The sequence below is a fragment of the Thunnus albacares genome, chromosome 17, assembly GCF_914725855.1.
Source record: "Thunnus albacares chromosome 17, fThuAlb1.1, whole genome shotgun sequence".
NCBI lineage: Eukaryota > Metazoa > Chordata > Actinopteri > Scombriformes > Scombridae > Thunnus > Thunnus albacares.
In genome coordinates this window covers 19,094,970-19,155,917 of record NC_058122.1, presented here as the reverse complement: position 1 = coordinate 19,155,917, position 60,948 = coordinate 19,094,970, and the positions used below count along the sequence as shown (strand labels likewise).

Sequence of the window (60,948 nt, the reverse complement as noted above, 5' to 3'; positions counted from 1 at the left end):
TCCCTATTCTATTGTATTTCCCACTGTGTCCCTCTCCCACTCTGGTAAATAAGACAGCACTAATTACTTTGGCTGTCTGGGGGAGCTTGCAGACAACTCAGTCCTCCTTTCACTGAGGACTAAGTTAAGTGAGGATGGCATGGTAGTGCTAGTGATAGTGGTTGTGGTTGTGGTGGTGGACGCTGAGAGCTGCAGCAGACGACAAATTAGGAGTAGGGTGTGTGTGTGTGTGTGCGTGTGTGTGTGTGTAGGAGGCAGCGGGGGTGTTCTCAAGCTGTGCGTTTGAATCTGGGCTTTCTGTCTGCCAGATAATCATCTGACACTCTCTCAAACGCACGGGGCTTCTGAACCGCCACCAAACTCTTTGTCCACTTGCCCAGGGATTTCTATTGCCCTCCCTCGCCTTCAAGTCATTTTTTTCGAGCTGCTTTACTAATGTTAGCTTTGTCGATAAGTGCTTTTGATGGAAAAGGCATCTGCGGAAATGATTCCCCCCACCCTTCGTGAGATAAAGGAGCTGTGGATAGGACCTGGCAGGAGAGGCGCTCGCATGCACACTAATAAGAGTACCCCTGCTCAGCTGCAAATGCTCATTTCACAAACCCACACAAACACAAATACTCGACCCACGCATCGAGGGGCATGTTCAGCACAAAGTAGAGATGATCCAAGTTACAGTCATTACACTTGTACAGTGCAAGATGTTAAACTGAGTACAAGCATGCACACTCATACACACATCAGTGGTGTGGAAAATAATGTCTGCTGTTATCTACTGTGACACAACATCCGGATTTGGGTGGATGTGTTGAGACCAAGGGAATGTCCCTGTTCACCCGGAAATGTAGATATTCCCACTGACTCTCTCTCATTAATCTGAACGTCTGTTTAATTTGTTCATTTCTCACTGTGACTTTGTGACACGTTCGGCTTAGTTAGAATCAATGTCACCGGAGAGGAGCGGAGGGCAGGGAAACCTAGAGAGGGAGAGAGCGTCTAAGAGAGACCAGACAGTCCAACAAACAATAAAGAAACATCTCTAATATTGCCAGCCCCAGAATAATGAGACAGCGATGTGAGAAGAGCACGAGTGAGAGACGGAGCCAGAAAGAGAGAGAGAGATAAAAGAGAATGGAGAGAAGCAAGATAGAAAAAGAGAGACCTTTTTTCCATTATGCAGCAGCTAAGGATCCTGCTGCCTGTGAGTTACACTAATGTACTCCTGGGCCTAAAAGTAGTTCATCAATGCCAAATATAGACTGACAACTCTGCTCAAATCCGTGATGAAATAGCAGTGAACAGCAATGCAAAATTGGCCAACAGAAATAACATTTTTGCATCTGTAGGTAAAGCTTACAAGCTGGCCATAGATATTCTATATCTAACACAGATAATGGTTGCGGATCGGATTATGTCAGCTTCAGTGTGTCACCCACTAGATGAAACATTGGAGATACTATTAATTACTATGTTTAATACTAAGATATTACAACAATTCTGTCTAGATTACATCAAAATATAAAGTACTACAGGGACTGGTGTCTTCCAGATCATGCTCCCGATCAATAATACAAAGTTCAGCAATTCTTATTTGTCTCATTGGTATGGAATACAAAAGATCTCAAAAGAGCAATCTTTTAAATAATCGTTTCTTTTAAATGCAGCTGTAAAATATCAAAATACTTTTCCATATACAAATGCATACTAAGCGATCCTTATATGTCCACTATTTTAAACTTTTTCACGCACTGTAATATTGCTCACTTAATAGGTTTTAGGACATTTAAATTAATAATAAAATAATGGGAGAAAAAAGTAATCATTTAGTTTGGTGCAATTTATGTAGACCATGGGTTTTTTCTGTTTTGGTGCTAATGGGATGAAAAATTATAATCATTCGAAACAAGAGATACTTATAACTTCCTGTTTCTGTGCAGCAAGGAAGAATTTGTGTACAGAGAACAAAAAAAAAAGAGACTAGAGTCTGGATTTTAAAGGTGCAGTGTGCAGGATTTAGTGGCATCTAGCGGTGAGTTTGCCGCTAATACTATTAAATAGAGCTAGATGCCACTAAATTCTACACACTGCACCTTTAAATATTTCTATTTATTACATTACAGGGCTGTACAGACAGTGAAAACATGCGCATAGAGTACAAGAGTGCAAATATTTCAGTCTATGTACTTTCCTCAGTGCAAAACAAGACATGCATGATGAGTCACCCTATCACCCTATTACCCTACAGGTGCACAGGGTTACTCCACAGGTACACCTTATCAATGATCTAGGGCTTGATTGAACACGCATGAAGCCAATTTCAGGTCAGATCAGGTCATTACAAACACATTAGGATAATATAATTCCATGGCATCAACACATTCTCATACTGATATACATATATATACAGTATATACAGAAAACACATTCTCATGCCCATACTGACATACAAATGTTAGCTTTTACACTGGGAATGTATGCATGAATGAATGTATTCCAGTGGAAAAGCTAACATTTGTATGTATATATATCAGTATGGGTATGAGAGTGTTTTGATGCTATGGAATTACATTACCCTAATGTGTTTGTAATGACCTAATCTGCTGTCAACTGGCTTCATGAGTGTTCAATCAATCCCTAGATCATTGATTAGGTGCATTTGTAGAGTAACTCACATACATATAGGGTGACTCATCATGCATGCGTTGTTTTGCAATGAGGAAAGTCCAACATGGATTGAAACGTTCACACTCTTGCACTCTATGAACTCCATGAACTCCATGAACTCTATGTACTTTTGCACATTTCTTCACTGTCTGTACAGTCATATAATGTAACATAAAGAAATATTTAAAATCCAGACTCTAGTCTGAATTCTTTTTTTGTTCTCTGTGTGTGAGTCTGTCCTTGCTGCACTGAAACTTTTCCCCTGACTACCGCACCAGAGAATAAGACAAACAAAGGACAGTTTTATAAGGTGCAGCTCAACCCTTGCAAACAACCTTCCTGTTTTTACCATCATTCCCTCACCACATTTTAGTTTTTTGTAGTATGGGTAGTGTTAAAAAAAAGCTTAGGGACCCTTTATTATTTTTGTTTTATTTTTAAGGCTTAGAGACAGAGATTCCAGCATCTTTTATTCATACCTGCTTTTCAGTCTTATTCTATGTATGTTGTATGTTTATATTTGTGAGCATAAAAGCATAAAATACAAATTTCCTCATGTGGGAGTGTGATTCCATGGGATATCCACAGGCTTTCATAGAGCTGAGCTCCAGGATCAGCTGAATGAAGAGCTCTTCTCATTGCTTTGCTCAAGCTGGTTTATCTCTAAAAAACTCTGTGTATCAATGGTTTTCGATTGATTGCCATGTTTGACAACTCAGTTCTGAGGGTTTACTCTTGTATATTACTCTACAATGAAGAGTTTCTCCTTTCAGAAGATACAACAGTTGTGAGTAGCACTACAGTGATGCTATCTATAAAGTTCAGCTCTAAGCAGAATAAATACAAGACATTGGAGGCACAATGTCACAAAAACAGTGGGCACTAGAGGGTTGAATGGGAAACGGAAAAGGGCACAGTGCTGTGGAAATACCATATTGACAGTCACACTGCTCTTCTGCTTTATCATTATTCTGAGGTAGTGGCAACAGATGACCTTTCCTGGTCAAGAGCTTAGTGTGGTTAAAATTCAATTGAGTGGAAGCGAGCAGAACAGAGAAAAAAATAACATGGTAACCCTTATTCTGCCATTGACGCTAACCTTGAACAATGGGCCCCGAAGGGGATGAGCGCCTTACTTTAATGTGTGTGAGAGAATAGGCTCTAGAGTGTACAAGTGTGTGTGTGTGTGTGTGTGTGTGTGTGTGTGTGTGCGGATGAGTCTGCGCAAATAGAACAAAAAGCAATTATTGCATGTGTGTTTGGGGTAGCAAAAGAGATAAGTAGGCAGACAGAGAGACAGAGAGAGTATGTGAGGCAGGAAGATGAAATTCAGAGAAAAGTCACAGACTGGTTAAAAATAAGGTCGTCATTGGGACAGTTACCATTTATTTTTGTCTTATTTTTGTCTCTCATAAATACCCATAAGCACAGCTCTTGTTACCACCACTGAACAGACTAAATCTCCACAGCTGAATTTCTTATGCTCAGCCATTTCAATACTGACCTCTTCTCTGCTCTCTTCTAACCCAAGTAGCAACCTCTGGGGCTGAAAAATGAAGCCAACGCAGAAGTGCCAAAAACTGCAGTTCCTCGAAAGGCCACTTAAGGCTGACTCCAAAAGTAAGTCAATCTCCATAGACTCCTATGTTAAAATACCCAACTTTACAGCAGAAATAAACGTTTACAGCCTGGTACAAAAAACGGTTTTGGTCTTTACAGCTAATTTCCCTGTTAATGACAACTGCACAGGGGGTGAATTTTTATATAACTCACATATTTAAATTTTATTAAGGCTTAAATGTATGCACATTAAGGTTGTTGCCGCTTTGAGTGACAGGTGGGTGCTGTCACAGGCAAGTCCCTACCACAGCATCAGCGTTGGTTAGGTAACGTAACCATGGCGTAACCCCAGATTCACAGAGTATAGGTGTAGCCATCGTTATTTCAGTGTGTTTTCAGTTCATGACAGTTAATTGTAACATTTTGGTCTCCACCCTTTAAGGAGTCGGTTGTTCAGTTTTTTCTGGCAAGCACATTTTGTTTTAATGGCTTTAAGACTGTTTTTCGCTAGTGAAAATTAACAATAGCATTATCACAGTTAACGATAGTCTGTAAATGCACTGTGCTAACCAAGCTAGCAGCTAGCGTTAGGGTCAGCTCCACCCTCTCATCCAAATATGGTCACTTCTGGCTCCAAAAAGCGGAGATGGTGACGGTCAAATTGCAAGTCAGGAAACCAATGGGTGACGTCACGGTGGCTATGTGCATTATTTTGTTTTTACAGTCTATGTTCATCCTTCCCTCTCTTCTGTCTCCTTCCCACATTCCCTCCTTAGGACTGAAACAGGGCTAATTGAAATAAATATTGAAATAAATGAACCTGGGAGTAAATCAGAGTTGATTACATTGGCTGTGTGGAGATGCTGATTGCAAAGCTTGTTGAGTGAGTGTTGCAGAACTAGTTGGTAATGAAGAGCCTGGTTTGTCTATTACACTCTGACTGGACACTGTGGGCAGCCGCATGCCCTCATGTACAGTATATTGTTCTTACCCACCTGTAGGGTCTGGAGAAGAAAAAGAAAACAGAATGATTTCTTCTTTCTTTTTATTCGCGCATCAATTTTTGACATATACATTTGTTTTTCATTCTGGCAACAGGTTATTGCTCATAAAGTCCTAAGAATAACTGTACAGTATATAAAATTAGTACAACAAACTCTATACACAGGTGGGGCAGTGCAGGATGGGACAGGAGGAGAGGAGTTAATTACTGGAATGTTTAAATGCTATGATACAAATAGAACAGCGAGATTGAATTGCAAAATTACACATGCTGGATACACAGTCTACTGTTTGAGTTGGAGGAGGTAGGCAGAGCATTAAGAAATTTCATTTGCTGTGGGGAAAATCAACCGTAAAATGAAATTTACATACACATGTCAATTTCTGTAATGTTTCACAGCTCCATTTGTTAATTTGAAGAAGACTCTGCTAAAGCCGACATAGAGAGACAGACTGTAGTAATAATGTCATCTAAAAACCAAACCTGGTGCTGTTCCACAAACGGTGAATAATGGACTAACAGCTATGACACTATAAAAGCAGCCATGGTAATTTTACTCGTTTATGAGGACAATTTCTGATTCACAGTCATACAATATAAAAAAATAACCAATTTTAAAGAAAGAAATGTCATCTGATGACATCATCAACTCCAGTCTTGGTATTGTGATTTCTAATTTAAGGAGACTGATATCTTTGCACACAAGTACTGGATTTACTGTCTAAAATCACTGACAATGCACAATGTAAATTCAGTTTAAGAGTGGATTTTCCCTTTAAAGCGATTAACCACATTGCTCTGAAACGTCCCTAACCTCCTTTCATTGGCCCTGTGAAATTGGCACAAACAGCCAGAAGATGTGCAAAAAACACAGTAGACTAGTCCCCAGCCTCTGAGGGTGTTTCTTGCTGCTGAAAGAGCAATAACCCTCTCTCTCTCTTGTCCTATAATCCCGCCCACTGAGACACACAAACACAGTGACACAAAAATAACAGAATCATCTTTAGCACCACTGAAGAGCAAATCATGTCAAATGAACAGCAACACATTGTTCAAAATTCAAAATATGAACAAAACAAAGAAACAAAAACCTCTGAGCAGGGCAGAAAAGTGAAAACAGGTTATGTCAGCAGCTTTCAAGAGCTTTCAAAAGATGTGTGAAATGTCTCTTGGTATAAAGGACTGCAGTTACGACCAGAGAACATTTAAATCAGCATGCTCTTAATTCTTGCCCTGAAATATCCCCAACCTAGATGCTGAGGTATGTCATGGCAAGTGCATACACAGGAGAATGGATGTTGGTCTGACATATACAGTACTGTACTCTGTGAAACATGGAGAGCTCAAAAAGCTTATTATCAAGCCCAAGGAGGGAAGCAGTCCAATAAAGGAAACAACCTTATCCTTTCAAGTAAGTGTTGGGTTCAATAACTAGCTACACCTATTGAATACTAATAAAGGTAATTCACTGAGCAAACTGCAGTTGAAGGGTAAAAAGGACAATTTATCATTCCACCATACAGAAAATTAATTATGGTGCTTGTGTGGAATTAATATGCTAGGCCAGTTCACAACAGCTATGCAATTATCATTATAGTGAAATCGGAGCATGCAAATTAGTATGACGATGTCTCTGATTTATTCAGTCCCAGTCTTTGTAAAACATTAGGTAGCAACTAGTTCATTCATGGTCTGAAAAGTTCCACTTACTGCTCTTTGATCGTACAGATCTGTCTCATTTATAAGTGGTCATCGTCAAGTGGTGCAGTCCTCATAATTCTAAAAGGATCAATTACAGCACACTTCAACAGTGAAGAGAAAAAAAACAAAAACAAAAACATTTAAAATTAAATATCTAATTGGAATATTTCCCTTTGGTAAATGTGCTTTGCTCCAACTGTTGCATGTCCTCTTTCTTGCCATTCTTCTTGTTGTAAAGCCATAGAACCTATTTCATTGGCCGATGAAAAGTCTTAAATAATATACCACAAACCCACCACATACAGGAACATAATATAATAAATATTGCTTGGGGCAGCGGTAAAAGTCCAGTTTCTTTCTGCTGTGCAGGTCTTTTTTGTTTTTGTGTTATTGGCAAGATGCTAACCACTGAAGCATACTCGTCCAACTTGGAATCCAAACTTCTGGTTGCTGTTGCCAAAGTCTGCTGCAGCCACATCTATAATAGGGAGCAGCTCTGCCGAGGGGGAGTCAATCTCAAGAACTGTCCTTTCCTGACCTTTGCGGAACTGAAAGAGAAATATTAAAACCATTATTAGAATGTAATAGGTGTAATTCAACTAACTAGGTCTCTCTGGCCTAAATCCCTATTCAAGTCAGTAATTTGATGACTACCTTGTTACTGAATCATGTACCAGCTAACAACAGCAATACAACTGATAAACACATTAGTCTCATTAAGGGTAATTCCTATTTGTCCAGCTAGTCTGTTTCCCTGGCATGTCCCAGCACTGACCTGGCATCCATCATGTACTGCATGGATGAAGGGGCTTTTGGCTTGTGTCAGTTCCTCATAATTGCTGCCCCGGAAGCGGAGGGCATGCTGGTAGGAGCGGGATGTGCTGTCAAACCAGCCTGCAGAGTTCTGGCAGGTGTAGGTGAAGCTCTGTTTGGCTGTGGCACTCAGTAGTTTCAGGAAGGTCAGTTGAACCACATGTACAGGGTTCCCATCCATGTCATTGTAGGAGAACTGGACGATACAGATACACAGATAGAAGTGTAAAAACATAGGCAGAGAAATATAATGTGTACCATAGCCTTGTATTGTAATGCTAACAACAATTAAAACATCATTGGCCTTAAATGACACAAAATCTCACTGACTGAGAAAAAAAAACATGAGTCACAGAAAAACTCATCTGAGCCTATAATCTCTATCTAATTCTATTTCCATCAATGAAGCTACAATTCCCCTAGCTTGTACTGATGAAGGAGTTTACATGAGCAAGGTTATAGCAATTTTCCTCAGAATCAGAACAGAGATGGAGAGTAAAGTAGGAAGAAAGGAAATGAAGGAAAGAAGATAAAACCAAAGCAAATCCAAGGACTTTGTGTGAGAGAGTCAGTAAATTGCAATTGTGCTGGCAGCTCTGTGATTATCTGAGAGGGTTATGAGACCTCTGATCAGGTGCACATAAAAGGCCACTGCTCTGAGCGTGCTGCCCTGAATGCTAGTCAATGAGACAGAGCTGCCAATGGCTTTGTGTGAGTCATCCTGACTGCTGAAATCAACTGCTTGCAATATCAAATCAGCTCTCATATTGCATATAGTGAAACAGGTTAATACCAAATTATAGAGTGAACAGATTTACAAATAAACACAAACATTCACATGCAGTCATGTGCATATGGATAGACACATGCATGCCTACACATTTGTTCAAACACACCCGTACAAATGCGTGTGAGCATCTCTATCATATGCATGAATACCATTCAAAGACTCTCAATGAGTATTTAGCAAAAAAAACTGCCTGGCATTTGGAGCCAGCTGAGATAATGGATTTTTTTTTACCTGCTTGCCTTTCCTGTATTGGCTGTACCAGCTTCCTGGCTTCTCTTTGTTCCACGCTGCTAATTTCACCTTGACACACAATGGGAGAGAGGGAGGATGTTGAGCAAAATTTTAGGTTCAAGGGATATAGGGAGTGATTTCTGCTCTGATGTAATACAGTATGACGAGGTCAGCCTCTGCAAAGGCTGACAGCAAGAGATTTAAGACTTACCATTTCAATCCTCTTTTCAGGGTGGAGACAGGTATCTCCATCAGCTGTGAAGTTACAATAGACCTTGATAGAATCTCTGTGACAACCCTGGTTAGGATCTATCCAGTAGTCTCCTACAAAGTGCACAGAGAAAAGATCATCAATCAAGCACCAGATGTGAATATAATGAACACATCTAGATAACAGGATGACAACATGCAGTTGGTGAAGTGATAAACCACAGTAAGAAGGATGTATGCTAGAGAATGTGTTTTTCCTGGACTAGTTTTTAAGGTGGTGTAATCAGGTTCCATTATGAAACAATGTCTTAACTAACCATCTTTGTAGTCAGGTTGGACCATCATGAGCTCTTTGCAGGTGCGGGCAGGGCTCTCAAAGGTTCCCAGGGGCCTCCTCATAAGCTCCACTTCGTTTTTCATGGAAGACAGGGTGGCAAAGACTTCTTCCATTCCCTCAGAATCCTCTAGAGGCTGATCTCCCTGGAAGAACTCCTCCATATCCAGATCCACATCCTCCTCCCTTGATGGGGCTGCACCTCCTGTCCGATCTGAATCCCTTCTTCTCTTACGCCTGCCCTCCCTGATAGGCAAGGGCTGAACCATTTTTGCAGGGGGTCCCTGGAGGTAGCACAGAGAGGTGAGCAAGAGGTGAAATGGAAAGAAAGAGGATAAAACTGGCACTGAGAAGGCCATGATGTGGATCATTGGAGGTACTCACTGGAGGTCCTGGGGGGCCAGCAGGGCCTGTATCACCCCTGGCACCAACAAGACCCTGGAGAATAGGAGAAGACAAAACTTTGTGTCAATCATCTCTCACCTGGAGCCACTCTCATGTCACTTGGCTAAATCCCAGCTTTATCCAGGCAGATATGGCTGCTGCTTTATAGGATTATCCAGCTGTGTGCATCAGCACTTTGTGGTCAAAGCCTTGGCTCTCCAGACACACTATAGTGGTTTTCATAACATCACACACCAGAACCAAATCCTATTAAAAGGGCCCAATGGAAAAATCACACACAAGGCAAGTGTGGCTGTACAGCAGGCTTTTAGTTCCAAAGACATGCTGTAAACACAGTGGAGCATTATGATTATGAAGCATGGTACATTTAAGCCAACAAACACACTTTCTTTCTCTTCTGCAGCATATGTTTCTTGCAGCTGCTAACCAAGCTGAGGTGTTAGTACAGGAATGGCAATGTAGAAATAAGACGGTTTACTGGACTCACCATGTCTCCCTTCGATCCTTTCTGTCCAGCTGCACCCTAAGAGTGGAGGTAGGAATAAGTAAGCAGTAAAAACATGAATAAAATATATTAAAGCTTAAAAAACTAAATTAAAGTATGCACGACAAAAAAATCAGCTCTTAACTGGATAATCCTGCACCTGCTCAGCAATAGGACAGGTTATGTTCAAAATTCTTACTTTCACTATAGTAACAATGAGTAATAATAGGACTGTAGCTAGAATCCCTCAGATCCAAATCTTCAAATGTTAATCTATAAATAATAAATATTTATTTAATTTCATTGATGAATAAATCAGCCATTTTGCACCACAGTTATAGAACAATTCCTGAAACTCTGTGATGCCTTTGCTCTTAGTGAGAGTATGTAAATGCTTTATTTTCTTTCTTTTCTTATGCTCTTCTTAAGTGTTTTGCATCTGTTTGTTTTACAACTTCAGAATCTTTGCAAAAGAATGACTTGAGATTACAAGATGATTTCCTGATACAAATAACATTTATCTCTGCATTAACAACATTAACAAGATGCAGCAGACCACAGGTATAAACTTCATATAAGCAGTTAATGAGAATTCAGAGAGTTCTGTTAACCTCTTCCACTCCCCCTCCTCCTACCATAGACCCATTTTTGTCTTTTTTAGGGGGGACAGGATCTTTAGGGGGAGATAGCAGGTCAACAGTATATACCACACAGAAGTGGTATACATCATCTAAAAGCTGGGAAACTGAAGAATAATATGAGATGCAGCTCAGCACTGTGTGTCAAGTATTTTTATTTACTTGAGAATTGATAGAAAGCATCAAAAATCCCTCCAAAATACCACATTAAGACACCTTCTGTGAGAATAGCATTTTTCGGCGAGCACTACTGTTTTGAAAATTGCTCAGAAACCCTCTTATTGTCAATATACTTAGTAAAGCCATACATTCTCTAAATGCCCGAGGTCTCTAGTTTGTGGTTGTAAAGTTTCATAAGGCTGTGATTATTCTTGAGGTCACAATAAGTCATTTTATACAGTGAGGTCAAGTTTCAAAAAATGGTCTCACGACAATGAAATGGCTACTATGGGGACTAACATCATCACACATGAATACAATTGAATCGACAAGAGTCTCAGCCTTCCAGTTATACCAAATTTATGCAATTCCAAGACTGTTTAGGGACCCCAGTATGCAGAAATATTCAAATACCTCATTTTTAGAATAAGTGAAAGTAACACATTTATACTGCACTTTATTAGCATAAGGTGGGCATGTCTGTAAAGGGGAGACTTGTGGGTACCCATAGAACGCATTTTCATTCAGATATCTTAAGGTGAGAGGTCAAGAAACCCCTTTGAAAATGGCCATGCCAATTTTTCCCTTGCAAAAATTTAGCTTAACTTTAGAACACTATTAACCCCCCACTACAGCCTCTGAAAGACAGTAATTTCGGCCGAGGATGCTGGCACCCTTGGAGAGTTTAAGAAGTTAAACAATCACAGTTTCAAACTACTATCTGGTCATATTATTAAGTATTTTAATGTGCAATAGAGATGAAAACATTCCTATACAGTATCTGCATATTGTTATGTTATAGCCTTGGCACTCTTCAGTAAGTAAAACCAGTATCAAGTATCCTAGCTGAAAACATTCAGCATATACAGTATATTGTTGTAACAGATGTCACTTACTGACAGTCCAGGTGGTCCTGGTGGGCCAGTGGGACCAGGTAGACCAGACAAACCCTAGATATAAGGACAAGTATGTCTTGTTAGTGAGCTGAACTTTCTTTGTGCGTAACTGTATCAGATGCATCAGATTGCAACCAAACGTACCCCATCTCCTTTAGGCCCTTGCATACCCTGGTTCCCTGTAAGGCCTCTGTCTCCCTTCTCACCAGGTTCTCCTGGAGGGCCAACAAGGCCAATTAACCCACCATGACCCTGCAGACAGAGACATGGTTTGTCACTATTGTTTCCCAAGGCTTAGACAGGTACAAAATATTCTCTCTATTGGGGACTTAACACTCACTTTATCTCCCTTCTTTCCAGGGTCTCCTTTTAATCCTGGAAGTCCTGGTGGTCCCTGTTAACAATGTCAGATGCATTAGTTTGCTGTAGATTCTCTATATGAAAAATGGTTTGATTGTGTTGGGTTTGAATCCTGATTTATTGTGTCAAAATGCCCCAAATCCCTCCTCTCATTTCATCGACTTCCTTATCAGCCAAATATAAGGATCTTACTATTGGTCCTGGTGGTCCAGTCTGTCCTGATGGCCCGTTCAACCCTTGCTCACCCTGGAGAATAAACACAGTTTACAGTTTGTCAAAGCACATAAGCAGGACACCATACTGTTTAAATTATGATTGCCAGTGTGGTCCTTTGGTAATGGTGCTTCGACTCAACAAAGAGTATTCATAGTGACTTAATATCATGCCCATGCGCTCATGTACTGACCGCGGGACCTGGGATGCCTCGAAACCCTTCTGGACCAGACCTCCCTGGGTGCCCTTGGGGTCCCACCGGGCCTGTCTTCCCCATTGGACCCTGGGTTCCTGTTGTCCCCTACAGAGCAAAAGGAGAGAGCCAGACAGCAAAATAGATCAGAAAGGCTTAGTTGAAGGGCACCATACACGACCACTGAGTTCAGTGCCAGTCTTTATTCTTACCTTGGCTCCCTTCATTCCTTGCTTCCCTTCTTTTCCTGCAGCACCTACATGACCCTGAGGTTGAGAAAGACACTGTTGCTTAGACGATGACTTGAACAATTTACAAAGCAACATGAACATATATAGCTACATACACATGCATACAAACCCATAAAATACATTGAGCTCACCCTCCGTCCAGGAGGTCCTGAAGGACCTGGCTCTCCAGAGGCTCCTGGTGGTCCCTGCAGATAACAGAAAAAGTGAAGTTAAAACAGAAACACATTTCCACCCAGTCACAAAAAGACTGAAAAGAAAGTTCAGCCATGGTGATGAAGACAAAGACTTCAGCTAAGCACACAAGAGCTACTGGTGTTGTCAACATATGCAGTTATAAATTTGTAAAAAAAAAAAAAAAAAAAAACACTCCTTACTGCTTTGCCAGTTTCCCCATTGTCTCCTTTAGGCCCTGGTCCACCATCTATTCCCTGGATGAAAAAATGTCACATAGGAGAAATTATTCAAAAATACATTAAAGACAAATTAATGATACAATTAAAACAACAAAACAATAATACTCACATTGACACCAGGTTCTCCAGGGGATCCTGTATCTCCCGGGAATCCAATAGGTCCCTATGGACACAAAGAATGATTTAGAGACCCTCATATGCATGACATTAACAGTCACTGACTGACTGACAACCAGAGCAAGTAAAAGTCACTGATCCAGACAGACTTACAAGGTTGCCTTTAGGTCCATCCTCCCCTGGTATTCCTCTCGGTCCTGGGGGTCCAGATGCACCAGGAGGGCCAGAGTCACCCTTCTCCCCCACATCGCCTTTAGCACCCTGAGACACCAGCAAATTAAATGACAGTCACTGAAAAGGGTGAGGAGAGAAAGCATAGAAAGAATTAGGTTGGGAAAGAGAGGGAGGAGGGACAGAGGCAATGTGACTCACGGCAGTGCCAGGCTCTCCAACTGGTCCTGGGTCTCCAGCTTCTCCGTCTTCACCCTAGAAGAGAGGGAACATGCAGCAAGATAAAAACACACCACACATACACTGGTGCACAAGCCCACAAACACAAAACACCGTTGTATGTGCACTGGCACACATTGTGTAGTTGCTAATGGGAAATGCTGACCTTCTCTCCAACAAGTCCAGGCTGACCAACTCCACCAATCAGTCCAGGTGGGCCCTGTGACAAGACGAAAGAGAACAGCTTGAATTAAAACATCATAAAACAAGGGCAGGTTTGAAATATTCATTTGATATTTGAAAATCGAGTTCTTGGTCCAATATTTTTTTTATTTTGGTTTGTTTGTCAGCAGTTCTGTTCACAAAATGTTGAAACTGGAACAGAATTATCACAACACAAGGAAAAAATACTGAGTGTAAGGTTTGCTACATTTGTGGATATTATTTGAGTCACACAGTAGGGTGGAAGCTATTTCCTCCTCTCTCAATCAAGTTTGCCTGTTTGTTTTCTGCATGGGTACGTGCATGCATGTACAGTATGTCAGTGTATTATGTGTTGCATCTTGAGACAAACTCAGTAAAAGCATCTCTTCGGTAAAGTGCACAAACATGAGAGCTGAGTACAGCCACGCATTAATACTGAACTCCTGCTGTCAACTGCTTTCCTCAAATACCATCCCACCCCATTTCGCTCTTTTCCACTATTCCTGTATCAATCCATTTATGGATCCCACCATCTCTGCACTGCTGTGTTTCCATGCTTCCTGTGATGGGGCACTAGCGTGGCTCACACAGCTTTCTGCAGCTCGCTGCTGAATAATTGACTGGCGTGAGAGTCTGTAGAGAGACGGCCATTACTAGAGGTAAATATAACTGCCTCTCAGGGATGATAGTCTAATACTTCTTAATGATTCATAGAGCAGTAAATATAACTCTCTCCCAGGGATTATATCCTAATACTATTTAATAATTCAAGTTTCAAAAGCAAGTGGAGGGTCTATGGCAGGAAGTGTTCAAAGAAGAGACTGTACTGTATGTAGAGATGAGGGGCTGGTAAATATAAAGCATCTGTGGTGTGTAAGGATAAGCTATTGTTCAGTTTGAACTTTAGATAACACTGTGTATTAAATTGAAGTCTCCTTAATTCCAAAGCTGATACACCATCATGTTTTCTTTATGACTCATATAGGCATGCAATTACCATAACTTGAAAATATTAGAACTTTAATATTGGCACTATCAGGGCGAGTTTAATTTCAAAACTGCATTGGTTAAAGTCAGAGGAGGTTGCATCTCTCAACATGAATTGAAGATACATACATTATTGAAATATTCAAAATAACATGATTTTCAAAAAGAACAAATCCAGATAAGAGAATAAAGTCAATGAACTGATGAATCTTAAAAATGCAAAAAGAACAGGCTAAATTTGAAAGACAAATTATTAAAACTGATGTACATGTATTCATAATTAGAAGGCCGATTATAAAATGTGGTAAAACTGATTATGCTGGTTAGTATTACCAAATTAAATGGACCATGCTGCAGCATTTATTGTTTCAACTAGTTTAACACTGATTTTTGCAATCTGTGCATGTTCCATTTCAATTATTTTGCTTGGAATATGTTGGAGTAAGAAATAGAGGAATTTTACAAGTGGGTTAAGAAGATGCATATTGCAGCTTGTTGATATAATCTGCAAAAAAAGCCTCCATTTGGATATTCTCCTTTTACTTACCAAAGAGTATATGTATATGTATCTTTTAAACCCAAGTCATCTGAAAAAATAAACTTCTCTTTACTCCTTCCCTAGTGACACTGTCTATTGGGTATTATAATACGATAGTGATGTCCACATCTTGATCCAAATTTGTGATTGTGAAAAAAAACAACATATATGGACAATAGGCATGAATTCATGCTGCACTTTACCTCTCCACCAATGGGCCCCTGAGAGCCTCGCGGGCCATGCTGTCCTGGAGGCCCCTGTGTAGAGAAAAATAAAATGTTTTCATTAGGATCTCAGTGCAGACAATAAAGATATACTGCATCAATAAAGCACACACACAAACATACAAACTGAATGTGATCTGGGCTTGGCTGGTGCCACCTAAATTAAATGAGTTAGAAGTCAGCTCATGGTGGATTGCTTATCCAGTGGCTCCAGTATCTATGATCATTATCGTAGTGACATGATGAAGACGTCCAGACAGGTCATTACCCTCAATATGACAGGCTCTGATTTTTCTCATTTTTCCCACCCCCTCTCTCTCTCTCTTATTCTCTCTTATTAATAAGAAACCTCTCGCCTGTGATGTGCAAGACCATATTCTCTCAGCCACAGTGACGGCATGTGATTTGACTGTTCTGTGCAGCACAAGAGAACGCCAAGCAATTAATCCTAACTGTGCTCTGTGTTTCAGTTGAGTAGATGTTGAGCTGTTCTCTGAATCACTCTGAAGTCTTGGAGGGAGCGTTGTGTTGCAAAGACACTCAGACAGAAAGACAGACAATCTGCCCAGAGAGAGACTGCGTGAGACTAGAGGAAACACATATCCTTCTGGCGGAGAGATACTTGAGCATTAGAGGGGAGAATTCTGTGATCCGCAACACTCACACATGAATGAAACTTCCCCAGTGAGTCCTCAGCATCTTTCCTCACCCCCACCACCCTTTTCTCTCTCTTTCTCTCTTTTGTCTTGGTTCCATTTTGATACATTCCCTCCCTAATCTGGCTGTGGAGAAGAGGGGCTATAGAGAATCTTGTTGAGCGTGTGTTCATGGTTGACAGCGTTGTGAGATGACTGTCACAAAGGGGGATGCTCATTAGACAGCCAAGGCTGAGGCTAATCTGATTAGCAGCTGTCACACCGTCTTCCTGCTCACAATCAGTGCCCCGCCTCTTCCTTCCACTCCATTGCTCCACTGCCTCCTTTCTGTCACTCTCTGTCTTTCTCTTTTTTTCTTTTTACATACAGGACCATCTCTTCATTCTCTGAACTTGTCTGTCTTGCACATAAGATCATGGTCTATTTTGTCATTCACACTCATCCTTGAAGATTCATCACACATTGAAAAGACATGTATGCAATTGTTATAGTTCGAAAGTTTAAATGGCTAACTTTTAACCATTATTATTGTGGGTATCATTTCATAAGATAACCAAAAGACATGACCAGTGCCAGCAGACAGAGATACAAGAAACAGAATTTAGAGTGCAGCTGACTCAAGTGTGTTTTTAACCTAAAGCCAAGGCTATTACAATGGAAAAACAACTTTTAGCTCATTTAGTCTGTGAGTAGAGTAGCCAATTTAAATTAGTCTATCTCAGTTTTAGTGCAGCTGTCTCACACTAGAATAGTCTGAGTGCACAATCAAGATTACTCTATCAGTCTAACACCTCCTCGTACAACCAGTCTGGGGTCTAAACAATATTGAGACTAATCAAGGGCCAGAGCAAACTGTGCCCGATTCAAATCCACAGCTTGTAGTAGTTTGAGAGCTGTAATGATTATTGGCAGAGGAAAAGCTTGGTTCATAAGTTTGACACACAGCAGCAGAATCAGCACAGCTGGCAATAAGGAACTAAATAGGTGGCATTAATTAAAGTTTAATGAGCTGTGGTGGGTTGTTTGTGTATCAGCTATAGTTCATAGCCTGCTGATACCTTGAACCTTCCCAATACTGCGCATACAATAATTTGGGAAGCACTATGTCAGATAGAATCTTGAAAATATTATATTTTTCTTTTTTTTTCCTAAAATGTGGTATTCAAAAATAACATTTTCTCATGTGATAGCTAACTCTTTGTTATTTGGCCTGCATTATCTATCCAGCAATGTAAAAGACTTGCTAGACGTGAGCTATCGACATAACATTAGTGTTTGATTTGTACAGTGCTGTTCCTCATGACCTTGCCAATGTCTCATCTAATTTTTTTCCTAAACAAACGGGATGGTCTTTGTTTGCTACTTGGATATAGCCATCACATGCAGGAATGCATTATTCAAACTTCAAACTTCATAACATACCCACATCAGAGGTGCTACATCCACAGTGACCTGCATAGTGCTTGAAAGTCCTGGCACTGACAAGATATTTAAATAGCACCTGTATGAAACTCAGAGACAATTCTGAGCTGAGTTGTTATTTCAGCCCATGTCTTTATAAATATCAAATACTGCTTCAGGAGTTTCCTGACCATAGACAGAAATGTAAATTTACAGTATTTGCAAAAGCTTTGCATTATAGCCCTAATCTCTCTATTGAATAATTCACTGTTTTTCTACTAATGTATGCATAAATGTTTGATCCTGAAAGAGATCAATTAAACTGCTTTTAATACTGGGGAAGGAAATGAAGAAAAGTCGACCAAGTGGAGAAACATATTCAAAGGCATTTAGATAGTGAGGAAAAATCAGGTTATTATCCAATATCTGACAAGAAAAATCAAAGTCTAATGATCATGAAGCAAAGTGTGAGATGTCAGAAAAGTGCTGTTGAGAACAGACTTGAGGCTGACACTGGACTCGAGATGAGTGTTGTATGTGCTCAGATTGCTGAGCATTACTTACCATTGAGCCAACATGTCCGCTCTCTCCTTTCTCCCCTGGTGGTCCTGGCATTCCCTATAAATGCAGATATGGTAAGCAATGCAGTCTCAGGCAGAGAATAGAAAAAGATATAAAAGGATGAGTCTTGGAGATGCAGTCTTGGAATTTATATTGTATATCCTTACCTGTAGTCCAGAAGGTCCAGATGCCCCCTTAAAGCCCCTGTGTCCTTCATCTCCTTTTGCCCCGTTCATGCCCTGCTGCCCACGAGGACCTGGCTCACCATCTGCACCCTGACAAATACACAGACAGGTCCATGCTGTTAATACTGCACAAGACAAACCATATGCTTATGTGTATTTATATGATGGATTCTGAGTTAAAGCAACATACAGGCAATCCTGGCTGGCCTATAGGTCCTTGGCGTCCAAGAGGTCCTGGGGGTCCCTAGAAAAGTATAGTAACATGTAAATACACTTTCACTGAAGGAAAGACATGATTAAAGCCATCTGTTATTACACCTGAGGATGCACTGTCCAGACAAACAGTTATTACAACGAATTACTCCAAACCAATTATAAGCCAGTTTGTCCTCTACCTCCTGGTGATGCAAGGTAATGATGTGATGTTGGGACTAATCATGTAAAATTCATACTCACTGCTTCTCCTTTGTCTCCTTTGCTGCCCTTCTGGCCTGGTCCTCCTGTCTCTCCCTATGGAGACAGATAACACACATGAGCACACATGCAAACAACTGAGTCCAAAAATCAGCAAGCACTTAACAGCAGTGCTGCAGTCCCTGCCAGCTGTACAAAGTACCTACCTTGTCCCCGTCCTCTCCTGGAGGCCCAGGAGGTCCCGCAGTCCCTAGGAGCCCTACAGGTCCTAGCTCCCCGTCATGCCCAGCCGGCCCCATGGGTCCCTTCTCTCCCTTGGGAACAGATGGGAAAACAGCATACATCTAGCAAACGCTACAATACTTATTAATCTCATATAGCAGCACGACACATTGATTAATGTATCATACTAGAAAGGGAACTCACACCCAAGAAAGCATACTTGATCACATTCATATTTTTTCTCTCCCTTTCTCTTTCTGTCTTGCTCTCTGTCTCCTTTACCTCTCTCCTGCTCTCTGTCTCATAATGACACATTCCAAAGCAAGAGCACATGTTGTTTATTACACAATGGTGGGAGGTGATGGTACAGTATGTGTTAGAGGACACTGTAGCCTAAGAAACAAAATTAGCAATGTTCCAAATCTTACTGGCTCGCCTTTCTCTCCCATCGGCCCAGCAGGACCCAAGCTGCCGGGTCGTCCTGGCTGGCCAATAGCACCAGCCGGCCCAGCAGGGCCCCTCTCTCCAGTGGCACCCTAGAAATAAGAGGAGATAGAGAGGTGAGATGAGCATGTCACATGATTCATCATTTGATTTAGTGCAGTGGTCACGATCACTGATCACCATGGAAACAGCCTTCTGCTTCATATGCCATAGCATTCTATATACCATAGAAGCTGAACAGAGATGAAGGGATAGGATGGGATGTAATTTAACAAAATCAGACTTACAACAGATCCGGCAATACCAGGCAGGCCCTCTCCTCCCTTCAGACCTGCAGGACCCTGGAGAGACACAGGCAGAGCCTTCACAATCAAGCAACATCTGCAACCATTACAAGAATTACCATCAATGCGTTATAGTTTACTATTGCTTTGGTTCAATTTTATCAACAGAGTTCCAATGTGAAAGCTCTTAAGAAAATCTCATGATGGCTGTTGACAATTTAATTACAAGCTGCAAATTTCAGAAGAATCTGATGCTAATGAGTCACTGGTGAGTGAGTGAGGGTGAGTATATGAGATGTAAGTAATTTTGCATTACCATTGCACCGGGGGTCCCTCTGCTCCCTCTGAACCCTTGAAGCCCAGCAGGACCACTCTTCCCTGGGGATCCTGGTGGACCTGGGTCTCCCTGGAAACCACACAAACACACAGACATACAGACATGTGATTAGATATAAGGCGAGTAGCCAGTAGACAGCAGGCCCTTATGCAGTCATAAATCACCATCAACCAACAAGCAACACCAAGAAGGAACATTTATCTTTTATGAGCCATAATACACTCAACACCATGAGATTTCCTCTGTTATTTATTAGCAAATTAGAGGATAGGATGAGACCCAGGAGATAAGATATTCAGGCAGTGCTGAGAGAGTCCTTGGGCTTTATCTAATGTAACAGTAATAATGTGATGCTGGTAAATGATTACGATCCTGACATTATGATGAAAACCACTCACCTTGGCACCCTCCTTTCCAGCAGCTCCCGGTAAACCATGCTCCCCCGGTGGTCCAGGGGAACCTGGATGGCCTCTATCTCCAGTTGGCCCTGTCTCACCAGATTTGCCCTGAAAACAACCAAGGTACACAACATTTTCAGGCTATCTGGTTACTTCCTGTGTGATATAACATAACAGTTATTCAAAAAGCATGTTATCTGAAATAAACAGCTGTTTAGCTGATCCTCTTACCTGTGGTCCAACAACACCTGGGGGGCCGGGGAGTCCATTCTTGCCTTGGAAGCCCTGTCAAATAAGAAAATTTAGTCTGGTGACTCTCAATAAGGAGTTGAAACAGACAGACAGGATGCACAGATGCTGTTATTTGAGGACTGCAGACAGGGCATAATGTTTTTTCTAAATTTAGTATAAGCTTTTCAAATGCACTCTGACTAGAACTTCAGTAATTGCTGAAGTCACAACTTTTGACTTGTTTGCTGTGTTGACACATACAGTAGATCAACTCTCTGTTAAGTTATTGCTATGGTGTGCACCTCATAGGGGCAAAATGCTATACACCAAATGCTGTTTGTAGCTTTATTGAGATTAAAGGTGACTCACTGGTTCCCCTCTCTGGCCTGGATGACCTGGTAATCCATCTTTTCCAGGTGGACCCTGAAAAGGAAGCATTTTCTCACATCATTTTAATGAACTAAATATGATCAAAGGTGAGCGTAAATGTGGGTAACATTAAATCAGAGACATTACACAGTGCATCTTAGCCCACTCACATTAGGCCCTCTAGGTCCTGGTTCACCATGTCTTCCCTGTGGCCCTTGGGGACCCTAGAAAATAATAAAAAAGAAACTCTGGCTCAAACCTCAGATCTTTTTCTTCTAGTAAGAGACAGGTTTTAGAAGGTTTTAGAGCTATAGTCCTATTTAGATACTGTATGCTATTATCCGAGAGTCGAAAGATTACCTGCTCTCCAGGGGATCCTGGAGGACCATCTTGTCCAGCAGAACCCTACCAGAGACAGACAGCAAAAATATAGTCACTGTACAAAAACATAAGCCGCTAAAACATTTCTAGTTTTCTTCCTGCCAGCAAATCTTTAGCTTTCCCAAGATGGTCTTTGAGGGTGAGAGTGTAAACTGAAGCATTCCCTGTCAGATAGTAGCTTTTCACTGCACCAGATGGCCTGTCATCTAGAAATGAACAGCAACAACCAGTTTCAACTTGGTTGGCGAATTCATCCATACTTTATGAGGTTCGTGTTTATGTGTGTGTAACTGTATGTGCATATGTCTTTGTTTATGTCAGGGAGTGTTTGTGTGTTTGTGCGTTTGTATCAGCCTAAGTTCACCTTTTCTCCAGGCTTTCCAGTGGGCCCCCTTGCTCCTCTTTCCCCTCGGGCTCCCTATTGCAAAACAAACAGCAGTCTGATTAGCACATGCATAACAAATCTGGAAGTGGAAGATAAACTGCTGGTGATGTGAAAAAACTGTGCCTCACTCCCAAGATGTGTGGCAAACTAATGGTATTATTATTATTAGAGCAGCAGCTTTAAACAATAAAAAACATGGTGTATAGGCATGGCACTTATAGCTGTACTCACATTAGGACCTCTTTGGCCTCCAGACCCTGGCTGACCTGCTGGACCCTGCATTGTAAAGATTCACAGTTATTTATCAGTTGCTTATTTTACAGTTCCTACATACTGCAGCAAAGTTTACATGTTCTAACGAAGTCAGAATGTGATGTGGATTTAATGTCAGTACAGTCCTCACCCTTCGTCCTTTCTCTCCTGAGACTCCTGCCACACCAGGGAAGCCAACTGATCCCTGGAGAGACACGTAGAGGTTAATCAGCCTCAGCCTTCCATTCATCACACATCAACCCCTAATGTCTCATTAATGTATAATTAACTACTGTATCAAATTAAAGCAAATCTAATCCATGAGCCCAACACAGCCTTAAATACACCATTCATCAACATGTAATGAATTGATGTCACTAATGAACTATTAATAAAATAGCCTTTTTTAATAAGCCATTTATCATCCTTTATTTTTAATCAGACAGGAAACAGTCCAGCCAAAGACACACATCTTGCTGGTTAAAGCTCTGATAAAGGAACCAGAGGACACATTAACTGATCATTACAGCTCATCAATGCTAAATTACCTTAGGCCCTTGTCGTCCTGGGTATCCTGGCAATCCAGGCACACCAAGTTTACCCTGCAGAGAAAACCGGCAGAATAGGAGGGGAGGAGGAAATAAATAGGAGAAATATTAAAAAGAAAAATGCATGAAAACCATTTAATTAAGATTTTTATGACATAATGCTGACTACGCATGTACCAATACAGCAGGGCATCTCTACACTAATGCATATAGTGATGACAGAAAGATTAAATGCTTCAACATGCACACTGCTTCAGCGACAGTTTCGCCTTAGGAGTAGGCTGTAACTAGATGTGATAAATGTAAGGCCATTACATTCCATATATTCAGTATTTCAGTGATTTTCAGATACTCGTTTATTAATAAAAGTTTGTCAAAACTGAAAACGGAGCTAAAGAAATTTAACTGTAATACCTAACATTATAACGGCTGTAGCAGCACAATGCAGGTTTAGATAAGAGTTTTCTTATAATTTGGCAGCCTATTTGATCTTCCTATCTTCCTCTTTTGTGTCCCAACCTTGTCTCATAATGTAAATGTAATCTTTTATTAATGTACCTTCTCTCCAGCAATCCCAGGACCTCCTTGATCTCCCATGGGTCCTGCTTGGCCCTTTAGCCCCTCTGTGCCATCCTCTCCACGAGCACCTGGAGCTCCGTTATCACCCTAAAGTGAAGAATTAGCGTAGAGGAGAAGTGACAATTTTATCTCCACTCTAATAGAGAATAACTGAGAGAAAATGATAATGAGGTTTGTGATCTGAGGGCGCTCTTACCCTGTCTCCCTTGATGCCCATGTCACCTTTGAACCCAGGGAAGCCATCTTCTCCCTGTGATGCACAGAGGAGAGGTGATGTATGATGAAAAGCTCTTTAATGATAAATTGCATCATAACATTGTAATTTGTCAGTGTCTCTAGTCACAATCCACAATAGAATAACAGCTCACTATTTTTCAAGCAAGATAGAAAATGTGTTTTATTCACCTTCTCTCCTTTGCTCCCCTTTGGACCTCTAACTCCATCAGCTCCCTATAAAAAAGAGGAAAAATACTTAAGTTAATGAGAATCTCACATCATAACACACCTCTGGACATTACATTGAAAAACTGCTGGTTGTCTGTATTTCCAGAAATACCCCATCTTGAAACACTGAAATGATTTATAAGTGTGTATTGATTTTCTCTTGACCTAACATTGCTCTGGTATTGAGCAGTTATTGACCTTACATTCATACTAATGATTGCCAGCAAGGTCAGGCTTACCCTAAAGGATGTTGAGCCAAACTACCAGATAAAACACCACATGTGGGAACGTGACAAAAACAAACACCAAGCAGAATGCCATGACAACTTTGCTTTTATTCCTCAATTTCAAAAGCAAAAAAAATGACTGCTACACACCAAAACACACAGTTTTTTCTATCTGGCTCTGACAATTCTCTTATCTGTCAAATGCTCCTCACTCTGCTGCTAGTAGTCCCTTTGAGAACTGGGGTGCTTTCCCTCCACCTGTCACCTGTCAGTTACAAACTCAAACAGCTTGTCCGTCACAGGTAGACATACACGCAGAATGAAATGTCCGAGGGAATGAATATCTCAGTGGACATTACACTTGAGATCACGATGCATTTATGTCTCACCTTGACTCCGCGGGTCCCTGGATACCCAATAGGCCCCTGAGCACCTGGTAAACCCTGCATGAAAAAAAAAGAACAAAAGTATTCTTCAGTTTTAGCAAGAAGCAGCCAGTTCTCTGAACAGATATAAATTAACATTGCACCCAGTCACTGTGTCCTATCTTCTATTGGCAATCAGCATTTTCAAACAGAAATAGTAGATGATGCTGATGAGTGCATGCGGCTGACTCTAATGGGCTAATGCTCTTGTACAATAAGGATGATAACATCATCAATGATGATTACAATGATGAGACTGAGCATTTCTGTAGCCTAATGTGAGTGAGTGCACAATTACAATAGATGGAAAGAAAGAGCATGATGTTGCACTTTTAATATCTTGCTGTTACACTACAGCAAACCAGCCTAAGATATGCAGTTACGCACTTGCATGCCTTTCTCTCCCGCGGGGCCCTCTCTTCCTGGGTGACCCTGTAACAGAAAAACAAGAATCAGATTGACTTAGCGCTGCTACAAATACATCACTATTGTATCACTCCTTTATGGAAATTTCTGAATGCAACCATCCAATGAAAAAGAGGAAAACTCAGTGGCATTCAGAATGAAGAACCATAAAAATGTCATTGTGTGTGTCACAAACCTTTGCAGAACAATAAAAGGAACATTAAGTGAAATTCATTCAACTATGTCTGACTGCAATCTAAAATTAATTATTGGAGATAAGAAAAGCCTCACTGTAAAAGGATTTTTCATTCTTTACTAAATGTCAAACTGCTTCAGATCACTTCCATAAATGCCTCCTCTGTCCCCCTGCTGGTGGACGACAGAATGTGTAGGCTGGCAAATTTTATCCTCTTGGCTTCTTTAGATTAAGTGTTTTCTTGGTTGTATGTGTACACATAAACATGTGTATACAGTACCAGTCACAAGTTTGGACACACTTTCTCATTCAAGTGAATAGGGAGGTCCAAACTTTTGACTGGTGCTGTATGTACATACACAGTTATTGTTTGTATATCATTATGGGGTGAGCGTTTGAAATTTCTGTGCTGCTGTGCTGGAGGTACAGCACCCGATAGAGGCTGTTCATCTAGTTCTAGTCCTCTTTGGATAATTGATGAAGACATTCTGTAAAAAGGAAAGAAAAAAAACTCCCTGTGCTAAAACAGTGCAGACTGTTCTAGTAAGCCAGTTGATGTTGCAGAGTTGTCATTCATATTTTGTTGTCTTGTCACCTGAGCATGTAGTTGACAGACAAAGTAGCAGCAATGCACTCTGTCTATCTATATGTAGATATGTAGATACTGCAAAGGTATGTATGGATGTGAGCATGTTTATGTGTTTGCGTTTAGGTGTGTACTTACAGTGGGGCCATCAATGCCTGGTAGTCCCTGCATGCCTTGTTTCCCCTGGGGACCCTGTACAGGACAGACAGAATCATGAATCCTGGTGCTGAGCTTCAGATATGATATAACATCTCAACTCATCCCTAGGAGACCACATTTCCCACTTTGTTGCTTCTCTACCAAACATACTGTATTTATGGCTAAGTCCACTTTTTATTTCTTTTATCAGTCTGGCCTCATGATGTGAACCGTGCAAGGCCGTCCCTTGTGTCTGTTATGCCTGTGTGTGTTTCTTTGGTATTGATTTCCTGTCTAGCTCTGTCTTGTCTGAATGGGAGCCAGAAGTGGCTGGGTTGTACTGTCCTGCTCAGTTGGCCTCCCATGGGTATGTGATGACAAGGATCACAAGGTCACAGCTTTAATTCTGAAATTAAGAGAGAGACATGCTACCTACCTTCTCTCCTGGCAATCCAATGGGACCCTGGGAACCAGGCAAACCCTGAACCAGAACAAAGCATCAATCAGGTTAAGTGTCACAAGACTGGGAGAAGGCTGGGAGTTGAGGTTTTGCTTGAGTATGTGTGTATGTATGGTATGACATGTGTGTATGTAAGAATCATGAACAGTAAGTGCTGATGTCTTTGTGTGAACTAGGGGTTGGATGGGGTGTTGGCATGCTGGAAAACATGATTAACTCATGACTGTAATGTCTCTGACGACATTTTACGCCATTTTGTTGCAGTGGGGTGATACCTTGTAACTTAAAACAGGACAGTTTTAGTGCTAGTACAGTACCTGTACTCCTGGATTTCCCTGTTGACCTGGGGGCCCTATTTCTCCAGATGGACCCTGAGAACAGGAAACACTGGTGGTCACACACTCTGTCTACACATGATCTTTGTCATGAGCTCATCATCACATGACTGGTTAACAGGTTCATTAGAAGGGCACACTAAAACACTGTGGCTGATGTTTCTGTAGCTGACATCACTTTCAAAATCCACACCATGTTCATTTGTCTGTATCTCTTTTAACATACATCATAGTCATAAGTGGTATGTAATGGTAGTTATAGGGATGAGGTATGAACATAGAAGGACTGACCAGGTTGCCCTTTGACCCTTGTACTCCATCAGTTCCAATGATACCCTGACAAAAATGCACACACACAAGATGTTAGAAATTAATGGATGAAATGTCAAAATTTGATCGAAAGAGACACAGTTCAATAGCTTCCTTGTTTATCTTTAGTGGCATATTGACGATTCCATGAACTAGAGGAGCTTTTATAGAGTTGAAAAGACTGAATAGCTCTGATTTTGTAATCAAGGCAATGTTGACTTACCGGTTGGCCAGGTGGGCCAGGTGGCCCCCTTGGCCCAACAAGACCCCGAGGACCCTGGAGACAAAACACAGCAAATAGTCAGCAGCTAACCTGCATTCACGATGAGATGGAGTGAGTGTGGAATACTAAATCATAAATCAGTGCTAAGAGGAGAAAGAGAGTGAAAAACAGGGAGAGACAAGTGATATGTTTTTGTGTGTGTGTGTGTGTGTGTGTGTGTGTGTGTGTGTGTGTGTACGGCCGTGCATGTAGTTTTGTATGTGATAGCAACAGAGACTGTGCTAGCCTGTGTTTGCGCAAGTGTTTGTGTGCTCTGTTTTTGTCAGCCTCCCTCTTTGTAGGCTGGCCAAGCCACCTGTTCCAAAGCCACATCTGTGATCTCCTGGGAAGTGATTGATATGGAAATATAATCATTCAGGCCAGGATTTTATCTCTTCCCTCTCCGACTCTCTCTTTTTCCTCTCTCCATTCCTCTTATCTCATTCACCACCAACCAAATTTCTGTCTCGCGTTTGTCTCTCGCTGTCTCACTTTTCCTGTCACTTCCTTTCTCTCATCAAAACAGCCAACTCCTCTCCTTTCCTGTGTCTTTGTAGTTTAACACAGCTCTCCTAACATGTCTTATGGAACTCTATTTCTTCCTGCACTGGGTGATCCATTTGGAAGGACAGAACCCTGCTGAGCCCAAACCTCACCTACTGTGAGAAAGATAGAGTGTGAGTCATAACCAATCAACCAGTGTTCACTGCAGAGATACACTGAGAAAATGACAGCATCTTCACCAGAGCTCTTAAAATCTTTGTGGCCTCACATTGATACAAAGATTGAAAGTTACTTTTTAGGTAGAATCTCTGTGACAGAATTTGAATATACTGGCATGCTATGCTATTGTATATTTTTGTGTTTAAGCTGCATGCCTTCAAGCGACTTTATCTCTCTTAATGCAAGGGTGAACATTGCATTACTAAGGTTTGACCAGCCTAGTTTTTACAGTTGTTGTATACTATTGTGCTGTGCTTCTGTTATGTATGTACATATACACTAAGAATACATTTTGTATTTGTGAATATTCTGCAAGATTCTGACTGAAATTTCTGCTCTAGCTGAAATACAATGATCTCATACAATCCCCACAGGATTTGTTTTGGAAATCCGTTGCTTCTGTGGTTCTGCACTAAGAAAAAAGTTTAGCATAGACATCTAGCGTAGATATCTGCTATATTAAATATTTTAATATAGTGACATATTTTACATGAAATAAAGGTGTGCTGTGATATCTGTGTCTAAATGTGTGTTTGTGTGAGCTTACTATAAGTGTCTTCTCTGGAGAGTTGCCACCTTGCCATGGTGGAGAAGCTTGTGTGTACCAAATATCCCAAGAGCAATGCCGTCTGGAGCTTAGCTCCTGTTAGGGTCACCCTTGGCAGTAAGGTTGAGGGGGAGGTACCAGACAAAGCACAACTCAAGAGAGATGTCAACAGCAGAGCAGGCGGAGGATGGTGTCCAACAAACAAGAGGATTGCTACAATGTCTGTGAAGGTGGAGGAAGGCTGCAGCAGGGGGAGACCTACAGTTGCCATGGAGTCCATGCCATTGGTTGCAGGTCTGTCTCTGTCAAGGATTGTTTGGTGGCTGTCTGTGCACCATTCTCTTCACGTCATGCACAGGCATTCACCTGTAGGGGATAACTCAACTGCACACCCCAATCCCAAGCCCTGTGGCAATCAGCAAGTGGCGACTGGAGCAGAGCCAGGAAGTCTGGAAGCTCCTAATCACAAACTGGCACACAGGCGGTGGGTGAAGTTGAGTCGCTGGATTCTCAGACTGAGGCAGCAGAATTCTTTGGTGCTTTCACCCATGACTGAGCAGCCCTTTTCAGGGTCCGCACTGTTCACCCCAGAAGAGGAGGGGGCTAGAAAAGGTCCCCTAAAAATCGTCTGCCTCACCAACTTCCTGGCTGAATTATTGCATCCAGTGGGATCTCCTCTATGCGGTCAGAAATGTTCTCCATCAGCCCCCATCTCTCCACCCCCGCCAACAATAACAATTGACAGTGTAAGCCTTGAAAATATGGACCAGTTCCCCCACCTTGGAAGTCACCTCTCCTCAAGGACAGACATCGACAGTGAGGTACATTGCATCTGCTGTGCCAGTGGGGCTTCGTAAACTTCCGTTGAAGAGTCTGAAAACTCTGACCTGCTTGCAAAGACCAAGCTGCTGGTCTACAAGGCAGTTATCTTGCCCACACCTTTATATGGTGCAGAGACCAGGATTACCTACAGTAGGCATATAGGAGCCCTGGAGCCCTACCAATAGACATGCCTGCGAAACAAATTTTCAGTATCAGCTGGAAAGAGAGGCATATTCACATCAGTGTTCTTGAGGAATCAAACATCATCACATCACAAACATTGCCACCACCATCTTTAAACACCAGCTGAGATGGACAGGCCATGTAATAGTAATTTTTGACATATGCCTCCCAAAACAGGTCCTCTACTCAGAACTAAATGCTGGCCAACAAGCACCTGGAGGTCAGAAAAAGCGTTTAAAAAAATGTTTCTCAAAGAATTCCACATAAACAGCTCTAACTGGGAAGACCTTGCTCAAAACAGAACATGAACAAGCCACATTCCATTAAGATGATCTCCGACAGGCTGCAGCAGCAAAGAAAGGATAGAGTCCACATCAAAAAGGCTCTGCCACATTCCACTCCAGTACCTCACATCAATGCCCACACTGCAAGAAAGTTTGTGGCTCCAGAATTGGTCTCCTCAGCCATTTGAAGACCGATAATAAGGACCCCCCAGGAGGACCATCATACTCAACTTCGAATGATCGCCGATGACTATAAGTGTGCATGTACAAGTAGGTGTGTGTGTGTTCGAGAGTGAAAGACAGAGAGGGAACATTACTTACAGGTTCACCTGGTTGACCTCTTGGCCCCACAGGTCCATCAGATCCCTAAAATAACAAAGAAAGAAACAGATTCTACATATAAATCTCATGCACCTCTCTAAGTCAGCCTCAGGCATGGATACATTTATATCCCCAGAGACATAATCTGTGAAAATAGCTCATTAAAGAAATTCACTGCCTGACAGATAAGGCTCAACTATCTTCGAGCAAAGACTAATAGACTGCTCTCTCAAACTTCACCCGCCTGCCTGCATGAATTGATACCATCTTGACAGAGCTTCTATCTTTCATATTTTCAATTCTATGTCAGGGATGCATTGCATTGCTTTCATGTCATTTGCAAACCTTGATACTGAATGAGCTCAGTCCAGCATAGCAGAATTAAAAATTCAGGAGTTTATGACTTAATTTCAGTAAAGCCTGCTTTGATCTGTGGTGCTTTACCATCTAAATGGTTTATAGAATTGATTCATTGATCTGGAAAAGATTTCCCCTTTAAACTTGCGTGATGGAAAATTAGGAAAAACAAGGCACTGCTGCAGGATATATGTTTTCTGTTTGTTTCAAGTAATTTTTGGAAAGTACCATGCACTCACCTTTTCTCCTGACTCTCCAACAGGCCCATAAGGACCAGGCTTTCCTCTGTCCCCCTACAAGATAAAAGCATTAGCCACAACCCTCAAGACATTTAAGACTGTTCTGTTTATAGCAGAGGAGCTCGAGCAGATGCTTTTTAGTGTACACTGTCATCACAGAAATCACAGTAATCATCGTGATCGTAATATGCAAATAAACATCTGCCATATGATGTGTGAGGTATTCATGCATGCTGTGGTACTGTTGCATGTTAGTGTCTGAATAACTAAATAAATACAGTGACAATTTCAAGTTACCAAATCTGACTCACTCTGTGTCCCTTGTTTCCTGGGAGACCTGGCAGGCCGTCAAAACCCCTGTCACCCTGAGAAGTAATAGAGAAGCAAGTGCATTAAAGCCTGAAACACACACACATACGGTAATGTGTAAACATTAGCAGAATTGTACCGAAAGTCTCCCCTGGCAGAGCCTCCCATCTGCTCTGAGTGTGTGTTGGGGAGAGGGAGCTTTCAGATTAGCTGTAGGTCTGCTAAAATGCTGCTTTGACTGATAAAGACTCTGCTGTTCTGTCAGACCCGGCATCAGGGGAGCCTGATTTATTTAGTAAGCTCTTCCTGCAGCTGTTAGGTATTGAGTTGCCTCGTTGTCAATACATATTATAAGCTGTGGGCTGCTAGATACCTAAAGGCTTACACTTGCAAGTGGAGATTTAGAGTGGAGTTTGTTATCGTACAAGACCTTGCTGCCTAAACACATGTGGGATTGTTCTGTGCATGGAAACGTGGAACTGAATTCAAGGAAACTTAACACCAAACATCAGTAATATGTTCTGACAACTGGCAATGTAGCATTCACACAAATATCAACCTCAACTAGTATCCAAATATGCAGAAAGGACATTAATCCTTTGCTGGAACAAATATTCTCTAGGTTGTTGGTGCAGCTCAATTAGATGAGATTATCACTACTGCAATGCAGTACAGTGAGATCTCAAGGAGCTTACCTTAGAGCCTGTTTCACCTGGTGCTCCACGACCTCCGTCCCTTCCTGCATGCCCCTAACAGATACACAATCCAGTTAAAATAGGTTCTAGAGTGCACCAGGCAGAGTATGCTTTTAACACAAGATGCTGAGGTTTCCAGTGAGGAAACCAGCAATGCTCAAGATATCTCACCCTCTTTCCCAGCTTTCCATTAATTCCTGGAGGGCCTGGCATTCCACGTGGTCCCTATATGAGGAAGGAGAGCAAGATAAATGTAAAATGGTGTAAAGAGGAAGGCAAGAAGACAAAAGGAACTTAATAGTGTGATAAAGAAAAACAGTGGTATGATAGGAGCTAGTAGTGAAGTAAATATAATGTCTAATCTTACAGTAGGGCCACTGTCTCCGCTGTCTCCTTTGAGCCCAGTGGGGCCTGGAACACCCTGTGAAATAGAAACAAAAACTTATTAAAGCATGACAAGATGCACAGGAGCGATTCAAACCTTCTCTCAAATTTAACACCAAACAAACAAAATATGAATGAGCAAACAACAAATCATCTTAAAACTGTTAATTTTTGCAGCCCTACGGCGATTTCTTTCATAAATGGGAGCAGATTTTAAAAGCGATTTGATCATACTGAGCATGAAGAGTGGTGAGGTTAGGATGGGAAGGAGAGAATAGAGCTTGTGTCTGGGCGGACAGAATGTGAAGTTGAGGTTAAAGGTCGCAGGAGCCCTTGAGGTACAATGCATATTTGGTCAAGGTCAGAGGAGTGCCTTACCACTGGGCCTGGTCGCCCTGTAAGACCCATTGGACCTGGAGGTCCTTTCAGTGACAGCTGGAAGAAAAACACAACTGGATGGTTCATGTACACTGCACAAGGTACCTTTTAATATGCAATGAATTGCTACTCATATAGCTTAAATCAAAATGATGTCTCTGATGTTATAATATGGCATTATGATCACAAGGCACAGGTTTCTGTGAAGTTTACCTGGGCCTGTTGCAGGATAGCTTGTGCTTGTGCCTCCTGGGGAGACACCACTGGTCCCTTCTGGGAATCACCTCCATACTGGAACTGGAAGCAATGAAAAGGAGGAGTCAGTTCCCACTGCAGGACTCCCAAAATGTAAATGAAGTTCAATCAAACAGCCCCCCCTTGTGGTCATGCCATGACACCACATTGTCAGAGGGTGTGCTCTGTGTGTGTTTGTATGTGTGAGGCATGCGTGAGTGTGTTTTAAAGTCTTACAGGTAGCATCAACAGGGTTCCCGGAGGACCTGGAATCCCATCGACCCCAGCAAGACCAGGACGTCCTGGAGGACCCTTAAAAGAGACAACAGGAAAAGGGATAAACATCTGCTACTGTGTGTGTGTGTGTGTGTGTGTGTGTGTGTGTGTGTGTGTGTGTGTGCGTGAGACAGAGAGAGAGAAAGAGAGAGAGAGAGTCTAAAAAGAGAGACAAAAACATCCCTGCAATCTAATCTAATCACTGTAAAAACAACCTTTGTTCCATTTCCACAAGGAATATCTTATACACTACTTTATTTTCTCTTTACAGTCTAAATATCCATCGTACAAAGTCATTTCATGCAGCATTGATTTATAAAGATTGGGTTGATCAGATTATTGTTAAACTATCCTAACTAGTATTCAAATTGATAAGACACATTTCTCTACCATATTTGTTAATGAATGAACTGTACCGTTCCTGGTACTGCCTTTTGTCAAATAAATGACAAATAACTGAAGCAGAAGTGGAAATGTGTCTATTTATCCATTGGAAGAAATCTTTATTTGTTTTTAAAATATATTATATAATAACACAGAATATAACTAAATGAGTTGTCATGATTAATTATTGTAATCCATCCAGCAGGCGTATGATTTTCTACCAGCAGCATAAATTGTGTACAGTATGTATTACACAATGCCATAAAGACATGAGCCAATTCATATGTGTCAATCACTGGTGCACAGCCTAAAGTGTGTTAAACAGTCTCATGCTGCAGTGTGAACAAAGACAGAGCTCTTTCTATGCCTTCGATTCCTTCAAATGTAAAACTTACGATACCTGTGTTTCAAGACCTGGAAGCCATTACTGCTTTTAAATTTTACCATACAAAGAGATCCTGTATTAAAACATGTATTTGATAAGTCAATTGTGCAAAAGTGGATAGTAGGGGAAAGCCACCATTGTTGCATCTCTTCTGATTTCATCTAAGTAAATAAAATATAGGCTTGTTTAATGAACATGAACTGTAAATAGCTACGGGAAGTGTGTATAGGGACTGAATGTGATGTGCTTGTAAGCCATTGGGGATCCACATGGAAATAAACTGTTTACAGAGCAAAATGATAAAAAACATAATCTACTGAGATAAGACATCTATCAGTGTGTGTGTGTGTGTGTGTGTGTGTGTTCCATTGTGATGATTAATAGACAAATACACTTATTTGAGCAATCACACATAAACAGAATAAGAAAATTAGGTCAAACATGTGTGAGTCAGCGTCCCTCCCTGAAGTCCAGCAGGTTCAGTTCAGTGAACCAGGTCATTGTGATCCCATGGACATATGTCCCTAGGGTGCAGCAGTCAAACTGAGGTCAAATCAACCCACTGGACTTTCTACCAATGACTCAAGGTCCTCTCCTCACCACACTCACCATTTCACCAGGATCTCCCCTGGGTCCTGGAGGGCCTGTTGGTCCAGCTGGTCCAGTGAGCCCCTGTGAAGGAAACATTTGCAGCTCTCAAATAACCATTTATAAAGAACAATGCAATATTGTAGTTTCAATGAAATCCCGATCTTCTACACCATAGTCTAATCCTCCAAATGCTTGTCAATAATTGCTTTTTATTTCTTTTCTTTTATTTCAGGTATGTAGTTTGGAATCAAAGCCTCATTATTTTTACTTCTCAGTGATGATGCACTTTTAGTAGTCAATTCATGGTGTGTTAGTTGATGTACACAAAAATATTATCAAGCTATCTGTCACAAAGCGTCATTGTGTAAAGCAACATACTGCATAACAGTGGTATATTTTTGGGTGTAACCTCTGAAAACCTTGTTTTCTTTCCCCCAAAGACATCACAGATGCATCCTGCATAGCTACTACAAAATTCTCAACATTTTGCACCACAACACATCTGGACAGTCCCCGCTTGTGTTACATTATGCAACATCCTGATTCAAATGGTAATACGTACAATTACAGAGACAAGATGTGGTCAAACAATTTTGTTTTGTTTTCAGGCAGTGAATATGCTCACCTCTGGCCCTGGTAGACCTGGGGGTCCTTCTACTAATGTACCCTAGAAACAAGCACAGATAGAGCTGAATGTACAATTGAAGAGTATGAACTCACTCCCATACTCATAACTAAAGCTACTAGACTATTCATTAAATGCCTCTGGCAGCTCACCGGTTCAATAATAGCTGGCTCTCCCTTCTGGCCTTTCTCTGCTCTGAGGCTAGCCTGAGGAGGAGAAACAGATGAGCAGATGTGGATTGTTAGAATCACTTGACACGGGCAATTGAAGGCATGACCACTCACTTGATGTATATGAGCTCACTTTGAGATTTACCTCTCCATCCCACGTCTCTGCTCTTTCCCGCTCCGCAAAGTTATAGCTGTTCTCATATAATTCATACTCTTCATACTCTGACATTGTGTCATTCTTGTAATCTTCATATTCAAGAATCTGTTAAGGAATGAAAAAATCCATTAGTGACAAGTGTAGTGAATACCAAAATAACCTCACTGTTGTTTCTGTGCCAATGTGGAGACATTTCTTTTATTGCATTTGCATTTAACCTACCTCATATTCAGTAACATTCGGGCCCACTGTTACCGTGGAAACTGTGAGATCATCATGGAGGTCTCCATAAAGGTCATCTCCATACTCCTCCATTACTGGATTCTTCACTGACTTATCCTCCTGCAGGCCAACATAAGGGCTTCAATGAGTCATATCAAAGCTCAACCAGAAGACTCTGAGCACTTATCATTAGTGCACAGTGCCTCCGAGTCAGGGCACAGTTTCAATTGTACAATATACATGTTGGCAAAACAGGTGGATTTTTGTGAATGTGTTGATTATCCAGGATACAGGTTGACAGGTGTGCAGTTAATTACAATACTGGAGCGCAATTAGCTGATGGACTACATCAGATTCATGTGGCAGCATAGCAGAGACTGCAACAGCAACAGAAACAGCGTGAGCATGAAAAATTAGTTTACTTGGCAAATTAGCAAATAATAAACATGAAGGAGACATACAGAAACATCCCTTGTTTGTTACTGTGGGAAGTTAAAAGTTGATTCAATGATTTAATTATGTACAGCCATTATGGCATATTCATATTAGTATGTGCGGAATAATTTAAAGGATTAGATGGTCTCTGAGCACAATATTCACCTTGAATGAACTGTAAACCCAATATTGATTCCGTACATTTGCATATAGGAAAATTTATACTGTATGTACCATGCATACCATAAAGCATGGTATGCATGGTACTGCATGTTCTACAAAAAAAAAAAAAAAGACACACACAGACAGAAGGCATATTCAGTAGTGAGATCAGTAGAGATTGATTTCTCATTTAAGATGCATTCTCCATGTTTTCTGGTAGGGATGTAGAAGAGATGATGATTAGGATGGTGATGGTTAGTGGTGGTGGCGGTGGTAAGCAACTTGAGAGGGAAAAGGTGCTCTCTATGGTTAGAAGGAATTAAGGGAGTGATCGGTTAGAACTGCAAATGAAGGGATGAGGTGGGGTCGTAGGGCATCTACAGGTTAACTTGTCTACCTCCTTAGTGACCTTTGATTCAGGCAATGCACTGGGTACCACAGTGGGGGCCTCAGTTGTGGAGTCCGGTTCGTGTGTGGGCATCTCCATGAGGGTCTTGTCGAAGCCTTCAGTGGGAATGACAGTTTCAAGGGTGCTCTTAAAGTCTGGCAACTTAGTGGGCTGAAAAGGTTCTTGGGATAGATACTCAGGAAGCGTTGTGGACACTCTGAGGAAGCCATCCTCAAGACCCTCCTCTTCACGTTTCTTCTTTCGGGATCCCTTCTTGCCCTTGCCCTTGCCCTTGCCTTTGCGTTTGCCTTTGCCCTTAGAGCCCTTGTCCCTCTTCTTTTTGTTCTTCTTGCCTTTTCTGTCCTCTTTGGATTGCTCTTTTGGTTCTCCTGGCTGGTCACTCTGCATCAAGGCATCAGACTTCTTTTTATGAAAAAGGGGAATACAATATGAAGGCACAGGTGGAGGATGGAGACAAAACAAACACTGTTGTGAATAAAAACACAATATAGGAAATAGCAAGGAACAGGAGAGTGACACAAGGCATGCAGGCCTGCCACGCCCTTATAGGGTCAAAGACCTACTGTGATTCCCACTGAGCTGGTAAGAACCAAACAAACAGGAAATAAGAAGGAACAAACAAACAGTCACTGTTGTTTTCTCTTAGGCAAAGCAGAAGACATATTGTATTTGCCTTTGTGGTCAGAGGTCACCCTGTCTATGATTCCACAGAGGTGCTAATTCTCATGTGCTCTGGCAAGTGGCAAATATGTGTTGTGTCATCCACCAGAGTGATGTCCATTGCATGTCAGTGACATGAATGGACTCTGCCTGAAAACAATGCTAAAGGCCCTGTCTGTGAAAGACATCAGTGACGTGATTTAGATCCACTTGTAAACAAGGTTGTTGTGTAAAGGAGATATGATGGGAAATAGGTCAGTGGGGTGACAGATGTTGACGTGCTCTGGATTCCGAGCTTATTGCTCAGCTGTAGCTCCGTAAAAGCCAACTGGATAAGTATCAAAATGGCCTCACACTATGATTATTGAACCATCCCTGGAGCATTATCAATGCCGGGTGCAGAGTTGAGTACAGACACACGTGCACTCACATAAGTGTGCATGTGACATACACATAAACAAATAGACACATAAGTAAGACATTAACGTGTATTATTGTATAACTGCGTATTCCTTGAAACCCAGCCACACACACATGTGCATCTCTCAGCCTCTCTTCCTCTGCCTCCTTATCTCTCTCTTTCACACACCACTAAATAAATATACAGTAATTCATATCCATGATTGATTACATTTTTTTTGCAAGCCTTGAGGAGGGGAAGAGTTATTATATTGCATATGAGTTATAGGCTCCTGGCTCTATGTATGTGTGTGTGTCTTGCCAGAGGAACACCTGACCTAAAGAATGCTCCACTGCTGGCTGCATTTGAAAGAAGACACATCTACTTTGACTGATGGCCTATTCTGTCTTAATCTCTCAAATCTCTTTTTGCAAACACTCAGTACATTTGCACTATACTCAAACCTCTTCTTGGCTGGGGCTGTGGTCTGCTTGTAAATCATATGATCAAGAGTTTCTGGGACACATAGCTCTATTGATAGCCATGCTTGTTCTCCTTTTACTGAAACGAGGGTCTCTGCAAGCCCACTCTAGCAGCCAGAAGGACGTGATAATGTTTCAGCATGAGTGCCAGAGGAAGAAGCTCCTCATATTGCTTCAACCTTATTATAAAACACATGGCCTCTAATAAGGAAATGTGGAAAACACAACTAAACTATAACAAAAAAGAATAAATATATCCTGTCCTTTGTGTTCCAATAAAAATACAAGCCATGGCTATGCAATATGCATAGGTTTTTCAAGTAGGCATTGCCTCCTGTTGGTGGCAGTACTGACCTCCTGCAGGTCCAGGGCTTGGCTGTTGTAGGGCAAAGCAGAGTCACAGTCTGGTATGTAGTTTACACAGTAGTCGGCAGCAGCCTGGGGGTCATCCTGAATCAGTAGTTGCTGAATATCCCCCTGAAATAAACCAGAAAGCAGACAGAAAGGTAGATAAGTGTCATGTTATAAGGGCTGGCATACAGGAGAAGTGGAATCATCTCAGTGGAGCACTGACAGAAACACACAGTAGCTGTTAGTGCACAGTGTAGATATTCAATGCAATCATCCCAAGAATCAACCTGTAACAATACACAACAACACCACAGACATGATGAGAACAACAAAACTGGCTGCATACCTAGATGTAATGCAAAGGGAAACATGGTTGTATAATCAAAGTGCCACTGCAATTGCTACTGACTGTTGCTTCTCTTAACTCCAGGAGGGGCCTGATTGTGTACACAAAACAGTCAAATAGCTCTCTCTCTCACCACCGCTGTCAGGACCTTTCACTTCCCGTCCTGCCCTGGAGGCGTAGCCAGTGTGTATACACAAACATGCACAGAGACAGCCCTACTGGACCCTGCAGCACTAAGCCCAGAGCCTCTGTTGGATTTAATGGCCTTATACTCAACATCACTCTGTCCACATAAGCCTCATATTATCACATAGTGCTTTGGAGTGCTGCAATGACTCGAATAATTGATTCATCAATCAAAAGAAAATGTGTTGATTCACAGTCATTTATCAAGTAAAATACCAAACACAATACTTTAAAAATGGTTGTCTCTGTTACATAACTTTAATAGTTTGATTATATGATTCCTAAATACAATTGACATATTAATATTGAAGGTTAAGAAAACAATACTAACACAACAATTTTGGCTAAAATAAATTTTGATGGGCATTTGTCATTTTTTTAAAATATTTCATAGGTTCAAAAACAAATACAAATACAAAAGATTAATTGATGGTAAAAACAACTGAGCTGCAAGGCACCCTCTTTCTGAAGCACAAGTCAGAAAGTAATTCAATATGAACAACATGCAGGCAGTCCCATGGCGGAGTGTTTGACAAGGTTTAGATTGCATTAGCGATACAAATCTATGTAACTGACAGGCCATTGCAAACATATTGCTGGGTGAAATGTTATCCAGGGACAGCTGGGCAGCCATTTGTGATAAATTAAGTCAGATTAACTGCTTGATGTTGTGGTAATTATAGTCCCATTGTAATCTCTTTAATTAGGATTTAGCGGCCAGAGGTGAAATAAATCAAAACATATCGCCTCTCTGTTACCCGCCATCAGCTCATATATCTTCTAATACAGCTCAAATCATGCATTATCAGCAATGCATGTCCATGTGAGCCCTGAGTCTTGATCACCATACACAAAACTGTAAACCTACGGTAGAAATGACTGTTGAAACAGTCATTTGTGCTTTAATACACCAAACATGAAAGGTTATCCACTTATCCTTTTTTCTTCCCATTTTGGCCAAAAGCCAGTGTCAAGCAAAGGAAATTATTGCACTCTCTCTCTCTAAGGTGAGAGAGAGTTAGAGAGAAAGCAACAGGGAGCTAATCCAATCTAATCCAATCTCAATTTGAGATCAAAGGCAACACTTTCACAGAGAAGTGTTCCTATTTTTCTTGCCTAGCAGGGTTTCTCTCCTCTAGAAACACACAGTGAGTTAAGTGTTGCCCAAAATCATGTGCGCTCCAACGTTCCCCATTTAGTACAGGGAAAGAACATCTAAAGACGACATGTGAGAACATCTTGAAAAGGAGAACACCTCAGCTGAATCCACAAATTTCTGATGGCTCACAAACATCCTGCATGAAGTCACACATGGCTCTGTTGGCAAAGGTTCATTAGTGTTTCAGAGTGACCTCTTTGCTTTCCCCTGCTGTCTGCAACAAGGTGCCAGCTAGCCAGCAGTCACACTGCTTCACCAAATCTCAACTAACTAGATCTTATCCAAGGCGCAGTCCACTCATTTGCAGTGATTTAATCAGACCTCACTCTCTAAAACAATAACATGTGTTCTTGGGTGAGTCACAACCTTGTGTGGGTGAAGGAGCAAGCAAAAGTTTGTAACAAACAAGCTTACTGTAATGAAACAACATTTTGATGCTCCTCATTTTTTCTTAAAGTACAACAGATGTTCACGACTAACCAAAAACATCTGACCATCATCAGACATAAGTCATTATCAAGGTAAAATATGATTTAAATAGACCTTGACCGATTTAATGCTCTTCTCCAATTTTTGCAGTAAATTGATGGTGTTGCTAAGCATTCAAATAAAGCTGGCCTTTAATGATATGCTTGACAAGTCATAGTTTCAACATGCCTATTACAGTGAGCCAAAAACATTTCACGTTTCCAGTCCTAATCGAGATGGAAAGGATCTGAATTTCCTAACAAATAAACGCTGGGCTGGATCTTATCTAAGCAGTCAGCATGTTGGAGGCACATACACAGGGCACACAGCGGCCAAGAAGAAGCACAACCAGACTTGTGGACAGTCTGATGTTTGCTTTTCTCCAAATGCAAGCAGAGTGTTGAGTTTGAACACCAAACTTCTGAAGTCATTTGTAGGCAATCTGGAAGCAATAGAGACATTAGTGGCTGACCACGGTCCCCATGCTCCCACACTGAGCTCCCACGCTGGGAGAACTGGGCCGGAACACTGGCCTCCTCCCCCAGAACCAGGGCCTGGGAACAGAGGCCCAGAGGTCAGCCTGCTTAATCTCTCCTCCCCTGGTACCAGCCTCACCCGGGGTATAGAACACTGATGCTTAAATATGCACAGTCAGACATACATATGAGTACTTGAAAGCACACCCTGAAAATTATATTTTACCATCACATGTATCCAAAAATCTCAAACAGAAGAAATCATTTGACTCATTTGAGGTTTTTTTTTTTTCACTTGGTCCACAGAGGCTCAATTCTAGATTAAATTAAATGAAAACTCTCAGACACATGACCACAAAAAGTACATGGATTGGACTGCAGGAAGGATCTGATCAACAGATGATGGGTATTAGTCATCACCACACATACTGTATCATCATCATAACTCTTGGATGATAAATAAAGTATGGGAATATTTTTGGAGTAAGGCCAATGATTAAATGGTCTCCATTGCTTTTGAAAAGGGAAATTTATAGAGATTACAAGGAGACACATTTCTTCACTGAAGTGGGATATAAAGTACTTAAAAACTGGAATGCCTGTCAGTGACTCAGAGGGAAGTTTAGGGGAAATAACTTACAGCATGGGAGGGGCAACTGAGGTTAAGTTAGGGCACAGAGAAGGTAAAGTTGAGTGAGTGGACAAGGTTAAGAAGGTAGTTATTGACTACATAAGCAAAAACCCACAGGCAGTAGGTGTCCACTTGTCAGTATCAAGGACATCTGGTTTCTTCTGGTGAAAGTAGAGAAGGCTGTGGTTTCTGTCTATTAGGCCAATAGGGAGTTATAACAACCCTCCCTCTGTACATTCTTAAAATTTAACTATGTTCTCTTTTACAGACTGTGGGCTATTCTTGGGACACTGAGGGAGAAGGGATTTGGGAGATGGCCATTTTTCTGAACTTGAATGTACCTCATACCTCTGTCTATCTTTGGTTGTCTTCTTGCTCCATCGCTGAGCAGACACAGAGCCCCAAGGATAAGGCAGGGGAAGGGTGAATGGGCTGATCTCTATTTCATGCTGAGGGCTAGAGACTTAGAGTGGAGCCTTATTGGGAATGATAACGGAGCAGCAGTTGCATATTGTCATGGGAAGCACAGAGACAATAAAGGTTACCGCGCTGAAAAAAGCAGAATTGGAACCACTCCCAAAGTTTAGATTGAATCTTTTGCTCTTCCATTTTTTTCCCTGAATATAGATACATATGTGGACACATATTCAAAACTGAAGATCCCTCAAAAAGGATCAAATGATCTAAGCTTTCAGTTAGACACATGGTGACATGACTTGCACAGTAACTTGTCCTCTCTGACATAAAACCCCAATATTTGTAGCCAAAGGGAGCTGGTATTTCTCCTGCAAGAGGATGAGTCCTGACCATCAAAGGACATCACCAAACCACACACATTCCCGGACAAGAATGTGTCTTAACGCCCAAATGCACAAATGGCCATTCTGTGTCAGATCAGCACATATAGCCAACTGATCTACACTGACAAATCCGAAAAGCAAAGAGAATGTGTCATTTCTTGCCTTTACAATGGAAATGATGAGGCTGGGCATGTCTGAACAGCACATCCCCTCCTTCCCACTCCCTTCAAAACACTTCTTTTCCCCCATAATGCTTTGTTCTTGCAGCACTTGATTGACAGACCCCGGTCACCCCATAGCCTCTTGAACCCTGATTTTCCCTTTCAATCTTGTCTTAAGTATCTTTAAAGTTAGTCCCAAAGTATCAAATACATTTATATTCTGCTCATCCCACCATTTCACTGACACAGTTTTATACTGTATCATAATGTATAGATCATATAAAGTATGATATGCAGGGAAATACTTTCAAGATATACAGGGAACTATTCAAACTATTCAAATGTTTGGTATGTTTTAGATCTTGGTGGATATAAAGTGGATATGAGCAATGCACAGACATTGTTGCAGCAGGGTTGAAGAGGTTATCTAATCTGATCAACAAACAATCCAGATCTTTATCACTTCACTCACTTGGCTATAGAAAAGCTCAAATAAGGAGCAGTGTTAATAAAAATGCACTTAATTTGGTTAAACGTGAAGCATGGTGAGATAGAGGCTTAGAAACAAAGTAAGAAAAAAGAAAAGCTGTTCAAATGAAAACAAGGTCACCAGGACATCCGCCTACAGCGCCTTGTAAGATGATTCAGCTAATATGCATTGTCTATTTCCCCAGTAAAGAAGTCTCCCACGGTTTCACATAAATATTTAATAACACAAAGTTCACATCATTTACCTTCTTTGTCCATCTCAATACATAAGTGCACAAAAGGCACACTTGCTGGCAATCAACTGAATGATGCATTCAAATGAGTTTTTCCTTTTATTACTGCCCAACCAGACCTGTTGAAACTTTGACTAAGTACATTAAAAAACAGGAAATTTTGTAGGGCTGTAGTCTGCTGGTCGACTGGTCGATTAGTTGGTCGATATGCTCTCGTCCGACTAAATTCTCATTGGTCGAATAATCTCCATGTTATTTTCATAAGGAGAAAAGTGCTACATCAATAGCTTTCCAGGAGTAATCCATTATGTCCTGTGGCGGGAGGGACAGACTAACAAATTTCCTGTGAAAACAGGCGTGTATTCAAAACACCCCCGTTGTTTTCACAACTTTGAACTCGCCAAACCTAATGGAGACTGCTGGGTCTAACTGTACTCAACGTTTACTGAACGTACTTAACGTTTACTGAATCAGTGTTTCTCCTATTATGATAACAATGAGAACCCCCGCCAGGCCAAAAAAAGCCCCCCCGCGACTAATCGATTAGTTGAAGATTATGTATGATTTTAGTCGACCAAGATTTTCTTTGGTTGACTACAGCCCTAAAATTTTGATTTTACAAATAGGACAAAAACAGTATGATCAGTTTCCAGAAGTTCCAACATTTTGAGAACGTCCTACCTCAAATACATCTTCATCCAGCAGCCGTGTCCCAAACACAGTGACACCCTCTGTGCTGACTACAGCGTTGTCCCCACGCAGCAGATCTTGGGTCTCTACCTTCTGACAGTCCAAGTAGAGGGTCACAGACTTGTCCTGCACACTGTAGGCTATCCTATGCCATCTGTAAAAGCAAAGAGAGAGGGGATTAACTGACAGTTCAACCTTGGAGAGAGCTATTCTGAAATTTTATTTTGTGCCTTTGAGCCTGTGAAGGGTTGATTTCCTAAACTCTTTTGGTCAGGTCGAATAATTGCAGCAAGCACTCCACAAGAATCTTTTTCCTTTTAAGGTCGCTCAAGGTCAGGCACACTGAGAGCAGATAAATCAGACTGCAGAAATGAGAGGTCTGCCTCAGATTTCAAGGCTTGGGGAAAATTAAACATCCACATTTTATATAAATTACACAGTGCAGGTGAATCTGATCTCTTCAACACACATATCAGATATAGTGTGCTGCCAAGTCAACAGAGGGGCAGATATTTCATTGATATCTAGTCTAATGGAGAAGTTACAGGCCATTAAACTACCCACTTTCCATCAGCCAGGTTGATCTTGTTGAAGGTAGGGTACAGGTCTGGTGTGGGCTGCCCATGCTGGTCCTCATACAGGAAGACAGGTGAACGACCCAATTCGAGCCCGAGCTGCTGCACCCCCTGGTCATCATACATGGCGAGCAGGAAGAACTGGGAGCCCTTTTTAGCTCGCACAGTAGTCATCAGGGAGAAATTCACCGGAAATTTGAAATCTGGAAGAGAGAAGAGGAGAGGAGAGGAGAGGAGAGGAGATGAGAGGAGAGGAGAGGAGAGGAGAGGAGAGGAGAGGAGAGGAGAAAATAGGAGAAAATAGGAGAAAATAGGAGAGATGTTAAGTCATACAAGAGAGAGCACAGTGGGGAGCAGGCATTTTTATAACATGCAGGCACCCCCTGCTGCCAGTGAGACCTGAGTAAAGATAATAATGATGAAAAATATTGCCCGTGAAAGCAGTGAGCACCCGCAAGGAGGCGTTAAGGGAGTTCAAAGTCAGATTTCTTAAGGTTTTACTGAAAGAAGAATCCCTTACAAAAGTGACACATTTGGGTGCTTTTCAGAAATACTCAAGTAATTTCATTGCTGGGTGGGACTGGAGGCTACATTATATATGGTCTACTAGGAAAAAAGTCTACTACCAGGGAAAAGCTGTTTGGTGGGAGCACTGAGCTGGATCTTTTTGTCAATCCTGTAGGCCAGGTCTGTTTCCTCCATCCCCTTCCTGCTGGTGCAGAGACCAGCCTCCAGGGACACCCCCTGCATATTCTCCGACAGCTCCAGCACTCTCAGAACATCAATGGGATCAGCTGGGAATGAAAAGAAAGATAAAATGAATCATCTGCACATAGTTATAGATAAAAGAAATAAGGTGTTTTATTTTTTCATTTCATGCTCATTGATTCTCTAATTATGTCTTATGAAACAAGGTACTGTTTACATGCTTTTAAATAAATGATATCCTGCTTCCTGTTTATTCCTGTTTCTAGCACTATATGAAAAACTTTACTATGGTTGGGTGGAGCTTGTGGCAGATGGCGGCAGCATGCTTATAGCATGTCAGCCTCACAGTTAAATTCTGCCACTGTGACAGCACTTTGTTGTCTGGCCCGGTTAAGTGCTGGTTGTTACCGAGCTGAAGAGCAGGGTTTAGTGCGGCTGGAAGCTGGTCTTAAAAGTGTGCAGGCTTCCTGCTTCCTAGGAGTCGGAAGAGACAAGCGCCTCTGAGATGTGGCGGCAGGTGGCCAGGCTTCTGTGGGTGTTATTATAGGATAGGGGTGGTACACTGCCTAACCCATAATCCTACTGCAGCACACCTGACAGCTGACACCTGCACACAGCTCCCCCTTCACCAGCAGGGAACAATATGTCCGCATTGCATTTATCACAATTCAAACACTTAACTGGCATAGATAAGCACTGATTCAAATATTCGCACTGCTAATTCTCACTGCTCTGCTGTTTTCACTGCATCTGTCCTCAGTAAGCTAGTTTTGTATCAAACCCTCAAAGCTTCTTTTTCTTTTTCTTTTATTGAAAAAAGACACATTTCTGTAAATAAAAGATGATTCTATTTGTTCCTCTTGTTTCAAGTATTTTCTAGAAGCACATGGAAATATATGGAAATACTATCATGATAATTGATAATATTCTCATGAAAATAGTTGAAACAAGTCAATTTTTGCTGCAAATAGGAAAATTAATCTCATCAATTGTTAAGATGGAGGTTATAGTGTGAATATATACAGTATTAATGTGCAATGAGCACAGCAACTGTTGCTCCTGTAGATATGAGATTTCTCCCTGTGGTGGGTCTCTCTCATTACAATGAGTCTGTGCTTTATTTGCAGTCCACTGGTCATGTTATTAGATGTTCTGTTGATAAAGTGCTGCCATGAGCATTAGGCAGGATCAGAGCTTTCTGCACAGCCAGTCTCCCCCCAGCTGCTAGAGAGAGCCTGTTCGGGGCAACTCAGCACTTAGCATTCCAGGCATCTGAAATGAGGATCCTAAACCTAAATTGCCTCCTGTAGCTCTCCCTGCTCATACAGAGCTCGCCTTTTATTCTCCTCGTTAATTAAACATGTGGAGAGAGTTTACCGTTGCCCAGACATTGCTTGCAGAAAAGCACCAGGTTACATTTTATGGCATTATTTATTTGCAGAGGCCATTTATTCCAAGCAGCTTTGAGAGCTCACCCTCTCAGTCCCCTAGCATGGCAACAGGGCTGTAAATAGGTTAAGCTGTGAATTACAGCTAGGCTCCAACAATGAAAAACATTAGGAACAAATCTAAAGGTAAGACCTCAGGGCTAAAATTTTGTCATAAACAAGCTGTATAAATTAAATAATTATAGAAGTTGCTGGTTTCTAACAACAGAAACCTCAGGCTGTTATACAAGTGTCACCAATAAATGTTCACCCACACACAGTCATTTAGGATGATTTTCAAATCTGCTCTAGCCATCATGACAGTGAACCAAGAACTAAATGTCAAGGAATAATGTATCAATCGATTTTAAAAGGTCAAAACCACACTTAGTTCAAGGATAAGGACACTGACATTGTTTTCGATTACAAATTTTTGGACACTTACATAATGTGTAAGAAGGTCTAGTAGTGTTTGTGATTTTTAAGAGAGACTAGTGCAGTGCCCGTTCAAAACGTGTCTGTCCGGAGCGGGCCAAGTGCGAAGTCGAGTCAGAGCCCAGAAGCCTCACACACTGTGATGTGACGGCGTTTATATCAAATAGCCCCCGCTGCACTCAGACATGGAGCTGAGCGGCTCGCTGTTCGCTTGTTTATTCAAAGCTTATTAATATTAAATGTGTCCAAAGTGCACAAAATTTGAAACCGCACTCCTTTTGTTCCCCAGACATGCACCCGCCAAGTGTGGAGTTGATTGGATGAATGGTTCAAGAGATTCGCAAAGGACATGTAGACAAATAGACACACAGACGGAGATTAATTCTTTTAGTAGATAGATTCATTTTCATCGTACAACATCTTAATGACTGTTTCATGAAAGTTTTATTGAATCTGGTATTTTTGTCTCATATGGTAGCTTGTTAAAATAAAAAAAGCTTGACAATACTGGTTAAAGTTGCTAGTAAAGTGATTGGGTGTAACAAGTTCACCTTGTTCAGTCAGATTAAAAAAACAAGCCTTTATTAGCATCTGCATTTCTGTCAAAGCACTTTATCCTTCACAACAGTTTACTTTGCACTTTAAATCATGTCTGGGTCCTAATCCTTAATGTCTGTATTTAATTGAACTGGTAGGAGTGTCTCATTCTTTGTCTGGTCTCAAGTAAGCTCTATGTTGCCCTATTGTGGCCTGGTTTGATTCCTCCTTGCAACTCAGTTCCGTTTGTGTATTAGTCAAAGGTAAAGAATTCACTCTCTATCTATCTATCTGTTTATCTATATATCTACCTATCTAACTGTCTATCTGTTGATATATATATCTATCTATTTCTTTCTCTCTCTTTCTCTCTCTCTGTGATACATATTCATGCACAGGGAGGAGGGCAGTGATGTTTGGAACAGTCTGAATAATGTTCTAAATTGAAACATCGTGGGTCTTATTATATCAGATTCTTGGATTTCTGTCAGCTCATCCAAAACAGCCCCTCACAAAATGGCCTTAAAACAAACTAACACAATTAACTTTTCAGCAAAAACTCTTCAGTCCTCTTATAATTGTTTAATTTCATGCAAGATAATATGGATAATATGGACCCCATGAACCACATAAAGTATATTTCTGCCTCAACCACTTTGAGTTTTAAAGATAACTTGCTCAATTCTAAACATGTTACAGCAATGATAGAAAACTGTTGACCTCTGACACTCTTGAGACAACAAAGTCGAAATGTGCAACAATGCCACAGGGAGAAATCTGAGAGAAGCAGCTGATATTCCTCAAAAAAAAAAAAAAAAAAGAAGCTTTCACAATGATCTGTCCTTTAAACGTGCAGGGAATAAAAGGCATTTCATACCCAAGTGTGCAAAATAAACAGTTGAGGGATAAGTTTGGCAAGCTGATATGAAGGACATGGGGAGAAACTTAAGAGGATGCCCTGATAGCTGCTGCTGCAACACCAGAAGATAGCTGGATAGGAATGACTCAAATAAAATACAAACATGGTTCTGTGGAATATCCCCTATTTCACCATTTCAATGCCACCACCCCTGACTGTGGCATCAAGAGGAAAACCCCAGGCAAGTGGCAGGCTGCCATATGAAGTCCAGATCCATGCAGCAATCAACAAAACAAAGATATCTGTTCTCTGCTATGGATTCATTAATGTCACCCTGAGTTATGCTTGTTTTACCTGTCCTGCAGCACTGACTGTCTGAGCAGGCTTTGCTTGCATCTCATTAGGCTTTGTGGTAATCATACAGTATATATCATATCCGTACCTCAACTGTCAAAGTGTTGCCTTTAGAGAAACTTAGCAAGAGTGGCTGAGCTTACAGCTTACATTTTAAAGAAAACTCGGAGATGGTTACTGATAGAACTTGCTACCTATTGGTGACCCTGCTGCCCTGTACAGCATGTTGTCCCAACCATTTGAAGATATGTCTCAACAAGTTTGAAATAGCATCATGGAATCTCTGAGGACGGATGACTCAAAGTGTTTTCCAATCACAAAAAAAGGTCAGAGTACATGGGAAACATCCAGCATTTTCACAAACATCCTGCAATTCTGGGAGGACAGTTGTGGTGTGGCTGACATGTATTATACACTATGTGATGTATAAGCAGACACATAATAATTCAGATTAAGACACAGATGTTCTCCTTATAAGACTTTTTCTTGTTCTTATGCTTTCCTCTATGGAGCAACCGTGTCTGCCTGGCAACAGTGCTGTCCACACTTCCTGTCAGAAAAGAGCTGAGCAGCTCCCCTCCGCACCTCACATATCCTGCTGTATCCCCTGGAAATGCCACCAAACAGTCTACATCTGTGTATCTTCTCTGCCAGTGTGACAACTGACACAGCCTCTCCATACCCTGCGGTCATACAACTCCAGCACCACTTCAGTCATATATGGACATAATGTGTTCTCTGTGTTTCTAATGCAAATGTCTCTGAAGACATTCTTCATGACTCACACCACCTACACTCCCAGATCAGCCTGAAAATACCACTCACACTCACACAATGCTACACTGTCAAAAACTATTGCGGCTGGGAAATGGGGAATTTTAACAAGACATGAAGCCAAAATGAATCTGAGCAATGAGAATTTCGCATAGTATTTTGGACCACACCCTGAGATGAGTGGAGGAAAAAAGGCTGACATTTGAAATTTCAATTATTGTTTGGAAATACATTACATATATGTATCTCATTATAAACTAGATGACAATTCATGACCAGGTGCTGAACATGTGTATATCAAGCAGTCATTTACAGAACTGTAAACAGTGTCTTATTCTTTTTTGAATGGATCTCTTCTTCCATTTCAAATCTTTGTCTACTGAAATGCCACTCTCTGTGAAAACTACTGTTTACAGAACATTTCTTCAATAAACAATGTGACAAGCTATAAAACAGATGGTAATTAATAATGGGAAAATGGTGACGGATCCAGTGGAAGTGGTTGAATAAATCCAGACACAGTTTCTTCCATGCTCTGTGAAGAATAGCCTTAATCTAATTAGCAGTGGGTGTGACCCCTTGTCTGGGTCACTGCTGTGTGTGGACAACAACACTATGGGGTGAGGAGAGATAATACACTCTCTGAACAGATGAAAATTTAAAGTGATGAACAGCCAACTGAGATTGATACGCTAACTACTCACAGTCACACCTGCACACTGTTTATATCTCAATTATGACACCCACAGAGAAAAAAAAACTGTCAACAGCCACCTCTGCCCTTGCCAAATTGTCTCAGTTCATCTGGCGAACGCCCTCCTCTTTTACTTGTGTACTACCATATCAAAAATGTGACAAAGCTAAATTTAACACAGAGACAATGGCATGGAAGAATGCAAACTCAGAGGGAGAGATATTTATCCCACTGAATGTGCTTTGTGGCTGCGTCTGCTTTCAGTTATCACTGAGAGTTTAGCAGCAAGTCAAATCAGCAGTTGTGCAGATGACTGCTGAGAATGTGTTTTAACATACTCTGAGAGGTTATGGGTTATGAAGTCAATGAATATTATTAAGAGGGACAATGAAAGCAATGATGAAAGCGACTGAGAGCGCCTAACATGAGGTATTTAGTCAATTTTCAGCATTCAGCCTCGACCACATTACTTGTAATACCACATCATTAATATTTATATGATTATGTTCTGTAGCCTAGTATGTAGGCATGAGGAGATACAAGAAAACCAATTAAATGTAAACACAGAGGTGATTGCCAATAATAGAAATTCTGTGACAACACCTCTGCAATAAAAGGGCTGTGGAGTTTTTCTGCTGAACTGCACAGGCACTGAAAGAGTGGAATGGCCAGTAAGAAATGTTCTGGATCTATCTGCTATTTGTTTGTTTGCTTGTTCGTTTAAAATGATATGGTATTGATGGTTTTGCTACAACCCTGATAAGCTGTATAGATTGATGATTGTGATGATGATAATTACTCTCTTTTATTAATATAACATTTTTATGCAGTTCTTTTAATTTGGGGAGTATGGTCTTCAGGTGATCCAGGAGGAATATCCCCTATTGGACAAAGTTGTATGTATTATACATACAGTACAGATAGTGTGACCATTTCTGGTGGATTTGAATTCACATGAAATATACAGCACTGCTGCGGATTCACTGATTGATCCTTTCCTTACTACAACGATTAACAGGACATGAACGACTGAACGTCTCGTGCCTCAGTATTCATTGAATTATGTATGATGTATCAGATCAAACATGCCTGTTGGTTGCACAAATGCAGTCGCTATATTTGGCTCAGCCAGCCTTATAATCCTAACATCTTCACATCATAATTAATAGACTAACACCAGCTTGTGTCTTACCTTTAAGATTTTTACATCAATGATAAAATTTGATTTGATATGGTAAATCCTCTACTATATCTCTTTGCTCGTTTTGTACAACATGAGGGAAACACACAAATCATTAATCAAATATAAAAATAAAACACATTTAAGATTATAGATAAATAAAGTCTTGAAGGTGAAAATAATGATTACATGAGGTACCGTTTAGCATGTTTGGAATGATTAATATGGGTCAGTGAATGTGTCTTGTAGTTTGGGCTTCTAATCACTGTGAGTTACACTTTTGGTATGGAAGCTGAAGGATTCTGGCGGAATCTGGATACAGATTTCCCTCCAAATCACACCAGAACCACATTCTTCAATCTCTACAGTTTGTTCTGTTCGTGTTTCTTCACAGCTTGATGGGCCAAGAGGCCAAAAGCTGCTGGGTCCGTAGAGAAAACACCTGCCCCTCAAGGCCCCTAACTGGGCAGACACTCCACACAAACATACACAGAAACACATATTTGTACTTCTATACTTGTGAGGACGTTCTTTGGCTACAGAAAATCCATTCCTTAACCATAATCTGCACTGCATGCCTAGCACTGGACCTCAACTTAGCCTGACCCAATTTCTAATCACTAAATTCCCTTAAAGAAGTGGGTAGCTTGTGAGAATGTCTGGTCCTCATAAATATGTAACATAACACACTACCACATATACATACACAAGCATACACACACAATTCCTCATGCACATGTGCGTACACAGCACACACACACCTAAGGCACAAAGGATTACCTACATACAAACATGCATGCATACACATGACCAAGCCCATTCAAGTTTCAACCAAGCCGTCACTTGGTAGCTCAGACATCATAACATTGAGGTAACTATTGTTTAGAATAACACTGGAGTTGACTAAATCAATACATAACACTATATGCTACACACATACACAGCATGTGTAATGCTCTTTTAGAAGTTTTGCTCCTCATCATCAACAAGTTGTGGGCCTCTCTAAAACTTTGAAACCTCTAAATGTTAGCAGCTTGATGTCTTTGCTAAAGGACACAAGCAGGTACAGAGAAGATGAAATATGAGCAGGTCACAATGTCACTGAGCGTAGCATATTGTTAGTATACAGATGGCTGCGGTAGGAAAGTTTACTCCTGCGACCTCTACAAAGATGTGCATGTGATGACTGTGAACTACTACGACAAAACTTCTCTGAGGCTCATAAACTGGGATAAAGAGGCAGATGACATGTAAGGAGACACTGCAAAGAAGTCAGCTCCTCTGATGTCTGCTCATTGCAATTCTACAGGAAGCATCTCCAACTAGTCCCACAGAAAGCTGCTTGAAGCATCGAGTGATCAGAAACACAGAAGCCTGAGGGGAAGGGGGTTACTGAGTTTCTGGAAGCCAGATGTGTGTTGAATAATATAGGTTGCAGTCCGGCACCATGAAGTGTTTAAGCATCATTTCTACATATTAAAGACTTGGGGGAGTTCCAAACAGTCTGCCTCATCAAAATGTCTGAGAAGCAGTTTGAGATGATATGCATGCAGCATCGGTAACTAGGGACAGACATCAGCATCTCTGACACTTCTGATGTTTGATGTTAATGTTCATTAGAGAAATGCAAACAGTAGAATAGACTAGAGCTGCAATGGGCATAAAATTCCCCTTCTCCTATTCTCTATCCTGCTAAATTCAGCTGCCTTTCTCATTTGTTTTCATTTACCACTAATTTGTTACTGGATCAAAGGGGAACAAGGCTTGTCGTCCTCTTTTGGGAGTCTGGTGCTGGATTGGCGAGGAGGCTGGATCAAACGGGACACAGTGAGGGGGCTGTATGCACGATTTCCCCTCTGTCATACAACCAGTCAGGGATGAAGCAGGACATAAGAAAGAGGAGGGAGATGATGTAAATCGAGAGATAAGGCATATAAAATAAAAACAAACACTTCTGTGTCCCAGACTTTGAATGGACCAGAAAAAAAAGAAAAGAAGGAAAAGAAAGCCAAACAAAAATGTGTTGAGGCAAAAGAACAGAGGATTCTGAGTGAAACTAACTGCGGACGTGTGCAAGAATGTCTCACTTTCTGTCAGCAAACATGACTACAAAGTACTGTCTCATCTCTCTTGAACACACACAGAAAGCATATGGGAAAACATTCTCGCACTGTAATATACACACACACACACACACATGCACACAAACATTCGAGAACAAACACATTATCAACCGCATGCACATATCTAAGACCGACATATCAGCACCACCATATGTCCATGCACTTTTAAATCATCCCAGCCTCTTTCTTCACAAGCCCTCATAAGAGAGCAGTGGACACCACAGCCGCTGTGTCAGTTGAATGTGATTATGTCAGTTGGCTGACTTCCCCCTGCCATCTCTTTATTTCAGCCAATGAATTCCAACAAATCCTGCCAACCATAAAGTGGGTGCATGTGGAGAGTCACCAGTGGAAATGAGGCACTTCGGGTGACCGCAGGGTTAACCCCTGCTGTTGCGGCATGTTGCTCAACCAAGGCATCTCTAAACCGCAGCACCTGCAAATAAACAGTCTGTTGCCAGTTGAAGATACTCAGGATGCGGCCACAGGGCATATAGGCCTGTGTGGGTGACAGATAGCAGTGGGCCAAATGACATACAGCATGTATGCACAACCTGGTTGTTACTGGCTATCTTGGAAATGAGGAAGTCTTAAAATGACTTCTGCACTAGGCGAACAAATTTGAAAGTGCAGGAAATGTGGATGCAAGGTCACTGTGACAAACAGACAGAAACAGCTGTTTGACGGAGAACAGGCCCTATTCTTGCAGGTGGATCACTGAAAAATGAGTCACTCCACTCCTGAAGACATAGTGGGTTTGCGTCACTAAAACTAACAGCTGTCCAAAATATGATCTAAGGTTGTAGCCTGCAATTAAACATGCAAAATATGTAAGTGTGCCAGAATAACCATAACTACAGCATGGCAGTAAGAGTGTTAGTGCTAAGCGCCTTCACTTAAACCTATGTGAGCAGAGGGCACATTAAACAGATCCATGACAGGAATTTTAATCTACTCAGTTTGGTCAGTGTTCAGCCATTCACCTCTTTCTCAAGCCAACGTTAAACCTTGTCACAGTAAACCGACGCTGGTCACAAGCAAACTCAAACATGACATCATACATTTCCTGAGGTCGTTGCAAGCCATACAGCACACCTGACGCACGCAAGACGCGTTCAAATTCAAACCTTGGAAAGCTGGAGAAGCTGTATCAATCAAAATGTGCTCATTATGCAAAATGTAGCCTATGCATATACAAATATAGCTTCTACATATTTGCAAATCATTTGCACAGTTGTGAAACGCTCCGACAATTTCCAACAACGTGATCTCGTCTGAGCCCGCTCACAGTTTTAATCCCAGCCTGAAGCGACTCTGTCTGTAAGGCAAGTAGCAGCATCACCAAAACATTCACACGGATTCAAAGCAGAGACATCAGCCAGGAATCAAAAGTGAAACTTAGAAAAAACAAAGAACTAAGATTATGTTTTTGCTCTAATCTCTTCGTGTTGGCTGGTGGCCAAGTGATGAAACAAGGTGTCTGAAAAGAAGTCATGGAAACTTGATAAAGGGGAAAGTGCATCATTCATCAGACTATCGACTTTTCTTTTACTTATTCTCGCATTTATAGCTAATGGATTTCTTTATGATTCAACTGCAGGTGTTGGACTATATACTTTACCAGCTTGTGTCGTCGTTAAATGAAGTAGGATCAAAACAAATAGCGGTATTCTCCTGCGCGCCCTGGTCCTTATTACACGGTCCATCCTTTCCAAGCGGGGACCCCCCTCTGCCTCCGCCACCAAAACTTTATAACTACTGCAGAGGTTGTATTTGCAGGAACTAAGCAGCCATGCGAGTAGAAAAGGAGAAAGCCAGTCTGTAGTTCCACTTGCTTGATTGTTGGAGAAGTTTTGTTGTGGTGGCTCCTCTCAGTTTCGCTCTGTCCCTCTCATTCAATTTCTCCCTCTCACCATCACTCCCTCCCTCTGCACTCCACCTCCTCCGCCTCTTCCCTCCCATAGGACGTTGTCCTGGGACGCATGGATGAGCGGCGCGCCTCCAGAAGACTCCATCATAAATCAAGTTTATTGCTCCCGATAATTTGTTAGCTCTCACTTCTTAGAGGTGACTATTACCGACAGAGGTGATGTGGAGAACAACGCTCTTACATGGCAACCTGTCTGTTTGCTGGTTTTTTGCAGAACTAGCCAGTGTAGGCTATTATCCAAAGAGACTTTAACAAGAGGCACAGGATCTGTGCATATTTGACCATAAGTGATTTGAATAAAATGTCTCAGTGATTGCATACAGTAGCCAACATCATAATATATGATGCAAAATTTCAAATATTTCATCATTTAATTATTGGTATTTGGTCAAAAGATTCCTTGTTAACTTTCACCTGACAGTGAAAATCAGAGTTTTGGCAAAATTATTTGAAGCTGGATGATGTACAGTGTCCAAGCTTTGAACTTCACAGCACCTCAACACTACAGCACTCTTGGCCATTTCAAGGAGTGAGGTTGTTGCAGACCAGGGCAAGTTATCTCCACCATCAGTCTAATCTCAGCCCAGCATTGCAGCAGCGTTTCTGTAATGCTTGTTCAGGCTGGAGCTTGACCACTGTGAGGCTGCAGGCTGAATCACCTCAGGTTAGAGGTCGCTGACTACTGACAGTGCAAAACTGGTCAGCTTTAGTTAGTTCAGCGGCAGGCACACCTGGTTAGAAACCATTATCTCAAACAATAAGATTTATTATTGCACAGCCACTTACTAGGGTTTAATGTGAGTGATCATCCCACATTGTAAAACTGTCTAATGTAGACAAAATTCTCAAGGCAGCTTACACAAAACAACAATTTAAAACAATTTAATCCATTTAGCATGTTTAACCTTCAAAATATTGAAAAGACATATTTGAGTGTTTCTCCATTTTGTCATAAACATGTTTTTGCAGGTACCTGAGTTGGATTTGCATAAGTTGGTGTGCAAGCAGCAAGAAGTCAAACATCTTTTTATAGTGACACTGCTGACAAGAATAGGCAGAAAAAATTGGTTGTGCCAAGACACCTACCCCCAAATACTGCGGGGGACATCCGTACCAATCATCTGCCAAAATATAAGCCTATACAGTGCTGATCACCTGTGGAGGCTGAATACAGTCCTGCCAGAAGCCAAATTAATTCCATGACGGCTGGTATTCAGTTGAGACATGCCTTAAGACTTGTGAAGACCTTGTCTAATTGGAAAATTACCAAAGATAACGTTTTTAGAGTCCAAGCTACAACAGGCCTTTATAAAGTAACCATACAGAGAAAATGAGCCAAACCTTAATTTCTCAAGGGAGAAAGGGAGTCTCAAACCACAGGAAGAGAGAGAAACACACCCTCTCTTTTATCCAGAGACGCTGTTCCATATGATTTCTAGCCAGCAATTCTGAGTCAGAAATGATTAGACATTAAGTCTAATCATCAGTGACTCACAGATTGTTATGAATCCAAAACATGGTAACGCATGGTTGGAAATGTTAGATGCAATGGTATTTTTAAAAATCCTCCATTAAATTCTTCAAAATAAGGGGCCCCATACAAATAAGAGAGACAAAATATACATTCCTGTACCTCAAAGACAGTGAATTACAGGGGAACATATAGCAGAGTGATTGGAAATAACACAGACAGCCATAGGAGTGAGAGATAGAAGGAGGTTTGACAGAAATACCCAGATAAGTGGACAGATTGAGGTTGATTTGGTAGGTAAACAAAGGACCCCCTGACCTCCCACTGTCTCTGCTCTCAGTACCAGCTTAGCCAGCCTGAGTCAGGGCCACATTCCTAGCAGCTTTTAGCAGATAGTTACCAAGAGTCCAATGGATAGTTTGAGCTTTGGGTGAGAAATACTTCCAGAGCATGTGCTATGTTCCTTTGTCCCACTACTGGACTTGTACAACTCACAGATAATTAATCTTTAAAAACACACAATAAACAATTAAAGAAAGCAAAACTCAACATTACAGCACATGGTGTGACCTGTGACGCACGGGAAAATTCCAATTAGAAAGCCGATCCATTCGTCTCACGCCAGTAGTTTGTTAATATTCATTAAAGAGTTTTTTCACAAATCAGACTGATAATAATGAATTTAAGGTAAATAGATTATCCTTTTTCAAGTTGATGGCAACAAATATTGCTAAAAAGTGTTTAACATGGAGAATGAAGTCAATTAAAGCCGACGGTCTCCTTATCCCGATAATCAATCTGCAGAAACCAGCAGTGCCACTTTGTTTTGTATACACTGCAAACACGTACAAATCGTGCAGAATGCCAAGATACCAAATTACACTCCACATGTGTTTTGACATGAATTTATGGATTAGTGGTTAGGAAAAAAAAATCACAGATGAAGTTTGGCAAGAGATCAATCTTCCACAGACTTTGTAGAAGGAAAACAAGCTGAAGGTAATGCTGCATGGAAACTCTATCTCTTTCTGTTTTCCTCTCCATTTCCCCCTATTTTAGTTTTAATCTTTTGTCATTCTTATTTATTTATTCTCTACTCCCAGTGACATAGATTAGGCTTACAGTATTGGAGTTTGAAGTTTATCCTAGGCATGTGATATGGTGTTACAAATTGGAAGTATCTCTCTCTCTCCCTCTGCAGGTCATTCTGTGCTTAAATGATGGTGCACTTTTCTTATCATTTAATCACTGTGAGGGTGGAAGGTGAAGTGAAGTAATCTGTCATCACCTTATTCTAGGCCCCGTGAGGCATAGTGAAACCTTATTAATCCTCAAGAGGAGCGAATGAGCATTTAGGATTAGGGAACCTAAAATGGCCTTTCAATTGAGTCTGCCTCCAGTCTGCTCCCTTGTGTTGAAGAACATGCCAGAACAGGACAACAGGCCAACTGTCAGGGGAAATATGCATGTGAAGCTTCAGAGGGAATAGGCGACTGACTCTTTCACTTTGCCAAAAAATGATTTATGTGTGTTTAAAGGGAAAAACACTTTCAAAGCTGTTTTTTTCGAGTATGCTGTCATCATGAAATAACCACCTTACAAATCATCTCAGATCTTACTACATCACTTCTTAATGGGATTGTGATGTCATTTAGTTGTATATTATGTGACAAAAGTTGTTATTAGTTTCTGTCATTGTGATATTATGAGGATTTTAAGATGAGTGTGAATGATGGTTGTGTATCTAAGTTTGTGGTTTGTGTTTGTGTGTATTGTGGAGCCTGCCAGCTAATTCATTTACACTTAAGTTTACCATTTATAGCTGAATTATAAATGAGCCATAGCTAACACCTACAGTTTTCTCTGCACATGGAGATTATGAGACAACCAACATCTGTCTGCTATACATGAAGAAAAGCTATGTGTTCTCAATGTTAATGGTGAAAAGATTTGGGTGTTTAATGCAGGATGATGTAAAATGGATGTTTTGTCAGTGACTTCAAAACAAGGAAAAGAATTTGACATCCTTAACTGATCAAGAATAAGTATAAAGGAAAGAAAAACAGGCCCTGATCAAATGCATATTTTGCTTGTGGGGTAAATTGTAGGTTAATCTGTTTCAGAGGTTGGTAAAAACCTTTTATCTATGAAAAAACTTCAAGAGAAGCGTGAATTGTACAACCCACTGACTTCTGTTGATCGTATCTCTATGTATCAGACAGCATGTGTTCTTACATAAGAGCTTTCACCAAACCACACCCTCTAAACCCACCCTTCAACAGGTATTCTGGGTTCACCTGGCTGCAGTACAAGAGGGCAGAGTGAACGCATCAGACAGGATAAGATTGGCTGCTAGATATTTCATCACTACTGCACTATAGCATACTTTAACCAATTATGTTATTTGGAATTAAGAAAGAGCCTTATCCCTGAGCCTTGCTGAAAGGAGCAAGAGCTTTGCTGAGACTGGATGCAGAGCTGTGTTATCAGACATACTGTATTACTCCACAGTCAGTTGCTACACAATGCTTCAATTAACTTGCCAAACCAAGGATGTGGCCATGAGAAAGTGTGTGGAAATTTTGTACTCCACTAAAGGGAACTGGCAGCCTAGTGATAATTATAATCATTAGAGATGAGGAGAGACTAAACTAACTAACATCTAAGGACCATGTCTGTTAAATGAACTACTCAAACAAATATAACCAACTAAATAAACTCAGCGACCACACTAAAGCTCACCCTGTTCCCTTCCTCCACTTCACTGTTAGTGTGAAGCACAAAACACCATGATTGTGTTTTGATTGAACAGCCAGACAATTAAGTTAAAGAATGGTATTTTCAGGGGCGCTTAAGGTAAACTGAAATACAATTCAAAACATCAACTTTGATTCCAGCTCTCTGTAAACAAATTTTATTGCAAACATTCTCAAAAAGTCAGGGACTACGTTGAATTAGGTTAGTGTAGCAGCTATTCAGACTACACAAGGAGTTTTAGATAAAGTAAATGATTTGGTCAGAAGAGTCCTGCAACATGGTGCCACAGTGGCTGAATGAACAACCCCCCTTGAAATCCATCTGTGTACTTTGTTTGCCTGAGATCAGATCTAACTGGCACCATGTTGTTTCTCTTTGCTTTCTATTTTCACAACCCTACCTGAAAACCTTTGAATAACCTATACAGTAAGTGGCAGTGTTCTCTATATTTCGGCATGTTTCCAAGATATTCACTGCGACACAAATTGCTGCCTTTATATTTAAATTAACTATGACAATCGGCAAAATTAGTTCTTGAGTCCAAACTGAATTTCACCTTTTAGGTAATACTCTTTAGCAGGCATGAGCCTGAGGATGAAGGAATAAATGATGAGCCGTAGCTAGAATGTATCTCTATAATTGTTTCTAAGAATGCCATTCACTAGCGCTCAGAAATGCCCCATTATGATCTTCAAAGTGTCATTGCTCACAAAACACTCTCTGTAGTGTTCATTGTGTGTGGTCTGCAGCTGCAGCAACAGTTTTAACTCTCTTCTTATGGTGCAGCTTGTGGGCAACCCTTTTTTAGCACTTTCTCTCAAATTGTGGTGTTATCCATCTGCCTCAGAACCCCTAAAAACACTTTCCCAGCTCACATCTCTTTAAGTCTTTGCACCAATTCTTTTCTGTTTTTAAGTCTCCCTCCTGCCTGCCGACCCCCAGCCACTCTTTCCCTTCGTTTCTTTCTTCGCTTCTATTCTCATGAAGTTTGCATTCCACACCTCCTCTGCAGACTACACACAAAAGAGCAGAAAGCGCCAATGCTGACCAGTGGCAAACATTCCAGTCTTCGAGGCTCTTTCACACAG

The 60,948-nt window shown here is 41.2% G+C and overlaps 1 protein-coding gene across 4 annotated transcripts; it reads right to left on the bottom strand.

Annotated features, from left to right (window-relative positions):
* Positions 1–5,252: 5,252 nt before the first annotated feature.
* Positions 5,253–55,609, bottom strand: col5a3a (collagen, type V, alpha 3a). 4 transcript variants are annotated; one of them, XM_044332056.1, is made up of 67 exons: positions 55,324–55,609; positions 45,238–45,405; positions 44,601–44,814; positions 44,028–44,190; positions 38,401–38,523; positions 36,493–36,906; positions 35,499–35,618; positions 35,253–35,381; positions 35,102–35,155; positions 34,950–34,991; positions 34,343–34,405; positions 32,926–33,000; positions 32,668–32,751; positions 32,455–32,511; positions 32,060–32,113; positions 31,864–31,917; positions 31,693–31,746; positions 31,000–31,053; positions 30,689–30,742; positions 30,093–30,137; positions 27,174–27,227; positions 26,933–26,977; positions 26,624–26,677; positions 26,283–26,327; positions 25,847–25,900; positions 24,909–24,953; positions 24,486–24,539; positions 23,831–23,875; positions 23,622–23,675; positions 23,405–23,512; positions 22,847–22,900; positions 22,450–22,503; positions 22,278–22,322; positions 22,026–22,079; positions 21,641–21,685; positions 21,451–21,504; positions 21,281–21,334; positions 20,912–20,965; positions 20,681–20,788; positions 20,262–20,351; positions 19,949–20,002; positions 19,646–19,753; positions 19,202–19,309; positions 19,038–19,091; positions 18,772–18,825; positions 18,564–18,671; positions 18,400–18,453; positions 15,758–15,811; positions 13,992–14,045; positions 13,808–13,861; positions 13,589–13,696; positions 13,428–13,481; positions 13,280–13,333; positions 13,037–13,090; positions 12,867–12,920; positions 12,655–12,762; positions 12,441–12,494; positions 12,229–12,282; positions 12,033–12,140; positions 11,889–11,942; positions 10,199–10,234; positions 9,691–9,744; positions 9,290–9,590; positions 8,974–9,086; positions 8,763–8,831; positions 7,704–7,937; positions 5,253–7,476 (listed from the first exon to the last, which is right to left on the bottom strand). In XM_044332056.1, exons 1-67 carry the CDS (start codon positions 55,406–55,408, stop codon positions 7,330–7,332), a joined length of 5,634 nt encoding a protein of 1,877 aa, XP_044187991.1. In that variant the 5' UTR covers positions 55,409–55,609; the 3' UTR covers positions 5,253–7,329. The 4 variants fall into 4 exon arrangements, with proteins under 4 accessions (XP_044187991.1, XP_044187992.1, XP_044187993.1 ...); XM_044332057.1 differs by having other exon boundaries at positions 35,265–35,381; XM_044332058.1 differs by lacking the exon at positions 55,324–55,609 and adding an exon at positions 53,309–53,397.
* Between the last annotated feature and the right edge of the window lie 5,339 nt (positions 55,610–60,948).

What these genes read in the sequence shown, in the direction of transcription:
- col5a3a (XM_044332056.1), bottom strand. Translation starts at nt 55,408, where the DNA reads ATGGACCGTGTAATAAGGACCAGGGCGCGCAGGAGAATACCGCTATTT. An exon ending in TGGGCATCAAGGGAGACAGG is followed by an intron (nt 23,513 to 23,621) that starts GTAAGAGCGCCC and finishes TCTTCACTTTAG; the next exon opens with GGTGATAACGGAGCTCCAGG. An exon ending in TAGGCCAGCCAGGATTGCCT is followed by an intron (nt 18,672 to 18,771) that starts GTATGTTGCTTT and finishes TGTATTTGTCAG; the next exon opens with GGTGCAGATGGTGAGCCAGG.